This window comes from Gigantopelta aegis, chromosome 1 (assembly GCF_016097555.1).
Source record: "Gigantopelta aegis isolate Gae_Host chromosome 1, Gae_host_genome, whole genome shotgun sequence".
NCBI lineage: Eukaryota > Metazoa > Mollusca > Gastropoda > Neomphalida > Peltospiridae > Gigantopelta > Gigantopelta aegis.
In genome coordinates this window covers 33,891,723-33,963,811 of record NC_054699.1, presented here as the reverse complement: position 1 = coordinate 33,963,811, position 72,089 = coordinate 33,891,723, and the positions used below count along the sequence as shown (strand labels likewise).

The 72,089-nt window shown below is 38.9% G+C and overlaps 3 protein-coding genes across 3 annotated transcripts; all 3 read right to left on the bottom strand.

The window, feature by feature from the left end:
- Positions 1–23,124: 23,124 nt before the first annotated feature.
- LOC121377045 (uncharacterized protein F54H12.2-like) lies at positions 23,125–23,886 on the bottom strand. Its single transcript, XM_041504934.1, has one exon. It carries the CDS (start codon positions 23,884–23,886, stop codon positions 23,125–23,127), a length of 762 nt encoding a protein of 253 aa, XP_041360868.1.
- Positions 23,887–25,891: 2,005 nt separating this feature from the next.
- On the bottom strand, positions 25,892–27,046 carry LOC121376966. The gene has a single exon (XM_041504815.1). It carries the CDS (start codon positions 27,044–27,046, stop codon positions 25,892–25,894), a length of 1,155 nt encoding a protein of 384 aa, XP_041360749.1.
- A 7,225-nt stretch (positions 27,047–34,271) lies between these two features.
- On the bottom strand, positions 34,272–67,183 carry LOC121374056. The gene is made up of 4 exons (XM_041500954.1): positions 66,888–67,183; positions 51,115–51,235; positions 40,699–40,829; positions 34,272–39,231 (listed from the first exon to the last, which is right to left on the bottom strand). The coding sequence occupies exons 1-4, from the start codon at positions 66,937–66,939 to the stop codon at positions 39,146–39,148; spliced, it is 390 nt and encodes a 129-aa protein (XP_041356888.1). The 5' UTR covers positions 66,940–67,183; the 3' UTR covers positions 34,272–39,145.
- Positions 67,184–72,089: the final 4,906 nt, after the last annotated feature.

Genomic DNA, 72,089 nt, shown 5'->3' with positions numbered 1-72,089 from the left:
TGTTTACACAGACGGATCACGGGGTGGGAATTATGTGGCTTGTGCTACAACTTTTCCCATCAGACGCAATAATTTCCACGAGATTGCCCGATTCAGCATCAATCTTTACTGTTGAAACCTGGGCAATCATTAAAGCCCTGGAACAGATTAAGGATTCATGTGCATCCAAATATATTATTTTTAGCCTCACTTTCGTGTCTCCAAGTTTTACAGTACATGAAGTTGGAGCATCCCTTAGTTGGAATGGTGATACGAAAGTGTGTCTTTTTAACAATTGCCAATAAAGATGTTATATTTTGTTGGGTAACGAAAAGGCAGATGTTGCTGCCAAGTCTGCTTTGAACTTGCCCCGTGTCCATGTTGGTGTCCTCTACAGTGATTTTAAATTTTATATTAACCAATATATTTTTTCGACTTGTAAAGACGATTGGGACGGTGCGGTTGCGAACAAGCTTCATTCTGTCAAGTCAGTCATCCTACAGGCGATGCAGGAAGGATAAAGTAGTCTTGTGTCGTGCACGCATCGGCCATACATATCTGACGCATTCATTAATTTTAAAGAAGGACCCTCCCCCTCAGTGTGAACACTGACTGTGTACCACATTTTGGTGGAGTCATGACCAATAAGTTATTTTACACATCACTGACCAGAAAATGTGCTGTACTGCACTAAAGGAACAATTTGTGGAGGACGAGTCCTGACAACTCACCACGAACTAAGCGTCTGTAGTGCTTCTCGTTTTCAAGCTTCGCCTACCATAATTTAGACAACTTGTGTACCCAGAATACTTTTGTTACTATACCGGTTATTTTAGGATAGGTACGACCTACTAATAAACATTTTACACACCTTGTAATGGAAAAATGTAAATATTTTAGGCCCTAATGACTCGCATTGTCTTTTCAGCATTCTGTGAGATGCCACTCTCAGCCGAGGAGAATGAGGCGATATCGTCACAAAATACAGAAGAACGTGCTAAATATTTGAATAAGGAAAGAGAACAAAAGAAAGTGAAAACAATAAATGACTTGACAGAGAGGGATAAAAAAGAACAACTACCACCTTTCACAAAGCAAAAACACTGCACCAACTGAAAGTGACAGCATTCATTGCGGTCAGTTCACCACCAGTCTCCTTATGACAGTGTAATTGCTGGGACACATTCAGATGGAAGAAGGAATGTTGGGAGAAGTCGAGTCCGTAGGGATAGAGCAAAAGCATATAGAGATATAGTAAACTTAAATTTGAATTTAAAAAACAAAAAGCACTCAGAAAAATACAGGAAACGATTACACAGACTAAAAAAACTAAACACCAAACCCGTCACAGGAGAAAATCATACAGTAACAAACAGTCCAAGGAGTAGAGTAGATGAAATTATTAGAGAAAATAAGATACCTCCAATTGCTCGTAGGGAGCTGCTAATCCAGTTTAGCATTGTACATGAATTGAGGAAAAAACTAAAGCTTAGTAAATATGAAGATCGTAGAACAGTAGCAAATCTGATATCTGGAAAAATTGTGAATAAATACAGGCTGAAGTAATGTGTAACACATGAAGTTTTATTAACACGGAAACAGATGAGAAACACAAAGAGGACAAGTCGACTGGGGAACACTGTAATGCAGTGTACAAAGATTTTATCAGAGACATGACAATAGCAGGATGACAGCGGGGGAAAAAAAAGACAATTACCTTACACAAAGTGAAAAAAAGAAGAAGAAGCGAAAAACATTTGGTATAGTTATGAAATAAGCTCAAGACGGGACGTCTACCAAGTACCGAAAAACATTTGGAAAGCGGTTCACGAGAGGATTAACTGTTATAAAAGTTTCTTGTTACTTGTTGCTGAATTTAACTTGTTCTTGTTAAATTTAGTTCGTTCAAAGTTCACATGTTCTATCATTTGACGTTCTTGTGTTTCTTTGCAAGATTTGTTTTTTTCTTACATCACTAGTACATCCGTTAAGATCAGTTCATGGTAGCAACTTTATATCCTAACTAAATTTGCTTCAAGGTAATTAATTACTTAGAACGTTTTTACAAAGTAGAAGATTTATTTTCTTAAATTTTGAACATGTAACGGAGTTGAGTTTGTACTACCATAAGCCTCTTACTACTGGAAATTTACTATGGCTGGGTACCAACAAAATATAACATCTTTATTGGCTATTGATAAAAAGGCACACTTTCGTATCACCATTCCAACTAACGGGTGCTCCAATTTCATGTATTGTACAGCTTGGAGACACGAAAGTGAGTCTGTAAAAATAATATATTTGGATTCACATGAATCCTTAACCTGTTCCAGAGCTTTAATGATTGCCCAGGTTTCATCAGTAAAGATTGATGCTGAATCGGGCAATCTCATGGAAATTATTGCGTCTGATGGGAAAACTGTAGCTCAAGCCACAGAATTCCCATCTAGTGATCCGTCTGTGTAAGCAGGAATGTAATCACAGTACCGCTCTTGGATTTCCATGAAATGTTGTTTATAAATAACTGCATCTGTGCCATCTTTCTTTAGATGCACAAGATCGAATTCAATTTTTGGTGGTTTGATACACCAAGGTTGCAAAATAAAATATGAAGACGTTTCTGTAGTATTCTACAAAGAATAAATCAATGCCAAAACATCCTGCACACAATGCGGTGTTTGATAATAAATGTATGAAGTTATTTAATGCGAAACCGAATGCGAGTCGAACATTTGGTCTTCGCATGAAGCAGTTTTTATCAGTTTCCAACATTGATTTAACAGACATTTTGGAAATGTCTTCATATTTTATTTTTCCACCATTATGGGTGGCACACAGAATGAAACGGACGGAATACGAAAACTATACTTCGTAAGCTGAGGGTATAATTAACGACACTAAGTTTTGTTGGGACGCACACACGGACGGACAGACAACCTGATTCCATAGGACTCGGGGTATATGTGTGGCACAATGTTGCCAAAAGTTATTGCACCAACATCGAGATGAACATATTTGCGTTTCGAACATACGTACGGACAAGTGTAAGTTATATTAAGACAAATATATTTGTGGGGGCATATGTGACTGGAGACGTTTTCACCAAATCGGGTCTTTTGGACTCACTGGGACCGTTTTGACTTGCTTCCTATTGCCTACTGACAAATTAAGATAACATTACGGACACTGTGGTCTATATAATCGGGGCTTGGGCATAGTATAAAGCGTGCAATTTGAGTGAAAATTACCCGCGGCAGACAGCAGAAGCTTGTTGCAAATGGCGCGACAAATTGGCAAGGGAGATAATGAAGTTAGTGCCTATCAGAACGGATCCGCGGAATAATTAACGACATTGGTTACGTTACAGCACATTTCTACTGCCCATTACGACATGGGACCAGCCATAACTGCGAAAACTTCACATAGTCGGACTATTTTTATTTTATTATTCACGGACGGACCTCCCACCTCCTGCGTACGCGCCTGTGAGGATTCTAAACACTGTTGCACTAATCCAAGTTAGGGGTGCAATTTAATCACATTTTAGTTTTTCACGTTGAGGTTTGGAGTTGGCACACGTCATGCAAATGAGCAGAAAGCCGAAATAAAAACGACATTTTTTCTTAAAGTGTCAATTTTAGTTAAAAAAAAAAAAAAAAGTCCCACTATCGCTAATTGTGGAAGTTTAGTGGACATCGCATTCAGTAGCTACAAACGCTAATATAATACAAGACTTGTATTATAGTGGCGTTTGCAGCTTATAAGGAATGGCGACTGGAAAATTCTAGGTGTACAGAGTGTTATGTGAACAGGACATACTGGAAGAAATCTTAGTGTTGTTTCTGTTTAAAGGGACATTCCCGAGTTTGCTGCATTGTAAGATGTTTCCGACTAATAAAATAGTTCTACGATTAAACTTACATATTAAATATATTTTCTGGTTTAGAATATCAGTGTCTGTATATTCAATGCGTTTCTGGTCGTCTTAATATTTGTAAGAAGCCCAAACTGGATTTTGTCTTCAAAAAATTTCGTACGTATGAACAAACATTTTATTAGTCGATAACATCTTAAAACATTGCAGTAAACTCAGGAATGTCCCTTTAACATTCTGACAATATCGCCCCAAAAATTGATATTAAAAAATATATTTCAAGGGGGGGGGGGGGGAGACCCCTGCTGCACCATCTACAAGAAAGGGAAACCCCTCCCGCACCCACCATGTCCACCGACCCATTGTCAAATTACTTCCGCCGTCCCTGCCACACACCCTCTCTACGCCGCCCCAATGTCTTCCACTAACCCTTCACTATTTGCACGTTGAGCATCGTTTAAAATACCCTTATTGTCGAATCCACAGGGACGTAAACCCTATAAATAATTCCCTTTAATAACTATTTAATTTCCGTTTTGGTTATGTACATATGGAAACAGACACCAACACAATAATCGATTATCACATCGGTAGATCCAAACCGGTCAATTTTCGACGATAATCGATTGCTGGAACATCATGGGGACAGGTTCTCCGGAAACGTTTTGAAATAAAGGTGGACAGAGACACGTCTTCAGGCCAATTTAGTATTGTACATATTGAATGATGCATTTTAAGAAAGAGTCGCCCCAAACGGGTGGGGAAGAGGATCGCGGGACCCATGTGGCACCCCCACTGGATTCGCCAAAGTAACGGAATAGAAGCACACTACAAACCATGGCTTTGGCCATGGTCGGAGAACAGCATTATGCCAATCACATTGATCATATATATATATTATGCTAATGTGCCTATTTTTGGGTTTTTCAGTAGAAACGTAGAAGGGTGACGTTTACCAATATACACACTTTTAAAAAATCCCAATTACACCTTTTAGCACACTATTCTCTATAAACAATACATACACATACAAGAATTGAACGTTATATTTTTGACGTTCATGCGATGATAAACACAAAAACCGTTTTACACACTGTATGAATGGCGTAGCGCGTGTGTAAAACGGTTTTGATGTTTTATCATCGTATAAACGCCAAAAATATAACTTTCAATTTTTATAATTCCAAATGCATTAATATTGCCATTATACAAAACTATATTTAAAAACCCAATCGAACTCGTGTGCATCCAAGTATATTATTTTTACAGACTCGCTTTCCTGTCTCCAAGGTCTACAGTACATGCAATTGGAGCTGGGATAATGGTGATACGAAAGTGCATCTTTTTATCAATTGCCAATAAAGATGTTATATTTTGTTGCGTACCCAGCCATGTTGGCATTAGGGGTAACGAAAAGGCAGATGTTGCTGCCAAGTCTGCTTTGAACTTGCCCCGTGTCCGTGTTGGTGTCCCCTACAGTGATTTTAAATTTCATATTAACAAAGATGATTGGGACGGTGCGGTTGCGAACACGCTTCTTTCTGTCAAGGCAGTCCTCTTACAGGCGATGCAGGAAGGATAAGTAGTCTTGTGCCGTGCCCGCATCGGCCATACAAATTTGACGCATTCATTTATTTTAAAGGACCCTCCTCCTCAGTGTGAACACTGACTGTGCGCCACATTTTGGTGTAGTGTGATCATCTCAAGCCAACGGGAAATGATATATTTGACAACAGAAATGTTTTGGAATCGTTTAAATTACATCCAGAATTAATTGTAAAGTTTTAAAATATACTTACCTTGATTTTATGTATTATATTTACTACATGAATATATATAAATAATATTTCCATATACTTACCATTTGTGACACCTAATAGCCGATATGTATTTTTGTGCTGGGCTGTCGTTAAACAAACATTCATTATTCATTCAATACACAAATAAGAGAATTCCCTTAGAAAGTTACATTCATGGTTTTTTTCGTCAAATCTCCGATTCATTATAATGATTTACATAAGATTTTATAAATTTTAATTTCCTGAATCAAATGTGGATAAAAACTTATAAAATTTAAAATAACTGAACATCAACTGATAACGCAAACAGGTTTTTTCTTCAAAAATATCAAAGATAATTAATTAAGAATTGAACGATCTATATACTTAAATGGAAGATTTGTTTTAAAGCGGTTAGAGTCAAATTATTTAAAAGATTAATCAATTACTATATTAAAATTGCAGTTGTCAAAAGTTGAATTAGTGGAAAGGGAAGACAGTCTGTCTGTCTGTTGATTTGTTGAACATTCTCTGCTATAACTTCTAATAGAAGCTTCGTTTTTTGTGGCATGTCATATACATTATGTGTCTCAGTTCAAAACCGGAGTCGTTTAAAGCCTGAATTGTCACTGCCACTCACAGTGCAGACGATATTGGGATAAAAATGGAAACTATGGAATCCTCGGGGAATTCCGTTGTTAACGTAATTGACCCCTCCGTATGACGAATTAACCACGCCCACCGTGTCACGTGATGCAAGGTTAGACAAACATTCAATAATGGCTGCCAATTCGCATAGGTCGATAGCAAAATCAACCTATCTGTCGATTATGTTTTTGCCTTAATTTATTTACAAATATCGTTGTTTAATTAAAAAGCCGACAAGAGGAGACATTCAAGTATTTCACTACAGGGTACTTTAACGATGACAACGTGATTTAAATCGACGAAACCATTTTTACTTTAGTAAATTTTATCGAAGCACAAGAACCCGGAAGTGAACGTCGAATGCAACCAAAAGAACATTTAAAAAATCCTGTGCTAGTTTTTCTTGTCAGAACTGATAAATTAAAATGACTTGTTTGTTTCTTTTTTCTTCTTCTTTTTCATCTTAATTTTTGTTGTTGTTCGACTTTTATATTAATGGAATCCCGATATGCCGAGGAACAAGAGAATAGAATGCGCGGCGACGACCCGGCCTCGACCCGTTTAAAACCGTGTTTATTTTTGGTCGGGTTGCGTTAAATGTTTTGTTTAAAAAAAAAAAAAAGGGAGGGACTTGAGCAGTAACATTAAAATACAAGGCGTGTGGGAATGCCATCAGTGTACCATAATTTTATGCACGAAAGGTTACTAAACTATAGCAGGATACAGTCGCCTGTGCCAAAATTATGCAGGCAGTGGTTTAGATTGTGGGATTGCGATGTTTATGGGGGTGTATTCTTACATAGATGCACTGCTTGAATCAACCGATATACGGCACTTGCCCTATTTATGAAACCAAAGCCATACACGAAAAAAAAAAATCACAACTGGCGTAGCCAGAGGGTGGGTTGGTGGGGACCACATGTTTGGCCCTCCAGTTATGTATACTGACATATTGGCCCGTCTCCGTTCTGACAAGACATGTTAGGGCTGTTTACGTTTGGGTGCCCCATCCCTTCTTTATAAAATCAGGCTGTCTAGCACACTCTTTTGAAAAAGTTGGAAAATGTTTGACAAAAGTAGGAAAACGTAGAACAAAAGTAGGACTGAAACAGTACGTAGCGACATTATTCATGATCAAAACACCTTTTCATGTGGTGCTTAGTTTGTACATGTATTTTGTGTTCTATCAAAACTAATATGAATCTTATGTAACGGTCACGTTATACAGTTATTTCAAATTACTGTACACTATATTAATATACATATTTACATGCATAGGAATGCTGATGCACAGTAAAACAGAGTTAACATGATTAATTTAAGTTTTCCATAATGTATTATAGATTCTGAAGTCATACATACATATTGTACATTATAATCATTGGAAAATATGTTGGCTTTGAGGGTGTAATTTTAATATGTTGAGATTATATGGTGCCACAAATTGGGAGATATATCTTGCTGCCAAGAAAAATTTAAATAATTCCCATAACTGATGACTTTTATAACAGCAATTCGTGGCATTTTCAAACAAAAAAGTATGAAAAACTAAGTATTCTGAAGAAAAAGTAGGAAAAATAGGACAAAGACCAAAAAGTACGAAAAAGTAGGATAGCTGGACAGTTTGTAAAATATTTGCCAATTAAGCCAGTACAACAGTGTTTAAATAAATTATAAACTCATGTGTTGTGGCAACAACTATTGGGAATCAAACTTGAAGCTTCTGCACCCCCCCCCCCCATTAGTTATCCTACTGTCACACAAAATGCACTCACAAAGCTTTATCTGTTCTAGAGGCATAGGTTGATAAAAAAAATAGTAATAAATATTATAAGACAACCCATGCCTACAGAACAATAATAATAATACAAAATAAAAATTTAATTAAAAGTATATATATATATATATAAAAAGAGAGGCAAAATTATATATATATATATATATATATAACATGAAACTAAACCACAGATTGCAGTTTGCACAATTTGTTTAATATTTATTATGAGAATACTTCCTAACATTTTCTTTTTTCTCAAAGAGAGGGTCTTTACATATTAATCCCAATGCAATCTGGTACAGGTAAATATATTTATTCAAAAATGTATCTTTCTGTGGCATCCATCTCCAAATCATTATCCTCGAAACTTGTAGTCAACTGAGCAATTAAGGATTACCATTTGATGGGTGGTGTCAAACTGAATCCCAAGTCTTGGAAGTCTGAATTACTCCTTAGCAGCAATATGTCAAACACAAAAACAAAAAAAATATTGTATTAAATGAAATTGTTGAAAATGTTTCATTTTCAGCAGCAATTTCATCCCCTGCCCCAGTTTTTCTTTCACATATCAGCTGAAACTGTTCTATTATTTCTATCATTCTGTTCTCAATATCACAATGCAATGTAATTTGTTTAATAGTTTGTCTTCAGAATCTCATTTTCGACATCTAATCAATGACTCCACATCCATTGGTCCAGTTGCTGAAATATATAAAAACAAACATGTTAAGTATTTCACATCCATTTGAAGAAGTACATTAGTCTGTAACTTAATTATATATCATTGTATTAATTTAAAGTTTAATTTAATTTTAGGAAAACATTTTTTTTTAACAGGAAACAAAATCAATGTGACTAAACAAAGTATAAAATTAAAAAGTATTGCAGTAAATTAAGAAAAGTAGTGAACAATGTATTTAACTTTGATGATGTTATTTGATTTCTATTAGAAAGTTGCACAAAGCTACATATAAGATGGCATGTGGAAGAAGAAAAATGCCTATGCTTTGCTAAAATTTGGGGTATAAAATAATGATGAAAAACAAAACTACTGTCTCCAAAAGAAAATCATATTTAGGGTAGGTAATAAAAACAAAACAGATGTAAGTGCCTCATCTAGGTGGTTATGGGTTTGAAATGTTTTGAAATTAGGGTTAGGACATTACATTTCAAGCACATGACCATTTATAAACAGCAGTTCTTTTACTATCATTTATCTAAACATTAAAAAATATATCTATTAATTTCCAAGATTTTAGGGTATATAAGTTTAACCTCAGTAGCCCCTGGCAGAAACCATTAACTTGAAAATTCTAAGAATAACAATAAAGGAATAATAAAAAGTCTTACCAGTATTTATTATAAATTACCCAAGATTGATAATTGATCTGCTGTTAGGTGAGGAATTGTTTTAATATATATTATGGTAAAATTGGGTTGTTTTAATTGAGGGGTAGTGTGGAGGGGGACTAATGAATAAGTTAAAGTTTGTTTTGTTTAAAGACACCACTAGAGCATACTGAATTATTAATCATCAGCTATTGGATGTCAAACATTTTGTACTTTTGACATGTATAGTCTAGAGTGCAAATCTGCTACATTAGTAGCCAGGTATCTTTTTTATATATATACACCACAGCCTTTGATATACTAGTCGTGATGCACTAGCTTAAATCGAATCAAACCGAGAAACCATAACCGGCAATCTGTTCCGATTCCAAAAAATCACAATTATTATTATTATTTGTTTGGCTTCAAAACATTTCAGGGTCCCTACATAAAATTTGCTTAATTTATAACTTTCCAGACAATACTTCCTTATCCCCCTAAAGCTCACAACCATAGGTTACTCCCTCACTCCCCCCCCCCCCCCCCCCCCCACACCCACAAAAGCACATACACACACTCACGCCTACACACATGCAAACGAAAAGGAAAAAAAGCTAAGACTTCCAAACGTTCCAGCATGCTTGTTAATACTATCACTAACCCTAAACCTAACTTAAGCCTAAATTAACTGAATGCTGGAACGATCGGAAGTCTTGCCAAATATTTCATTTTGGCATTCGTCTGTGTGCAGTTTAACGACAGATTTTTAACGACAATATATACATCGAAGACTGATTAAATTAGTCAGTAAATTCCATTACATTGGAGGGAAAGTGATTCTTAAACTCTTACCTTCGTAGAATTTATATATCAGTTGAATTTTGATGGATTTCGGCAAAACTTCACTTTCGATACCATGTGACGGTTTCGCAGGAAAACACTGAATTTACGTCAATCGTAGGCTCAGCATAGATGTCATCGCTGTTAACACTTGTCAGCAGAAGTATATGTTTACTATGATTATAATTCAGTTGGAGGAGACAGTTGTTTTAACTAATTTTAATGCTAACTATACAAAAACGTTACACATCGAAAACAAATATGTTGTCTAACCTAATGGCGTCCAAGCAAATTTGGGCCCGCGGTTTTTGAACCGCGAAACATGATTGCTCCAGTGCGGTTGTCAATCACGCCGTACGGAGGGGTCAATTGATAAAAAGTAGTTCCGGTAATAACGTTGTTTTTATTTGTTTACCACACAAGTGCAGTTTTCACGTTTATGGAATAATGAACGGTTTTTTTTTTTTAGATCACGTGATAGCATTTTAACCAATCCAGACGCCTATTACAAAACAGTATAAAATGAAATTATATACATACATATACATAATATACATATACGGGTCCAAGGGAATAACATTGTCACAGTTTTGATAATTGGAGATAATTGAATTTTAAAGTTTACAACTCTTCAATCGTGGAATGTTTATACCTAAGTGAGCATGGACTTAACAACAACTCTTCATGGCCTACCCACCTGCGTGTACTGTAACCTCGCCGTGGTGCAGGGGTGAAACATTCTTCTTGAGAATGGCTAATACAGTACAACTCCCCTTTTGGGGCGCCTTGTTTGCCGTGAGGTGCGACCCGTGAAGATGGATGAATGATGGGATCCTGATGGTTGAGTTGGGGCATACCTGCGGGTATGACTTCTGACAATATTATACACCACTTTGGCCCAGAGTTCAATAGATGGGCGGTCAGGAAGGTCCGACCTGATCAATCGGCTGGTCACGCCAAGCTCCAGAGCAAACAATCTTTGTTTTGTTTACATTAATCAAGAGCAAACATTGTTTTATACACCATATTAATTTGTTGCTCTTGGGGCGGTGGCTAGGGTCAATTGGGTGGTTTTGTTATTCTTATTGCCCAAGTATATCAACCATGTATCCCTGGCATGGCTGTCTGCTGGATATCCGCAGCACCATGTCCCCTTGTTGAACTCGGTGGGGGGTATGGCTGATGAACATTTTTAACCTAATATGGGTAAATCAAATTTATCAACTTTAGATGGGACCCTTAAAAGGGTCCACACCGAAGTTTCGGACTTCTTGTCTTCGGGCGAGGAGTCCATGAAATCTAAAACAAATGTGAAGAAATCCAAAGTTATTTCTTCACAACATTGGCCAAGGTTTCTCATCATCAGTTCCACTGATGACGGAGCCTTGAATAAACTTTCACCTTTTGCCATTCAAAAGGCAATTATTGGCTTGGCTGATGAGCCAAAATCTGTTAAAGGGACATTCCTGAGTTTGGTGCATTGTAAGATGTTTCCGACTAATAAACTATTTTTACGATTAAACTTGCATATTAAATATATTTTCTTGTTTAGAATATCAATGTCTGTATATTCAATGTGTTTTTGGTCGTCTTAATATTTGTAACGAGCCCAAACTGGGTTTTGTCTTCAAATACTTTCGTACGTACGAAAAAACTATATTTTAGGAAATAAAATGAAATTTAATCTAGTACAAATATTAGAACGATCAGAAACACGTTTAATATACAGCTACTAATATTTTATGCAGAAAAATATATTTGATGTGTAATTACAATCGTCAAAAAGTCTCTGTTAGTCGATAACACCTTGTAAAGTTCAGCAAACTCAGGAATGTCCCTTTAAGAAAATTAACAATGGGCTGTTGGTTGAGTGTTTAACCGAAAAACATTCAACCTGCCTCCTCAAGTCGACAGTTTTTTGCAATGTGCCGATTAAGGTAACTCCGCATACCTCCCTCAACTCGTCAAAGGGAGTGATCAGATGCAGAGATCTGGAAGGAGTAAGCGAGGAAGAAATATGCCAAAATTTAAGTTCGCAGGGTGTTACTGGTGTGAGGAGTATAAAGGTTCGTCGAAACAATGATTTGTTACCTACGAATACTTGTATCCTCACCTTCAACGTCCCTACCCCTTCCCCAGTCTGTCAAAGCCGGTTACCTTAATATCCCTGTTGAACCCTTTATTCCAAACCCCTTGCGTTGCTTCAAATGCCAGAGCTTTAGCCATGGTCAGAACACATGTCGTGGCAAACTTACATGTGCTCGTTGTGGTCTTTTTAACCATGACAGCAAGACATGCAAGAACGATGTACTTTGTCTCAACTGCAAAGGCAACCACTGTGCATACTCGCGAGAGTGTCCGCGGTGAAAACTGGAAAAACTAGCTCAACAGGTAAAGGTACAAAATAAAATATCCTTCATGGATGCCAGAAGGTTGGTGGAGACAGCAACACCGACATTGTCTGACAAGTAATATGCAGCTGCTGCCAAAGTCGCCACTAAAAGTGTTGCGATCAATACAGACCTAACCTGGCATCGTGACGAAGCCAAGTAGAAAAAAACTGTCTGACATTGAGAAGGCACAAAAACAAGTGCAGAAAGCAGCACAAAAAGAAAAGGTTACTCTCCAGCACAAGGCAATTGAAACCCAAGTGTCATTGGATTCTAAGAATCCCCCAAATAGGTCGAGCACTAGTCTCCCTAAGACAGGCAGTGACAAACAAATCTCCAAAAGTACTGTCTGGTAGGCTGAAAAAGATCGAACTACGTTCGGTCCCGATCAGAAATATGTATGATACTTTGGCTGATATTGGTGATGATGATATGGAGATTTAATTTCCAGATTATTGCCGATCACAAAGACCACCAGCAAAGCCAAAGATAAAACCCATACTTCTTCCCGATGGAAAATAAAGTAATCCAGTGGAACTGCCCAATTTGGACGAATTAAGTCTTCTAATTAAAAACTATAATCCTCTTGCAGTGTGTCTTCTGGAAACCTTCCTGAAGGATACTGACAGTATTAACATCAGAGGATTTAATATCTACCATAAATGTCAAGAAACTGAAAATAGAGCGTCTGGGGGCGTTTCCATTATTGTAAATAAAAACATTCCCTAGAGTGAAGTCATATTAAAGTTAAATTTACAAGCTGTGGCTGTAAAGGTCACGGCTCATAAAACTATTACTATCTGTTCTGTTTATTTACCCCCTCGAAACAATTACAATTTTAACACTAGAGACTTTCAAGGTCTTCCTGATCAACTCCCTTTATTATCATGGGAGATTTTAATGCTCACCACACTTTGTGGGGATGCGATGACATAAATACTGGAAGTAAACAATTGGAAGACAATTCTCAAAAATGACTTAATATTACTTAATGATAATAGTCATACATACTTTCATCCTGCAAGTGGTTCTTTCACATCCATTGATTTAACCCTTTGTAGTCCATCACTTTGTCTTGATTTCCCCTGGAAAGTTTGTCCAGACCCTTGTGGTAGTGACCACTTCACAATTATTTTGGAGAATGATGGGCCTCCATCACCTGAAAGGGTTCAGAAATGGAAGTTGACAGGGGCAAACTGGGATCAATTTCGGCATCTATGCAGCACTCGACTGCAACAGACTGTCATGGCTGGTGCCGATGATCCCATGTCTTTGGTCACCTCCATCTTGAAAGATATTGTAGAGGAAACTATTCCTAAGACTTCGGCAGTACCGAAGGGTTTCAATAAACCATGGTTCAATGAGACATGCAAAGATGCAACCAAAGAGCGAAACAGGACCCTCGAGAGGTTCCTTCGCGAACCTACCGGGGATAACCTGAATAGTTATCGCATTGCTCGGGCAAAGGCTCGTAAAGCTATCAGACAGAGTAAGAAATCATCTTGGAGAAATTGTCTCCAAGTTGACTTCTCAAACATCTGTGAAATCTGTCTGGAACAGGATACGTAAAATCAAGGGAAAAGAATCCAATAATACAATTCGCCATTTGTCTGTCAACGACACGGATGTGACGTCTCATCGTGACATTGCCAATGCATTGGCAGACTATTTATCTCACAACTCTTCTTCTTCTTTCAGTACAGGCATCTGTCACAAATAAAGCTGAAAAGCAACCTATTAACTTTTCATCTGAAAATGCTGAACTATACAATAGGCACCTCTCTTTGGAGGAGTTGCAGGATGCTCTACGTAGAGCCCATGATACCGCAGTAGGACCAGATGAAATACATTATGAACTCTTAAAACACTTACCTGAATCATCCTTAATGGTTCTATTAAATATATTTAACAAGATCTGGATTTCGGGTGTCATTCCTATTCCTAAGCCTGGTAAGGATCCAACAAATCCTACCAGATATCGCCCTATTGCTTTGACAAGTTGCATTTGTAAAACCATGGAAAGAATTATCAACCGTAGACTTGTCTGGTATCTTGAGTCCCAGAAATTGCTTATTAACGTGCAATGTGGGTTCAGGTCTAGACGTAGCACGGTCGATCATCTTGTTAGATTTGAAACGTTTTGTAGGAATGCTTTCATCCATAACCAGCATTTGGTATCGGTCTTTTTTTTACCTTGAGAAAGCTTATGACACCACGTGGAAGTATGGGTTTTGAAAGACCTACATGGCATTCATCTCAAATTTCTTACAAAATAGGTCTTTCAAGGTACGAGTGGGATCTACGTTATCCGATTCTCACTCCCAAGAGATGTGTATACCATTTAGACCCCTAGCTGTTTCTGGACAAAAATCCGGTTCCAGTTGTAGAGGAGACCAAATTTCTGGGGATTATTTTTGACAGGAGGCTATCTTTTGTTCCTCATTTACAGTATGTGAAAAAGAAGGGCTTAAAGGCCTTCAATATCTTAAAAGTTATTGGCAAGACTGAATGGGGAGCAGATCGAAAGGTTATGCTCCGACTTTACAGATCTTTAGTTCGTCTAAACTTGATATACTTACTCATTCAGTCAGTCATTGCTCAAAGGTGCATATACATTACCATTTGTTACGTTTGTATTTTATTATTTGTTTAGTCCTAAGAGAACTAAAGACACTACGTGCTAGAACTAGGCGAGAACTCACATGAAAAGGGTCTTAAAATAAACAACTACCCACTATTGAATCAGAAACTGTCCCACCAATATTGTCTTTGGAGAATAATAATCAATTATCTTGATGAAACGGTTTGTTTGAACACGAAGAGAAATTTCCTTTGAATCAATCAATGGCAGTCCTCTGCTACATGTTTCTGGCTCTTGGTGTGACCCTTGAGTCGATTGAAACGCTGGTGAACAGAAGCCTCCGATCGATGACAGAAGATGTTTAGTCCCGTTTCTAATGAACCTGACACACTGAAGTGCAGCAGGTTCATGCAGAAATATTGATGGGAGTTATGGGTTTAATGATAAAAGCACCACATTCTGCACAGATAAACCCATGAGCTAGTGAAGAAAACTAGATATGGACCCATTTTAAAAACAAAATCTATGACTTGACCCAGCTATAGAATCCGCTAGCCGGTCTAGATCATCCCCCACACCGCCCCTTTCCATCCCCGTTCTAAATTTGTGGCCACGCACCTGCGCAGGATCGTTAGCGTTTCCTATTTCAGTCCGTACCCCACGACTGGTACATCAAAAGCAGTGGTATATACTGTCATCTCTGTAGGTATGTGCATATATAAAATCTCTTACTGCTTTATCGGTAAGTGTTGTAGGATCGATCGCTTTGGATCTACGTTATCCGATTCTCACTCCCAAGAGATGGGTGTGCCTCAAGGTAGCATCCTGTCAGTAACTTTATTTTTCGTGAAAATTAACAGCATCATCCAGTGTTTAAAACCTGGCGTTGATAGCTCGTTATATGTCGACGATTTTCAGATTTGCTACAGGTCGTCCAGTATGAGTATCATTGAACGTCAGTTGCAGCTTTGTTTGAATAAACTTCAACAATGGGCAACTGACAATGGATTTCGATTCTCAAAGTCAAAAACAGTCTGTATGCATATCTGCCAGAAAAGAGGTCACCATTTAGATCCACAGCTGTTTCTGGACAAAACTCCGGTTCCAGTTGTGGAGGAGACCAAATTTCTGGGGGTTATTTTTGACAGGAGGCTATGTTTTGTTCCTCATTTACAGTATGTAAAAAAGAAGGGCTTAAAGGCCCTCAATATCTTAAAGGTTATTGGTAAGACTGAATGGGGAGCAGATCGAAAGGTTATGCTCCGACTTTATAGATCTTTAGTTCGGTCTAAACTTGATTATGGGTGCATTGTGTATGGGTCAGCACGTAAGACTTACTTGCAAATGCTAGATCCTATACACAACCAGGGACTTAGGCTTTGTCTTGGTGCTTTCAAAACATCTCCTGTGGAGAGCTTGTACGTCGATGCACACGAACCTAGTTTGGGTGCTAGACGTTCAAAGCTTTCTCTGCAGTATGCTACAAAGATTAAATCAATGCCAAAACATCCTGCACACAATGCGGTGTTTAATAATAAATATATGAAGTTATTTGATGCGAAACCGAATGCGATTCGAACATTTGGTCTTCGCATTAAGCAGTTTTGATCAGTTTCCAACATTGATTTAACAGACATTTTGGAAACGCCTTCATATTTTATTTTGCCACCTTGGTGTATCAAACCACCAAAAATTGTATTCGATCTTGTGCATCTAAAAAAGATCGCACAGATGCAATTATTTATAAACAACATTTCATGGAAATCCAAGAGCGGTACTGTGATTACATTCCTGTTTACACAGACGGATCACGGGATGGGAATTCTGTGGCTTGTGCTACAGTGTTTCCATCGGACACAATAATTTCCATGAGATTGCCCGATTCAGCATCAATCTTTACTGCTGAAATTTGGGCAATCATTAAAGCCCTGGAACAGATTAAGGATTCATATGCATCCAAGTATATTATTTTTACAGACTCACTTTCGTGTCTTCAAGCTCTACAGTACATAAAATTGGAGCACCCCTTAGTTGGGATGGTGATACGAAAGTGTGTCTTTTTATCAACTGCCAATAAAAATGTTATACTGTGTTGGGTACCTAGCCATGTTGGCATTAGGGGTAACGAAAAGGCAGATGTTGCTGCCAAGTCTGCTTTGAACTTGCCCCGTGTCCATGTTGGTGTCCCCTACAGTGATTTTAAATTTCATATTAACCAATATATCTTTTCGACTTGGCAAGATGATTGGGACGGTGCGGTTGCGAATAAGCTTCATTCTGTCAAGGCAGTCCTGGGAGAGTGGCAGTCATCCTACAGGCGATGCAGGAAGGATGAAGTAGTCTTATGCCGTGCCCGCATCGGCCATACATATTTGACGCATTCATTTATTTTAAAGAAGGACCCTCCTCCTCAGTGTGAACACTGTCAGTGTACACTGACTGTGCGGCACATTTTGGTGGAGTGTGATCATCTCAAGCCGACAAGAAATGATATATTTGGCAACAGAAATGTTTTGGAATCGTTTAAATTCCATCCAATGTTAATTGTAAAGTTTTTAAAACAATTTGACTTCTATACAAAATGTTAAGATATATTTAACTTGATTTTATATATTGTATTATACTCCCCCCCCCCCTCCCCCCCACAGCTCCTTACACTGTGGTTTTACATGAGTCTATGTAAATGTGTTCATATACTTACCATTTGTGACACCCAATAGCCGATATGTATTTTTGTGCTGGGGTGTCGTTAAACAAACATTCAATCAATCAATCAATCATCCACGAAAACAATGCAGACGTTTTCTTCCAGATGTTGGCAGATCCCACCAAAGACATCATCGATTTCCACGTGTTGACAGAAACCATTTTGCAGCTTGAATATCAACACAAGTCCACCTTCATCCCAGAATATTTAAAAACCAATGTTTTTCTGGCAACGTTTACCACTTCATGGGCAAGATTGAAGCTGTACAGTGTGTTGGAACAGCTGGGTGAAAAGGTGTTGTATTACGACACGGACTCGGTCATTTTCGTGGCAAGACCTGGAGACTATCGGCCCCCTCTGGGAGATTATCTCGGAGAACTGACTGACGAATTGGATGGTCAGTTTATCACCGAATTTGTTTCTGGTGGTCCAAAAAATTATGGCTACAGAACCAATAAAGGCTCAGAAGTGTGCAAGGTGCGAGGTTTTGTCGTTAAACTATGCCAATGCACAGCTCATCAACTTTGAAGCTATCCGCGAGATAGTCTTGTCACCCACAAGAGATGCTACCCTTACAGTGACGAACCCATCCAAAATTTCACGAGAAAAAAGGAAGAGAAAAATTTACAAGAAAGTTGAAGAGAAAAAGTACAAGATAGTGTACACCAAGCGTGTCATTCAAGACAATTTGGACACTCTTCCTTATGGCTATTAAAGTTCTGTATGAATCATCAAACTCGGTATGAAACATCAAACTTGGTATTTTTCCGCCAATCACATTTAGTATGTAACATCAAACTTGGTATTTATCTCCCCAAAATCAAACTTGGTATCAGTCTCCACACTGTAACTTTTTTTTTTTTTATCGGACTTTGTTTGATTGCAGTTCAAATTCACTTTTGTATATTTTTTTTCTTAAATAGTCCGATACATTTGTGATTTATGGAGTCAATACTCCGTTATTTTAGGCCGGCGATTCAAAATTTGTGTATAAGTAATCTAAATTCTCCATGCATTATCCCACTCTCCACTCACCTCTTGGACACAAACAAGTTGTGTTTAAGAGGAAGCTGCAAACTAATGTTTTGGATAAAAAAAAAAACAATCATAGGCATATACTAAAACGCAAAAGAAACGCAGGTCCTGAAAATGCGAAAGAATTGCACTTTGTAAAGCAGTATCTTTGGTGGAATTGAACCTCAACTGTGTTAAAGGACATGGCACACACCCACACCGCAGTCCCACCTGCGTGTCAATTTCATTACCTGTGTGACGTCACGAATTCTCAAAACACGTTGTTTGCACGTGCTGGATCATCCGTATCATGAATCCAGTGCAAACACACTCATTGAAATGCTTATAAAGCCTACACACCTGGATTTAATCGCATAAATTCAATTTGAGTAGTGACAGACAACAGAATCACATTTTAAAAATGCCGCGACTGACGCAACTCCAGCGAGGGATGGCCATCGGGATGTTGCAAGCCGGACAGACCCGTACTGCTGTAGCCAGACAATTGGGATGTCATGTTTCGACAATCGCACGCCTTTCTCAACGTCACCAAATCACTGGATCTGTGAACGATCGACCACGCACCGGCCGCCCGAGGGTGACAACCGCAGCCCTAGACCGGTACATCCGGGTGACCCACCTTAGGAATCGGATGCTGCCAGCAGCTAACACCGCTCACCAGGTGCGTGGTCCACGTGGTCCAGTGTCCGCCGATACCGTCCGACGCCGTCTGAGGGCAGCAGGACTCCGTAACCGCCGTCCTTATGTGGGACCAATATTGACCCCTCGGCACCGCCAACAACGTCAACAGTGGGCGCAACAACATCAAAGATGGCGACGTGGCCAGTGGCAACAAGTTCTGTTTACTGATGAGAGCCGTTACAATCTTTCCAACGCTGATGGCCGAATCCGAGTATGGCGACGTCGACATGAACGTTACTCCGACTGCTGCGTTCTGCAGGCCGACCGATGGGGCGGGGGTAGTGTGATGGTGTGGGGTGGGTTCTCATTCAACCACAGAACACAACTTCATGTGTTCAGACAACGCGTTAATGCCGCCGTGTACCAAAATGACGTCATCAACAATCACGTCGTTCCCTTCTTTGCCGCTCACCCACGTGTGCGCTTGCTGCAGCAAGACAATGCCAGGCCGCACACTGCCAGGGCAACACAGGCGTTGCTGGCTCAGCACAACATCCCAACGTTGCCGTAGCCAGCCTTATCACCGGACATGGCGCCTATCGAACACGTCTGGGATGAAATCGGACGTCGCCTTCAGGCTCGCGGACAACCTCAGAATATGCAGGCGCTGGAGGCAGCATTGGTCCATGAATGGAACTCACTCCCTCAGGCATTCTTTCAACGGCTTGTCAACTCAATGAGGAGACGTTGCACTGCCTGTTTGAATGCCCAGGGTGGTCACACGCGATACTGACTTTGACAATGCTACAGGTCGTCTCTTTCACATTTTTAACATGGACCCCCACCCTACTTTATGACATGAAACAATAGCCAAAAAGGAATTCAATCAAACATTTCCAACACCAATGTGTGCCGAATTGATGTAGCTCCAAAATAAATGTTGAAATCTTCATTTCGTTTTGTTTTTTTAATATTTTATATCCAATTTAATGAGAACCTGCGTTTCTTTTGCGTTTTAGTAGTTTGTTCCCCAAAATCAAACTCGGTATGAAACATCAAACTTGGTATTTTCCCTCCACTACATTCTCCATAAAAACATCAAATTTGGTATATCTTGTTTGAATCTCTGCGACGTCCACGTGGTGAACAAGGGGTAACAGGGACTTTTATATCTCTGGCAAACAGGAGAGAAATATCATAGGACACATTTATATGTTAGAGGGCCACATCAGGGCCACTCTCAGGGTCACATCAGGATCACACTATAAAAATAGTTGTGATTTGCAAAGTAGTTTAGTTTAGTAGATACATTTGTCGCTATGGGTCGTGTCAGAAAAGATTGTCCAGTTCCAGGATGTCTGGCCAAGAATTTGTTGAGACTTCCTTATCTGTCTCAAGTACACCATTTGGAAAACAGAGTATCTTGGTTGACAAAGGAGACATTTGAAGCAGTGAAACCCACATTACCTAAAAGTGCCATTTCGTGGAGTCCAGAAGCAGTGGTGGATCCCACACGACCTTGGTGGGAAACACAGAGTTTGGCACCATTCGAACCTTGCTCGAGCATGTGTGTATCAGGCCCAACGGGTGCTGGTAAGACTCAGTTGGGTGTACAGACTCCTGAAAAACCTGAATGGTATGTACGTCAAAGACCCTCCAAAGAAAATCATGTATTGCTATGGCGTGTACCAGACACTCTACCACGAGATGGAAAAGACTGTAGCTAACCTTATGTTTCATTCGGGGTTACCTACGCAAACAGAAATAGAAGAGTTTGCTAATGGACAACATGGACTTATCATTTTGGATAACTTGATGAATCACGTACTGGAGCACAAAGACATAGAGCTGTTGTTTACTCAAGGATGTCATCACAGAAGATTGAGCGTCGTATTTATTACCCAAAACCTGTATGGACAGGGAAAGACTGCCAGAACCATTGCTCTCAACACCTGGTATCTTGTCCTCTTTAAAAATGTGAGAGATACATCACAGATCATGACGCTGGGTCGTCAGTTGTTTCCTGGCCATGCGGGTGTTTTGGTAGAAGCGTACAGAGATGCCATGAAGACCCCTTTTAATTACTTGGTGATAGACATGTCGCCCCACGCCGATGACAAATTAAGACTGAGAACTCGGATATTTCTCAAATAAGACTCCACCGTCTACGTCCCGAGAGTATAAATAGCACTGTATTTTCAAATCATCGTCAAAATGTCTCAAGTCATCAAGGAGAACCTGATGTTCTTGCAGTTCTTGCTGTCTGGTAAATCGACAAAACAGAAAAGTCTGCTGTTTAAACATATAACCAAGGATCAACTGAAAACCTTGACCTTCATTATTGCCAACATATTGCACAGTGACGTTCCACTCTCCAAAGAGGCATTGAAAAGTTGAAGAAACACAAAAAAGTATTACGTGTGTTGGGTGGCAAGACGGTTCCTGTCAAGAAGAAGAAAAAGGTGCTATGAGCTGATATCATCGTACTCGCGCTACAGAGTATAACACCATTGTTAAAGACAGTATAATGCAACACGTGTCAAAAAACATTCTGGTGCCTGAAGAAAAATATATACGCCTGTTAAAAGGACAAGTGATGGATGTCCCAAGACATGAAGAGGGTCAAGATGGAAAAGGGCAAATACCTCCCATTGTATCCAAACCTTTGGCCGATGTGAAAAAGAAGACAATGGACTCGAAGAAGATGCTGAACCCAGAGAAATCAATAAAGATGGAACCAACCCTACAGAGACAGAAGCGGCCACCAGGAATACCACAACGAAAGAGAAAACAATTTAAATGGAAATCATTGTAAAGTGGAATAGAGGTCTGCTCCTTAACCCTTATCTCCACTGGTTTGAAACGGGAGCAAATAAATGATTTGCAAAATGTTGTTATGTTGATGTTGTGTTGTAGTAAAAACAGAACGCAGTGCCATACCTCCCAACCGTCCATCGATTCGAGCAGGACTTGTGTGGGCTAGCGAAATTTTGGGTTGTTTTTCATTTATTTCTAATTACAATCTCTGTTCTCTGTAGAGACAGCTACACATGCAATGGACACACACATTGGGTTACACCGAGAGGCCTTAAGGGCAAAAACTATAATGTACAATGATTAAAATATGTTAAGGCAAACTGATACACGATAGCTTCGTTGACTATAATAGCTGAACAAAAATAATTTTGAATGTCTCTGAGCGAGGATCCCGTCGATTTCATAGCAACGTAAAACAAAGCAAAAAGTCCACACGAGTTGCTGTTGGCGTCTTGAAGCACCCTGTCGTTGTAGTAGGTGCATACACTGTTTCTCTGCAGAAAGGCTCGAAATTGTCTCTGGTAATATTCTGGAGGCTTTCCAAAACTGTCAAAGAATTCTCCATGGTTAGCACTGTCTAACCATAAGGCCACCCAGTGTTGTCCTTTCATGGTCGAGGGTTCTGTGTTCACAATGAATCCTCGTGGAAAACGATTCAGTCGGTGTTGTGGAAGTTCATCTGCAGCATAGACTCTGACGTGTCTCGTGACCGGATCGGCGTTCAGAGCACGTTCCAACTGTAAGGTGTTCATGGTTCTGCATACAAGATGTTCCTGGCTCCGTCGATTTGAAGCAGAAGGTTGTCTTCCGAGTAGATCAAACAGTTGACCGTTTCTGGTAAGGCTTTTTTAAACTGTAAGTCCAGTCGAAGATTACCCCTTTTTATAAGATCCAGGTATCCGTCCTTCAAGTGGTAAGGTTCCAAGGTGAATTGATACAGAGCATATCCACTTCTAAAATCCTCTCTAGACACGTCCAGTCCTATGGATTCTCTTCCTTCGAACAGACTGCTGTAGGCCGAGATGTACTGATTATTGTCTACGTGCAGAGGTTGAGCCGGTAAGGATTCACCATTCACGTACAACGCAATCGTGTCCAGATCGTACATGGCAAAATTTAATGGATTTTTGGTGTAACTGCCATTCACTGCTTCGGCAGAGACCAGTGCCACCACAACTTTGTTGAGACATTTATTTTGAAACAGGTGATCCCAGGTGAAACTCAGTTGTCCCTTGGGTATGGAGGCCACTTTGATGTCGCTCCTTGTGAAAGGATACTTGGCTTCAGTGTCCTGCAATGCCTTGGCGTGGGCCGTGATGATGGCCGTATTGGGTCGCACTTTGCAGACTCTGAGGTATACGTCTTCGATCTTGACTTTGTAATCAGGATTATCTTCTCCTGCCATCAGATGGAAGGAAGGCCTGGTCCGGAACAGTTTGATCTGTAGATTGACGCCATTGATGAGATAACGTTTGATGTCTAAAAAGTCTTCGTACAGAGGTCCTTCCATATCCACGGTGTGACTGCATTCACATAAAGCACCTCTGTTAGCAAGTCCCGAATTGATGCCCGTTATTGGGTCTACACTGTCTATATCATCAGACGTGCTTTGTAGTACAGTTGGGATTGCAGGCTGTGGACGTGCCATTCAACAACACTTTCAGGTAGCTCTTGTATGGATACAGATTGGTAGAGGTGGTGATGAGTTTTCCATTGAGTGTCAGATCCACTTGAGACCACAAACTGGAGCCATAGATTGACGGGTCCCACCTGTTCATCTTTTGTCAAGATGCTGCCATCGGCTTTGGTGATTTTAGCTCTGACGTGTAGTTTGGTACGTTTCAGGTCTATGTAATCGATGCCTTGACCATAAACGTTAAACTCCACAGGACTGTTTTCTGTGGTGATCTGGGATGTGGGTCTCGTGTCCTCATAATATATTTTTTTCACAGAAGTGAACGTACGTGGAAGTTCAAAGATAGAGAATTCTTCGGCATGGGCCTCTACTTCAGCTTTATTCATATAGGAAGCCATCTTACTTATTTTTACTAAAGCGATCTGTCTTCTGCTTTTTCTGATTGCTTCTGCTCGTTGTGTCTCCTTTGCGCTTTCTTGAAGAACTGACTGGTTGCTCTGTTGCTTTCCCTTTTATACATTTCAGAAGACGTTTCTGTTCGGCCTTAGCTTGCTCTACCACCTGTTGCGTTGGCGAGACCATGACAACACTGGGTGCCGGGGGTTTGTTCTGTTCCTCTTTTTCTTTTTTCCACGTGGGATCGTAGAGTTCTAGACATCGATCCACACTGTACATGATCTGACTTTGCCCACCACGTTGAATTTCGAAGTGAGGTTGAAGTTTGCCTTGTGCCTGCAGTTTGTAGAAACGGGTCCATTTGTCTACGTCGGGAACGTACAGCTTGTACTGGTCTGACATGTTGCTCCTCTGAAGGTTCTATCTCAAATGATGATGGTTTTTGACAGACATCCTATTTATAGAGATCCTGCATATCTCCAGCTATCCGTGACCACTGACCATACGGTTTTTGCTTTCATCTGATCCGGGTGACTGTCGTCTAAAACGAAGGCTAACAAAGGGGTGTTTTGTTTCAATATACGTTTTCTAGTTCTATTCATCACGGCAGGTGATACGAGCATTTTCATCATGTTCAGATATTCATTGTTAGACTGTAAAAATCGACGTTTCTGTCCTGCTCCGTCGTGAATACGTCCGTCCAGCAACCCTTGAACGATCTCCACCAAGGCCAACCTTTGTTCTTCATTCATATCATTCAGTAATCCCAGAGTCATATGGTAATCGTGAATATTCGTCATCAGTTTTAAATAATTGTAATGTTTTAGAACGTATTCAGCCATGTTTCAAAACCAAAAGGGCTGCGGCTTTATATGTAGTGTCACCGTCACTGGTCCCGTGATAAATGAGGCTGGATTGCCATCTGCGTCCTGTATATAGATGTCCACGATCTGCACATCTTCCAGTTTCATGGGTACGTAATGATAGTTTGGAAACACAAAAGATCTTTCCTTTTTATTCCCCATCAAACAGATGCGTCTCAGCAAGGGCTCCTTTCTTTCTCCAATATGTGAGCTGTAGCAGATGTTGGAACACACGTAAATGTCATGGCTGTCTGATTTTCTCGAAACTTCCCAGTTCTGAATGGTGATTTCGGTGGCTGCTACCACCCACTTTTTTCCGAGATGTAGTCTGTCATATAGATTGACTCTAAAAGACCAGTGTGTGTTGTCGGGAAAGTAAGACGTACTGTCTGTACTTCGAATGGTAATATACTTATCCATGGTGCTTATTCGTTTTGATCTTAGGATTTGGCAGCAAATAACCCAAGCTACTGCTGAGTAGTGCTGTCCACAAGTTAGAATTACCTTGATGAAGAGATAAGTTGATGATACACGTAATCACCACCACGTATATGATGATGATTTGAGAGAAAAATACCGTTTCCGATTTGGCCACACGTTTACCAAAAAATGTCCAGGTATCACCCGAATGACTTCTTGACAGAGGTTGTGTCTCTACAATTTCTTCCATGATAATGAAAAGTCAAACATGTGCTGAGGTCTTTTATACTGTGTGATATCCACGAATTGTACTTCTTAGGCCAGTGAAGCCATTTGACCAACACTTCTTTCTGTTTGTTACGAGTTCTCCTTTTCACAATGTCTTGGATACGGTACAGTTTATCAGGATTCTCAGTCACCTTTTGAAGTTCAGCTGCATAGAATGTCCCTTCGATGGCATCACCACCCCAGTCCTTTAATTTGTACAAGTCTTTACCTTGAGACCAGTACCTTTTCTCAATGGTAAATATTTCGCCAGACCATTTCTCTTGGTATTCCCGATCAAAGGTGCCCCGAAGATGACTGACTCGTACTTTATCACCTATGTTAAATGTAAACTTCTTTTTGTGGATTGCCTTTTTAGGTTTGATCAGGTACTGAGACAGACGGACCTCTCCTTCGTTCGTTTGGTTGACACTGGCTGGTGTTTGACCTAACATTCGATGCTTGGTGTGGTTATAGCTATAGACGACCTTGTCTAGGACATCCATGTACTTGTAAGTAAAGTTGTTTAACATGTAGCGATAGAGACGCATTTTGATGGTTTTAATGACCCGTTCGGCATAACTTGCTTTGGTTTCATTTAGAGCAAACAGCTGCGTTATGCCATGCGACTTCAACAATGCTTTGACCTTATGGTTCTTGTATTCTGACCCTGAATCGGACTGAAACAATTTGGGTTTTCTGGACTCTAATTTCCAGAATTCTATCAAAGCATCTACCACGTCGTTCCCCGTTTTCGACTTGAGTGGTAGCACCCACAAGTACCTGGAGAACAGGTCAATGATCACCATGAGGTATCTCACCCCGTCATTGTATTTAGCCAAACTGACCATATCCATTAGATCGGATTGCCAGTGACTGTCTAACCCTTCCACAACATAGGTATTACATGGGAACTTTCGCCTCACTTGATGTGTCATGGTATAGGTCTCTTGACCTTTCAACCATGTCAGAGGAATTTTAAATTTACCCTCTGCTTTAACAGCTTGATACAGTTTACTAGGACCTGCATAACTCCCAGGATGTTTTACATCGTAGTATATAGACTCTAGGTACCTTTCCCACCGAGACATGGTTCTCAACTGACATACATGTCACAAAGTCATGCTATTTATAAATAACAGAAGGATACAACACAAAATGTTATTACTAAACAACAAAAATGTAGTACATAAAATATATGACAAAACATACAGTTATGTAAACAACATTCAAGTGTCTCACACGTGTTTGAAACGTAGACGTTAGTTCCAAGTTCTAGACGACATCTCGCTTCATCACTTGTGGAACAGGCCATCTCTGGATTGAACGTAGATCTCATCGTTTTCGGCGAGCGAATGACAATTAAACCGTATCTAGCCTTTTTATACTCTTTCGTGCCAGTCTAAGTAGGTCAGGGGCCGGTCTAAGTAGGTCAGGGGCCGGTCTAAGTAGGTCAGGGTCGGGTCAGTAGGACGTTGCACACGGCACAGTAGGTCAGGGCCGGGTCAGTAGGACGAAGTCACGTGACAAGACCGTGACGTCATCAAGGTCAAGGTCAGTCTAAGTAGGTCAGTAGGACGAGGTCACGTGACAAGGCCGTGACGTCATCAAGGTCAAGGTCACGGAAAGTAGGTCATGGTGCCATATAGGCCTCCCTACTACTACTGTGAATTTTACATATATATAATATTTTCATTTACTTACCATTTATGACACCCAATAGCCGATGTGTATTTTTGTGCTGGGGTGTCGTTAAACATTCATTCATTTATTATTTCAAACTTTATAAACTATTTTGATCTCCATATGTATTTGTTGTTGACATATAGTCTCAGAGGAAACATGCTACATTGTTCCATTAGTAGCAAGGGTTCTTTTATGTGCGCCATCCCACAAACAGGATAGCACCTACGACGGTTTTTGATATACCAGTCGTGGTGCACAGGCCGGAACTAGAAATAGCCCAATGGGCCCAACGATGGGGATCGATCCCCCCCCCCCCCCCCCCCCCCCCCCCCCCCCCCCAATGTGTATTTTGGTTCGGGTGTGTCTTTAAAAATTCATTCGTTCATTCTTTTTACACTGGTTTTACAAATTTCATTTTTAATGCAAATATTTTCATATACTTACTCATTCAATCAGTCATTGCTCAAAGGTGCATACACATTACCATTTCTTACTTTTGTATTTTATTATTTGTTTAGTCCTAAGAGAACTAAAGACACTACGTGCTAGAACTAGGCGAGAAACCACATGAAAAGGGTCTTAAAATAAACAACGACCGACTATTGAATCAGAAACTCCCACCAATATTGTCTTTGGAGAATAATAATCAATAGCTTGATGAAACGGTTTGTTTGAACACGAAGAGAAAGTTCCTTTGAATCAATCAATGGCAGTCCTCTGCTACATTATTCTGGCTCTTGGTGTGACCCTTGAGTCGATTGAAACGCTGGTGAACAGAAGCCACCGATCGATGACAGAAGATGTTTAGTCCCGTTTCTAATGAACCTGACAAACTGAACTAGTCCAGCAGGTTCATGCAGAAATATTGATGGGAGTTATGGGTTTAATGATAAAAGCACCACATTCTGCACAGATAATCCATGAGCTAGTGAAGAAAACAAGATATGGAACCATTTTAAAAACAAAATCCATGACGACCCAGCTATAAAATCCGCTAGTCCCCACCCATTTCCATCCCCGTTCTAAATTTCTGGTCACGCGCCTGCGCAGGATCGTTAGCTTTTCCTATTTCAATCAGTACCCAACGACTGGTACATCAAAAGCAGTGGTATATACTGTCATCTCTGTGGGTATGTGCATATATAAAATCTCTTACTGCTTTATCGGTAGGTGTTGTAGGATCGCTCGCTTTTTTTTCTGTTCCAACCAGTGCCCCACGATTAGTACATCAAAAGCCATTCCAGCCAGTGCATCACGACTGATACATCAAAGGTCGTGGTATGTACTATCCTGTCTATAGTATGATGCATATAACCCATGAAGTGGCGACAGCGAGTTTCCTCCCTTTCATTGTAAATAGAATGTAGCCTAAATCCTATATCATTAGCTCATTAATATGTGTGGTCCTTAACCGTATCTCCGACGCCATAAATAACCGTAAATAAAATGTGTTGAGTGCGTTTCCTTCCTCCAAAAGCCGTGGTATATACTGTCCTGCTATAAAATAAGTTACTGCTTTATCGGTAGGAGTTGCAGGATCGATTGCTGTTTTTCGATGCCAACCAGTGCCTGACGATGTTTTTTGTTCCAACAAGCTCCTGGCGACTGGTACATCAAATACTGTAGTTGGCCCTATATGCTGTCCTGTCGATAGGGTAAGTGCGAAAATACGTCTTTCCGCTTTATCAGTAGCAGTCGCAAGATCGATCGCTTTTTTCCTATTCTAACTAACCAGTGCCCCACGACTGGTACACCAAATGCTATGGTAAATACTATCTTGTCTGGGAAAATCCATTATTATATAAGATTCCTTAGCTGCTTTATTGGTAGGAATAGTCCATGTGGCGGTAGCCGGTTTCCTCTCTATTATGTCGTCTTCACGATTCGAAATTACTGTGTGTTAGACACCAAATACTGTAACTAATTTAAAATGTGCTACGGTGCCGTTAAACATATTTCCCCATTTCTTATATCAAGTGTTAATAGCAAAATCAGATGCAACATATTTAATGTCGGAAAAGAATTTAGAGAGTATCTAATTTACAGAAGTGTAATGAGAAAAAGTGCATCATATAATTGTTTTTTCCGGAATAAAGTACTAATATACATATTACACTACATCACATTTTCATCAAATGTTTGTGATGGTAGGCCAAGAACCAGACCCCAATATTTTGGTCACCCGTATCATATGGGAGGAATAAGGCTCATAGTAATTGTTGACAAAGTATATACCCCTAGAGTTACAAAATATGTGATAGCATCGGAATGGTGATAGCTTTTAGTATGTTATCACCCTTTTTATAAGCCTACCCTAAAATAAACTGCAAAAAAACAATTATTTTATTTTGATAAATGAAGTGAAATTTGTTTTTCTTTTTTTGTATTTTCTAAAGAAAGATTACCATTTTTAGATACATGGATTTGAAGAAAATTCATTATGAAATTCAGTTAATAAAATATATTTCATGTGATAAGAATATTAAAAAAATATTTTAAAATTATTACCGCTACTCCTTACCTGAAAAAGGAAAATTCCACAAATTAAAACATTTAAAATATTTTTTTATTTCTCTTGTTTGGTTCCTGAAAATAATTTATCAGAAACACCCTGAACTAATTTAAGGATAATATTTAATGCAAATATGTCAAAATACTTTATGTATTCATCAAATAACAGCTTAAAACGTCTTAATTGTATGCATTTCACAAGGACACCGGAATTGAGTTTTGGTTAGGAAACTGGTAAATCTAAATGTTACTTGAATTATTAAAGGTAATTTTGATATCACAAAATAAGCTGTAATTGCAGAATTTACATAACACATTGACATACACCATATACAAATTTAGGTGAGAATGTGAAATACACTAAAACTATTAGAATTGTTTCTCTTGTTATTTTATTTTTAACTCATTAAAATATCGAAATAAAATAATTTACATATATGTGTACATATTTACATGCACACACATACGAAAATTATTAAACTGTGGTTAATTAAATAAACATGTTTTAGCCAGATTACATGTTGTAGCCACTTAGTATAAACATTAGGTGAGCCCTGCATACATACATACATACATACATACATACGCGCGCGCGCACACACAAAAGTTACAAAATCATATTTAAAAAGTTATATCAATATATTCACCCCTTATAAAAACTTATACGTGTCATATGAATAACAGTGCTACATTCTACATACCAAATAAAACAAAATGATTTCTTTTCTGACTCCTAACTGGACATCCTGACATAAAGGTGCCAACAGACAGGATCAACCTGAACATGATATTTGCTCTGACATGTCGAAAATATAACCTCCAAAGGATTTCATATAAACACAGATCATCCCGATGCTGCACACGTTTTGGTATGGTGTGTGACCAAAGCACATCTGGGATGGGGCTAGGGCTGAGGCTGACACCAGTGTGACAAAACACATCGCGTCTGTTCTGGCGTGAACTATAGATCTGGCAGCAGACGACGTAGAACATGATCTGACATAATTTGACAGCACCAGACTCACAGACCCAAATTCAGCTTTGGTGTGTGGTGGACCTTAGTTTTTGAATGTGTTCTGGGACGATGTGGTTCATAAACCCTGCCCTAAACTGGTATGCCATTGACTGGATGACTAAAGCAGATATCTGTCAACATTGAGCATCAAGTGTTTGTCATCATTGTAGCCAGTACATGTGTGAACCCATAGATTCATTTCACCAGAGAGAACCATATCCCGAAAACCAAGGGAACTGCTAAAGTGTCCTGTAAGAAGAACCTGATGTGGATTCTTGCAGGGAAAACTTATTCAGAGGTTTAACATCAACCAAATGCCAAGCTCCGAAGATGCTGGTTATCTGCCCTTACCAATGCACCAGCCACAAATGTAATCACAGTGTTTGAAATCGTCAAGCAGTCAGAATTAATCAGAAAGAAACTATTTGTTGAACAATTTTGGTAGTTATGGATCAAACGTTCAAACGCTTTTAGTAAAAGCTACTGAAATAATTTAGCACAAGCTACTGAAATAATTTAGCACGTTTTAAACATTCTTCTAAGATGTCCATCATTGGGGTCCATGATTGTAAACACTGCAATCATATTGTCAGGGGACATAAGCACGTCTACGAAACTAGTGCTGTAAGAGGTATTTAAAATGTAGGTGTAGGACAATGTTTACGGCAGCAGTGATTTGATTGTCATTTTTAGCATTATCAGCGATTTGAACAAATTCAATAGTGTCTTGTAAAGTCCACTCTTAAATGAGCTGATGACCCAGTTCACAACAATGAAGAGCTATTCACATACTGGATGTCTGACATACACATTATAGAGGCTATCTGTGAGCTTTCTATGCAAGGAACTGGGATGTGCACCTTAATGCCATAAAAACTATGATCTCATGTTGTTTTGTCTATGATAACATCAACTATGTCGGGTACCTAGCCCCAAACGTTGCTCCGAAGACGAATTTCTCTCCGACGAATCCCGATAAATATGAACCTTGAAAGATTAGGCCACCTCTCAGTGCAGATGTCTAGCAAAAACCATTTTGGTTGGAACCCAGTAAACTAGACCACCGAGGTTACAATAAAGGTACTCAGACTACTGGAGGTAGAGCCAGAAAGTTGGGAGTTATCAAACAGTATTATTAACAGCTGAGCCCAGCAGTACATTCATATGTCAATTAAAAGATAACAAATCAAAAGTCCATCATACTTACTGACCAAGAATAAAAAAGACCAGGAAGCAGTATCGGCAGTTGTTTTCGTCATCACAGAAATTATTACCTCATTAGCATTTTTATGGCATAGGTAGCTGCCAGAGATATCACCACCTTTAGATTCATAAAAGTCTTTATGTCTGAAAGACTAGAAAAAAGACCCATCAGCAAACCATTTCCGAAAACTAATATGATGATTATCAATATGTATAAGAAAGAACTACGAGCAAGAGTGAGAGTGATGACCATGAAAGCAGATTGGTCTTTGTTTGGTTGCATCTTAGTGGCGGCACAAGGACACATGCTCCAAATGGAGGGTCTTTTATTTTAATCCCTTGGACCATTACCGTGAGCTCTGTCCACACAAGATGTATTACCTAGAAAGATTAACAAAGCCACTTTAGCCACTAAATTGCTGGCGAAGGTAAGGCAAGTGCCTTAAAATTGCTGACAAGCTTATGGGAGACACAGGACATTTGTTTGTTTAGTTGGGTCAGGAATGGATTCCCTCGAGAACTAAAAACTCCAAAGTAAAGGCATTCACATGTCTCTTCTTTGTCCTCAGTGCATCATACACCAAGGTCAGTGATCTCGGGTTTAACCTGTTTTATGTGAAGAAAGATGAAGTAGACAGTTATCAGTCTCCAGCTAATGGATACTAGTTATCAGTCTCCAGGTAATAGATACTGCTTCAGACCGTGATGTAAAAATATCGAGGGTAGTGTCTGGAGCCAGAACCAAATGTGCCAAGCATTGTTGGCAGATGGTGGAGGATTCAAAAGGAAGGAGCTTGAGGCTATTCTGGATCTACTGGCTTGAAACTGTCCAAAAAAGTACACTGATATGTGCAGACTACTAGACTATTAGTGAGGGACAGGCTGGACAAAAGTGTCTTCTTCTTCTTGTTTTTTTTTACCAAATACTCATCAGGGTGTAGATCAAACAGATTCTCAAAAACCAAAAATCTTACCAATGGGTGGCTGTTGTGACGTCATAATTCAAAATAGCCGATGCCGATAAACCGTATTAGCTCATGGACTATGGGGGAGGGGGTTGGGCGTTAAACATTCATCCATAACCAATTGCTGACACCTAACAGCCGACGTATTTCGTACTGGGGTGTCGTTAAACATCTGTTCTATTCTATTCCATTGCAATAGCCGATGTATTTTTTCAATCAGGGGTATCGTTAAACATTAATTCATTTATCATCAATTACACGCCTAATTGTGACTTTAGAGCAGTGACAAAGACATCCGGTCAGGCTAGTTGGTAGCTATAGACTTCGTGATAAACGTACGATACGATGACGATGGTAATTACTCAAAACATTTGTCTTATTAGCGTCTTCCGTGCAACATTTGATTACGTTCCCGCCATGCAGTTGTTAATCATTATCGCCCAATAAAATATCTGACATCAATTTCCTCTCCGTGACTCGTCCATCCTTCTCAAGAAAACGATACATCACAATCGTAGTGCTGGTTCCTTTTCACGTAGCCAATTACCAGGTTTGATCTATATAAAAAAGAAGAAAAAGAAAAGAAAGAAAAGAAGAAGAAAAAAGAGATTACTTTGAAATCCTTTATGTTCGTGGTTTTGTTAAAAAAAAAACCCCACACACTTCGTTGCATTGGGTACTTAAATTTGTGGATAGAAAAAGGTAGTATAATGAATTCTACATGCAAGCATGTATTATATTTTCGTTCTGTTCACAAATTCGTGGACTGCACTAGTCCAGACGGAAATTAGAGCACCACAATAAAAACAACTATCTATTTTGCGTTTACCATAGTTTGATACCCAATAGCCGGTGTATTTTTCGTGCTGGGGTGTCGTCAAACATCTATTCGGTTCTATTCTATTCTATGAGAAACAAAACAACAAACAAAACAAGACAGTTTTTGTCGAGTAGATGCATTGTTACTCTAATTTTATTATTAAACGTATTTACAAATGGGAAGACATGGTTTCTTTGCAGAAAAACACAATCTAATATGGTAGGGGTAAAATTTGTCATTAAAAGACACAACATCAGCTGAATATCATTATGGAGACGTAAATCGTATGCGCTTAGTGGCCTTTCATAATCAACATTTACGCGAGAGTACAAACCATACCCACTTTGATGTTTCGCCCCTGCCCCCTCCCGTACCCCCCCCCCTCCTAAAAGGTCGTTAAACATTCATTCATTCATTCCCTCCTAAGAGATAACACAAAATATTTATTTATAAGTAAAATTTATGTATTAAAAGGATACGCTGGCATTATGCCACCTCCCCACACAGTGTACTATAGTTTGTACACTGGTGAGAATGTTGATTACTGTGAACGGCCATAGCGCTATGAAAACTGTTATTTGACAATGTGTTACTCATTATGACGTGCTATGCTACATGTACATGCCACTGTATTATGTGTATCATTATTGTAATAACATTATAATCCACACATGCAATTAAGCAATTTAAGGTACCCACCCCCATAAATCGTCTACCAATAATATACCGTATACACGTGTGTGTCAAAACACCCTCAAAATGTCAGTAGTATACATTGAACAAAAACTAATATCTATCTCATTGTACTTACAATTTAAGCATATATCATAGCGATCATAGGTTGCTTAAAACATTTTTGGTTGTGGTGTTGCTGGTGGAATATACATATATTAACGTTGAGGTACATTGTTTTGCGACGCCTCTTATAGTTTCAGGCATTTTGATACCAAATAACCAAAGTTTAAAATGTGCGTAGATGTTAAGCAAATATTGTTTTATGACAACACGTCCTGTTTCACTACTTTGTAGTTATGTGCTCTTCGAGAATAGTTTTGGTATATAGCCACATTTATGATTTTCTACGTCTGGTCCTTTTCGAAACTTTAGAGTCTAGCATCAAATCTCTAATGATATCACAAACATACATTTTGTATGGCGTTGCCATAGTGTCAGACTTTTAAAGTTTTATAAGGACCAGGACCCGTGCTTATAAAACTTAAAGTCTAGACTTTAATAAAGTCCAAACTTTAACGTAAAGCTGTTTGAATGGCGTTGCCATGACGTTAAAGTCTGGACTTTATTAAAGTCTAGACTTTAAGGTTTATAAGCACGAGGCCAGCCCAGAATCTGAACGACAAAACCGTTTTCCGTAATCAAAAGCTTGCGAACATAACCCCCTCATAATATTCTGATGCCTGAACTGATTTGTATATTAGAAATGTGTACTTTGTTTGAAAACCAGAATTTTTTTTACACTGTACATTAATTACTAGGTAAACAACAGTGGAACATTTCCAATAGTAATGCACTTTACATCCGTACTCATCGTGCAGAGCAGGAAGACACCTGAGATGATAAAATAAATACATGTACAAACGAAACGATTTACATGGGCGTCATTTGGTGGGGACAGGGGGGACATGTCTCCCCCCCCCCCACTTTTAGTAGTGGGGGGCAGAATATCTGATGTCCCCCCCCCACTACTCTAAATAATGTTCTCAGACAGCCACAATGACCTTCATTTTTCAAATTTTTCGGGGGGGGGGGGCATGCCCCGAGACCCCCCTAGAGTCGCTTCACGCCTAGGGCGCTCGCGATTAGTCGCACGAAATATTGTTAGAACCCAATTGTCCCCCCCCCACCAATTTTTCCTTGCAAATGACGCCCGTGGGTATGGAAGTTGTAGGGACTTTCCTAAGCAGGCGCTGCTGGTGTAACACATTTCCGACTAACATATTTATCTATTTACTAACCAGTGTTTCTGCCAGAAAGAAATTTTTGGGGTATGACGCTATGGAACTGAATACAACCACAGTCAACAGAGAGTATGGGAGGCCTCCCCCAGAGAGAAAATGGGTCAAGTTTAGGGCTAGTGTTAAGAAAATGGTGCCATACCCATTTTACCCTCTGGCAGAAACTCTGCTAACGTACCACAAAACAATTAAAATTTACATATACTAAGTACATTCAATGTGTTTCTGGTCGTCCTAATATTTGTAGTACTGGAGCCCATTTCACAAAAGATAGCAAGTTTACGTCTGCGACTAGCAGTTATACCGGTTGTAACTTTATTTCGGTACACCAAAGCCGTCAAACGACAGCATATAAGGAATTATTGTACAATAGTTATTTACAGTTTACACGTGTTTGACATCAGTTTCACGTAGATAATTACATCCTTATGGAAGATGGAGAATTCTAAGGACAAAATGAAATGAAATATGTGTACTTCTAACTGTATTAAATTTTATTGTACTATAATAGTAATAAGAATTATGGTTTAGTCGTAAATTTACGTGTACGTGCAAAACTAGGCTTACGATGTTTTGTGAAATTGGGCTCTGGATTTTACCTCACAATAATTTCGTATGTATGCAAAACAAATGCATTAGGAAATAAAATGATGTTTGCGCCACTCTTTAATTATTGTACAAACATTGGAACGATTAGAAATTATAACATGATATCCAAGGAAACGTATTTATTATGTAATTTTGGTATTTTAAGACTCGGTTAGCCAGAAATATCTTAACAGTGGCAACAAACACAGGACAGTCTCTTAAAGGGACTATCATAAGTGTGATGCCGTTGGAACATGTTTATGATACACAGAGCATTTGTGATGACTAAAATTACATATTAAAGATATTTTCTTGTTTTGAATGTGTGTGTGTGTGTGTGTGTGTGTGTGTGTGTGTGTAAACAGAGTTTAAATTTTATTTTCCAAGTAAAGAGAAAACTGATTGCTACAAATGTTGATGATTGCTGAATAATTGCGAATTGTCAGTGTTACTTTCTTTTGGGGAGGGGCCTCTGTTCGGACGCACGGAACGTTTGGGTAAATCCCTGATTTAATATCTAATTTTAGTCACCATTTTATTCGGAAATATCTTATAATGGCCACAAATTCAGGATAGTCCATTCTACATGCAACATGTATCTTCATTTGGTTGTAATGCATGGGAAGTTATATATACTAAACATCCATCTACATACAGCAACATATTCAATACTGTTCAAATACATAACACTATACAATAATGCATTGCATGTTTTGCACAATTATACAAGTAATGGTAATGTAACTTCAGGCGTGAGAACAGGTTATTTATGACAAAGTGAACATGTTTGCTTGTATGGCTTCATAAGTACTGGGTATTTTTCAGAATTGATCATTGTCATTTTTGCCTTTTTGGCAGTATCACGGGATCGTGATTGTATACCAATATAGATTTATATTAAAGGGTCATTCCTGATAGACAAATAAATATATTATACATTATAATGCTTCATGTTTCCCCGAATAAAGCAGAATAGAAATGACTACCACAAAAATACCTAGGATCGATCCCTGTTGGTGGGCCCATTAGTCTATTTCTTGTTCCAACCAGTACACCACGACTATGTGCTATCCTGTCTAGATGGGATGGTGCGTATACAAGGTATCTTGCTACTAATGCAACTATTTACAGATTTCGTGTCTAACACTGTTAGAATTTCAAACTATTTGACATCCAACAGCCGATGATTAATACATCAATGTGCTCTAGTTGTGTCGTTAAACAAAACTAAATTTCTATTAAGAAATACATTTAAAGAACTACCCGGTAATATCGAAGGCTGGCGACCAAAAGTGGTTATGTCCACTTATTTAAAAAATGAGGGTAGTCCACCATTTTCCGTTTTCGTTGTTATACATTCCGGATAAGAGTCCCTTTAAACTTTGAAACCTGTTCGTCTGAAAACCATGACTTCTCACATAACTTGTCAGCACACCTTTAGCATTTGTTCTGTATAATGTACACATCTACAAAAATTACAATTAATTCGAACACGTTGTTGCATACGTTTTGTAATCAAACGATTCACCATCTAGATCTTCTGAAACCTACGAAAACGTGTATGTATACAGTACACACGTTATGTTCTTACGCGTCCTGGAAATCCGGGAATGTCCTTGAATTTTGTTATTTTAAAATCCAGGTCTGGAATGTCCTGGAAAAAGCATTACATTTCATTGTGTCCTGGAAATGTTCTGGAACTTTCGGCCAACATTTGGTGATTTTTTTTTTCTCGCATTTTTACTTTTGTTGTCCTTATAACCTGTCTAAATTCAGACAACAATTTGTTATATAAAAAAAAATCATTGATTGAACATTTCATGTCCTGGAAACATTTAATACATGTGGAAATATCCTTGAATTGTATGGGGTTTTTCAAGTATAAGAACCCTGATATACTATCTAGATCTTCTGAAACAAGTATGTGTGTACAGTGCACATATACCATCTAGATCTTCTAAAACAGAAGTGTATGTATACATATATACACATGAACATGTTTTATCATTAAGGCCAACATACACACACTAAGTTTTCAGGGCCGTACCTAGCCTAACGTAAGAAGGGGTACTAAGTAATATAGAAGGGGCGTGTGCAGGACATTTTGCAGGGGTCTAAACTGCGAGCCAAGAGGTGTGCGTGTCGCATTATTCTCCCTGCAGAACATATATTTAAAAAAGAAAGAAGAACATGTGCTTCAGCAGAGAAAGGTTCGACCACAAAACCCTCAACACCTGTACACGCGCCTATTGGTGTCTTCTCTAGCAATACAAAAGGGGCAATAATTGTTGGTTCGGCAACCGCATCCCGCCCCCTTCCTAGTTATGGCCCTGGTTTTACTTAGTTTACATAGTTTTCTTCCATCACAGCCCAGTTCGTATTATAATCGCATCAACTATTGTTCATTTACCCAAGAGTCAACACTTCGCTCACAATACACTTTTCTTGAACAGAGAAACTGCCAGACAAACGAAAATCAACTGTTTTGCATTCTCAAATGTCACGGCGGAATTACCTGCAAAGATAGGTACAAAAATACTGAGTCATAAAGTTACTTTTATATTATCAATCAAAGACCTTACAGAGCATTGATATCAAAACGGAACAGGCTCAGAATTTAAAACTTCCCACATTTTGGGTTAGAAGCGTAAAATTATGAAATGGAATCCACCCAGAATTAATAATAATAATAAATCCCCAACAAAACAACATATTTTTACTTCTATACAAAGTTGTACATTATACCCATCTTCATTTTTGTATTGTATTGTATTGTATTGTGTTGTGTTGTATTGTATTTTTTTCTCCAGTTACATTATACTGTTTTTACATGATTATATATATATTCTTCAAAAACAAAGTTGGGGACCCTGAAATATTAATGTTAATATTAATTATTAGACAGAACATACGTGTTGACCACAGACATCCTAGTAAAGAGCGTTCAGGTCTGTTTATGAACACACCGAAACACATTCCATAGTTTGCACATGCATCACGCAGTTGCCCCGTACACGTGCGTGTGACGTCATTCTCGATTTTGACCATTTCCAGGAAGGTCGATTAATAACTGTAGAACATTATTTCTGTCACTCTTTTTCATTCTGTTGATCATACAATTGTTGTTTTTATTTTTAGTAATTTTTATTGTTTTAATTTGCGATTTACTGATAAAAAACGTCAACTTTTAAATTTCACTTCTGAACCCAATCGTCCTTCAAGATCTTTGGTGGTCATAAAACCTACTGTAATACTGAACTACCGGTTGTAATGTTTTCCCAATTAATTCACTATTATCATGTAACCATTCCCCACAGCTAATACACCTTACAATTTTGGCAATTGTAAATTCTTATTAGAGTAATTGATAATAAAATTTATCATATAACTTACCCATGATATCCATGTCATAAACACATGTGATAATTTAGTGTATTAACCCGGTTAATAATGGTATGTACATTTAAAGGTATATGCAGATTTGCAAGGTTTCTAGGCTGTCAATGAGTCATTTGTTTACAAGCCAACAAGACCTGTATACCTGAGCGTAACGTTTTCATAGGATTTAGTTAAAATGCGTGAAGTCAAACTAATTTGTGATGACGTCATATTACCCATGGAGGCCACTTTAGTACTCTAATTGACTAAATATCGAATGCAAATGCTATTTTAGAAGTGCTATAGGATACATAGAATTCGCTACTAGTGTTTTTTTTTGTAAAATGTCAACCTCGTCTAGTTAATCGGAAATTGTCTCGGAATAGACTCGACAAATACCGATTAACGTAGGTTGATATTTTCCATATTAAAAAACACTCATGACCAATCCTCTATATATAACCTTTCGGCCCCATAACATAGACACATGTAGTATGGTTGCTCGTCCATCTTCGTCCCCCACCCCCCTACGAAATACTGACTATGCCAATGACTTATGATATTACAAAGACAAGTACTGAAACTGTCCCCTGAACACACTTACAATATGAATGGAAATCTCGTCTGCTCTGTGCCATTTCGTCCTTCAACATGGTGTACTGGTCGGAGATGGCCGGGTTATCCTTACAGTTGTCGATAATCTTGTCTACACAGGTTATACCTTCCTCGAGGTCACTGCAAATAAATACATAATATATTTTATCTTTTGTCTTCAAAGGTTTACCTTCATTTTGAGATAACTTCTAGACAAATAATATATAACAACAATAATAATAATAACAAATAAATAAAAAAATAATAAAAAAATATGTCCTCAAGATCAGTTCAAATATACAAACTCTGAAACTTACTAAATCGCCATGACAGTCAAACTTGATCTATAACAGTATATGATAAAGATATATACAAAATGTCAACTTAATATCTTGGGGCACAATGTAAGAGATCCCGAAAACAAATGTTCGTATCTCCTAAGCCACTAACGCCATTTAGAAACATTTAACATCCAATAACCGATGATTAATTAATCAATGTGCTCCAGTCGTGTCGTTAAACAAAAACGTTAAAGGGACATACCCTAGTTATTAAACACTAAAGCATAGTTATGACTATTTGAGCAGTTTTAAGGTAACTGAAAACATACTTTACTTAGATTTTATTGTTTAGATTATATTATCCATTTCCGTACATTTGGAGTGGTTTTGGTCATCCTGGTGATTTTAATATCACAAAAGGCATTTCTCATATTTTTAAAAACGCACGTGCGTCTGAGAAGTAACGGTTATGGAGTCGGGTTTTAGTATATTTTTAGAGGGCATTTCACCATTTCAAAGTCACAGACTCATGTTTCACTCAAATGTGTTACAATTTTGTAGATTGAATAAACTTAGTGTGCAGTTTCGTGTGCTGAAACTACGATCTGTCCCTTTAAACTATGTAAAAACATAGATCCTAAATAATTGTGGTCTGTGGCCCGATTTTTACAAAGAGAGATAACTCTAGCTGGCTACAATCGATTTTTGTATAACTAAGAAAAAGAAAAAACAAGAAAAAGGTTCAAATCGCAAATTGCGTCATTATAGCAGCGAGAAGTGGATTTACGATTAGTTATTAGTTATTTTTTTAATATCATTATTATTATTTGAGAATTTGTAAAATGTACGTGTTTCACAGTGTGAAACTTCTTCAGCGATCAACCTCAGTTACGATTCTTTCGTCTTTCAAAACGAAACACCAACAGCCAACATGAGAAAACAGTTGGAAATCATTCCTGTTAAGGCTCATATAGACAGAATATAATAACTTTTGTTTCAATGGGAGCGACAAGATTAGAATGAAGGAACTGGTTTATTTAATGACGCGCTCAACACATTTTGTTTACGGTTATATTGCTTCGGACATATAGTTAAAGACCACACAGATATTGAGGGAGGAAACTCGCTGTCGCCATTTCATTGGCTACTCTTTTCGATTAGCAGCAAGAGATCTTTTATATGCACCATCCCACAGACAGGATAGAACATACCACGGCATTTGATATACCAGTCGTGGTGTATGGCTGGAACGCGAAATAGTCCAATGGGTCCACCGATGGCGATCGATCCAAGACCGACCGTGCGTCAAGCGAGCCCTTTACCACAAGGCTACGTCTGGCCTATCGACAAGAGAGCCGGAACATAGTTAGTGTATATTCCCTAAACACGAGTCGCAGACACATCGGTCGCAACTTTTTCTTGTTCTAGGCAGTGCACCACGACTGGTGTATCAAAGGCCGTGGTATGTGCTATCCTATCTGTGGGATGGTGCATATAAAATATCTCTTGCTACTAATGGAAAAATGTAGCGGGTTTCCTCTCTATAACTGTGTCAAAATGACCACATGTTTGACATCCAATAGCCGATGATTAATATATCAATGTGCTCTAGTGGTGTCGTCAAACAAAACAAACATCAGTCACAACAGTTGGACCGCACGCACGCGTCTCATCCAATCTATACGAGGCTGTATAATATATTATTACCCATATGGGCTCAAATATACGGGGTAATATTGTTTCGATCTCTGCACAGTGTGCAGATTGCTTCTACAGTCACTGATTGGCTGGCTTTAAAAAGACAAGATTTGATTGGCAATTACATACTGCCGGGACTACTTTTTGTTCATTCATGATTCCATTCATCGGTCAAACTATTACTACGAACTTCAAATATGTTTTTACGATACGAACATTTACGGAATTAAAAATCAAAATATATGTAAAAATGTTTAAAAATGTCTTTATTTTATTATTTTGACTGGGGTTTTTTGGAACTATTCTTTGGTGGATACTGTTGGGTGTGCACCGGTAACGGCGCGTATGAATATATTGTTATGGCTGGTAGAGCTTGTTAGTTGTTACAGTAGCGAGAACGTAAATATACTTTTAAAATCGTTAAAGATTGACAATGGGTAATAAAGAGAATAACCAACTCACTACGAGGAATTACGGATTATCTGTCCCTCGTGAATTAATGCTGTAAAACCCTCGCCAGAGGCTCGGGTTTACAACATTAATTAACTCGGGACAGATAATCCGTAATTCCTCGTAGCTCGTTAGTTATTCTCTAACTGTTTACCCTTTCAGCTGACATCAAATTAGTGTAAATGTAATCATTATCTATTGGAATACAGAAACGAATCGCTCTCATCCATACTGGAACATGTGATTGATCGTTATTAAGATAACTCATCCAATCATAGTATATTGTTACACATACGCGCGCCGGAAACAATGTGTCTTAACTGTGATTTAGTCCAGAAAGTATTCGGTTGACCTCGGATAAATTGTAATAGAAGCTTTCACCATTTCTAAAATCGCCAAAATAAACGACAGCCAGGGATAAATTAACATTTTAATAGTCACCTGAGCCGAAGTCTGGTAGGAGTGAACAGTTTACTCGAGTGACCGTTTAGCCCCATAGACCTTTTGTTTTCCTTCCACGCACACTTTTATTCTAAATTTTAATTTTACCTACCTGTGACCTTGGGAGTTAGGGACTCCACGAGTCCCGTGGAGTCCCTAATATTGAACTCTAGTACTCGAGGGTCAAACTCGACCCAGACCCGAGTACCGGACACTTACACTAGATGATAATGAGACTAAGGAATAAAGTAAAATAGCATTAAACATTTAATTCCAGCGCTGAACATGGATGCCAAATCATGCCATTGTATAAACTATGCATTCCACACATTCGACTTGTGTTTACCCTCCATGTCTCATAGCCCTATAATTTAACCGGCAGCAATAATATAATTAAAAGAGAGCGCTCTTCTTTGCACGAGTACTGTGACCGGAGTGTCGCTAGATTCGGCCCGTGCCAGAGTACTCGAGTACTGTGACCGGAGTGTCGCTAGACTCGGCCAGTGCTAGAGTACTCGAGTACTGTGACCGGAGTGTCGCTAGACTCGGCCCGTGCCAGAGTACTCGAGTACTGTGACCGGAGTGTCGCTAGACTCGGACCGTGCCAGAGTACTCGAGTACTGTGACCGGAGTGTCGCTACTCGGACAGTGCCAGACTCGAGTACTGTGACCCCCTAGACTCAGACCGTGCCAGAGTACTCGAGTACTGTGACCGGAGTGTCGCTAGACTCGGCCAGTGCCAGAGTACTCGAGTACTGTGACCGGAGTGTCGCTAGACTCAGACCGTGCCAGAGTACTCGAGTACTGTGACCGGAGTGTCGCTAGACTCGGCCAGTGCCAGAGTACTCGAGTACTGTGACCGGAGTGTCGCTAGACTCGGCCCGTGCCAGAGTACTCGAGTACTGTGACCGGAGTGTCGCTAGACTCGGCCCGTGCCAGAGTACTCGAGTACTGTGACCGGAGTGTCGCTAGACTCGGCCCGTGCCAGAGTACTCGAGTACTGTGACCGGAGTGTCGCTAGACTCGGCCAGTGCCAGAGTACTCGAGTACCCGTGAAGACCCTATTGGGAGCGATGTCGGGGTGTCGTTAAACATTCATTCATTGTCGGTGTACAATGACTGTGCGCTACATTTTGGTGGAGTGTGATCATCTGAAACCGACGAGAAATGATATATTTGGCAACAGAAATGTTTTGGAATCTTTTAAATTCCACCCAGAATTAATTTTTTTAAATTTAAAACACTGATTTCTATACATAATTTTAAAATATACTTTACCTTGATTTATGTATTCTATTATACTTTGTGCACACTGTTTGACTCAGTGTAGCCGTAAAGAGTATAGACGCAAAGAAAATTTAATTATTAACATTTATTTGGTGCCGAAACGGAAAAAGAAAAGAAAGAAATGTTTTCTTTAACGACGCACTCAACACATTTTATTTACGGTTATATGGCGTCAGACATATGGTTAAGGACCACACAGATTTTGAGAGGAAACCCGCTGTCACCACTACATGGGCTACTCTTTCCGATTAGCAGCAAGGGATCTTTTATTTGCGCTTCCCACAGGCAGGATAGCACAAACCATGGCCTTTGTTGAACCAATTATGGATCACTGGTCGGTGCAAGTGGTTTACACCTACCCATTGCACTGTGCCGAAACGGATGCAGACACTGTTTTTATGACGTGTGTGTACATTTATACAGGTATTAGTGCGATTGAAGTGTAAACTCTTCGAAATAGCACCCAACCATGCAAGATTCTGCACGATCAGGAAGAAAGCCTATTACAACTTCTGCTTCTCCAAGAAAGGAGTCTACTAATTATTATTACTGTAGCTTACACAGTAATGAAAAAGAAAGAAAAAAACCCAAAGAAGGAAAAAATTGGTGGGATTGTACAGGCATTTTGTTCACGTTATGCAAAGCTTTCTCTGCAGTATGCTACAAAGATTAAATCAATGCCAAAACATCCTGCACACAATGCGGTGTTTGATAATAAATATATGAAGTTATTTGATGCGAAACCGAATGCGATTCGAACATTTGGTCTTCGCATTAAGCAGTTTTTATCAGTTTCCAACATTGATTTAACAGACATTTTGGAAACGCCTTCATATTTTATTTTGCCACCTTGGTGTATCAAACCACCAAAAATTGTATTCGATCTTGTGCATTTAAAAAAAGATCGCACAGATGCAGTTATTTATAAACAACATTTCATGGAAATCCAAGAGCGGTACTGTGATTACATTCCTGTTTACACAGACGGATCACGGGATGGGAATTCGGTGGCTTGTGCTACAGTGTTTCCATCAGACACAATAATTTCCATGAGATTGCCCGATTCAGCATCAATCTTTACTGCTGAAATTTGGGCAATCATTAAAGCCCTGGAACAGATTAAGGATTCATATGCATCCAAGTATATTATTTTTACAGACTCACTTTCGTGTCTTCAAGCTCTACAGTACATGAAATTGGAGCACCCCTTAGTTGGGATGGTGATACGAAAGTGTCTTTTTATCAATTGCCAATAAAGATGTTATACTGTGTTGGGTACCCAGCCATGTTGGCATTAGGGGTAACGAAAAGGCAGATGTTGCTGCCAAGTCTGCTTTGAACTTGCCCCGTGTCCATGTTGGTGTCCCCTACAGTGATTTTAAATTTCATATTAACCAATATATCTTTTCGACTTGGCAAGATGATTGGGACGATGCGGTTGCGAATAAGCTTCATTCTGTCAAGGCAGTCCTAGGAGAGTGGCAGTCATCCTACAGGCGATGCAGGAAGGATGAAGTAGTCTTATGCCGTGCCCGCATCGGCCATACATATTTGACGCATTCATTTATTTTAAAGAAGGACCCCTCCTCCTCAGTGTGAACACTGTCAGTGTACACTGACTGTGCGGCACATTTTGGTGGAGTGTGATCATCTCAAGCCGACAAGAAATGATATATTTGGCAACAGAAATGTTTTGGAATCGTTTAAATTCCATCCAATGTTAATTGTAAAGTTTTTAAAACACTTTGACTTCTATACAAAAATTTAAGATATACTTAACTTGATTTTATATATTGTATTATACTTTCCCCCCACAGCTCCTTACACTGTGGTTTTACATGAGTCTATATAAATATGTTCATATACTTACCATTTGTGACACCCAATAGCCGATATGTATTTTTGTGCTGGGGTGTCGTTAAACAAACATTCAATCAATCAATCAATCAAATCATGTTTCAACGACTGGAATGCCCAATTCCAAAATTATTAAGGTTAAATTCTACGCACACGTCATAAGGCCTTAAAACGACATAAAATGGGGAATACCCGTACGTCGGTGGACGCATTGGCCCGTTTCTCTTTCCAGCCAGGGACGAGACATAGCTCAGTGATCAAGCGCTCGCTCGATGCGCGGTAGGTCTGTGGGCCAATTGGGCTATTTCACTTTCCAGCCAGTGCACCACGACTGGTATATCAAAGGCCGTGGTATGTACTACCCTATCTGTGGGATGATGCGTATAAAAGACCCTTTGCTGCTAATCGAAAAGAGTAGCCCATGAAGTGGAGATAGCGGGTTTCCTCTCAATATCTGTGTGGTCCTTAACCATATGTCTGACGCCATATAACCGTAAATAAAATGTGTTGAGTGCGTCGTTAAATAAAACATGTCTTTCCTTCCAGCCAGTGCACCATGACTGGCGTGTCAGAATTACCAAATGTTTGACATCCAATAGCCGATTAATAAATCATTGTGCTCTAGTGGTGTCGGTAAACAAAACTAATAGCTTTTTAGCAGCAACTTTAAGGTTTATTTCTTATAAATTGTATTCATTTATGTATTCATTTTACTTATCAAGCTCTAGTTCTTGTATATCAAATTTACCAAATCTTTGACATCCAATAGCCGATGATTAATAAATCAATGTGCTCTAGTGGTTTCGTTTAACAAAACAAACAAACAAACTAGTTCATGTCTATGACAGTGTTGTTAACATGAAATCTATTCTATCCATTATCTTGCATTATCTTACATAAGTGTGGGGTCTTTTAAATGAGATTTTTGACCAAAATGTGTAATCAATAGACCGTTTCGCCTTGGCAAGATGATTACAACTCTCGAGCCGGTTCTGGGAGACTGGCACTCTTTCTACAGGCGGTGTGTAACAGCGGCGATAGAAATAAGCAGACTTGTGTACCAAGTCCACCGCAGACGTACAATTTCTCCACTAGTCCACAGTAAAATTACAATTTCCCACTAGTCCACCGTTAAAATACCAAGGGAGATAGCACCCAGTATGCTTTGGGTATATTGTAGTAGAACATTCTGAAGACAAATCATCACCAAGGAAGATAGGACCCAGTATCGTTTGGGTATACTGTAGTAGATCTTTCAGAATACTAAAATCATCACCAAGGAAGATAGGACCCAGTATCGTTTGGGTATACTGTAGTAGAACATTCAGAAGACTAAAATCATCACCAAGGGAGATAGCACCCAGTATCGTTTGGGTATACTGTACTAAATCACCATGGAAGATAGGACCCAGTATATTTTGGGTATACTGTAGTAGGGTTTGGGTATACTGTAGTAGAACCTTCACCAAAAACGCATTGGTTATACAAACACTACTACTCAAGACGTAGCCCAGTGTATCGATCCTCGTCTTTCCAGCCAGTGCACTACGACTAGCATATCAAAGCCCGTGGTATGCACTATCATGTCTGTGGGATGGTGCATATAAATATACGTTGCTCGTAATGGGAAAATGTAGCGGGTTTCCTCTAAGGCTGTCAACATTACTAAATGTTTGTTAATAAATCGATGTGTTCTAGTGGTGTCGTTGAACAATGTGTTTGGGGTTTTTTGTGTTTTTTTCAAAACAAGAAATATCTTATAATGACAGCAAACTCTGTAATGTAAGCAGGTTGAAATTGGCTACACATAACACTTCTACAAACACTTTTACCTCATAAGTATGCGATTAAAGTGGAAATATAACTGTACACGCATCGGCTGATCCAGAGGTGTTTTATTTTTTATTTATTTATATTATTATACATTAAATAACTGCCCTGAAAACATGTCTGAAATCTTTATTTAAAATGTTTCTGGCGAGCATACCACTGATCTCCCCCCGTCGTCCCCGCTTACAGATTCCGCACCTTTGGCTCATTATTTGCCCTTTTTATAATTTTGTGACTCCCCACCCTTACATAATCCTGGATCCGCCCCTGAAATTCACTAGCGGGGCGTTTGCTTTAAACATGTCAGGAAAATGAAACTAAACTATGCCAAATATAGCAATACTCCCAATAAACCATTAATTAACAGGCGTTGGTCTACAAGTTGCATTGATTAAACGTATCTTAAACCGTTTCCTGTAGAATGCTAATTGCAGCAGCGACCACACATAGCTTGCGAAAGTAGAACGCTCGTATATATCATTATGCTTGGCACACACCTGACGATTGTCGCCAACTCTAGTGGGTGTATACTACCGAATCAAATCTCACGGACGACCATAGTAACATGTGTGGCTAAAACTCCTACCTGCAGCGTACCAATCGACATAAAAACCACGAATATAAATACTACCACCCATTACCCTTAAAGTGAATCAGAAAGAAATTGGGGGTCAAGCTGCTCATTTTAGAAATAACGGGTAGCGTCTATGACTATCCTAGTTCCGCACAAAATGTAAGTACTCTCTTTTTTTTTACAGGTACCCCATACATGTTTCAAGCACAAAGATAATTGACAGTGATACTAGATGAAATAATATTGCATACATTTTTTGCCCAGATGAAACAACCAACACACTCACATTTATCACCAACCACAGGACTTGAGGTGTTAACTTCTCTATCAAAAGTCGAGTGCACCTCGAACTTTGACCTGGCCAAAAGTTATTTGGTTTAGAACTACCTATAGTCGAGTCGCATTTATCATAGTTTGACACCCAATAGCCGATGTATTGTTCGTGCTGGGGTGTCGTTCAACATCTATTCTATTCTATTCTAATCTATTCTATTCTAGAGTCGAGTCTGCAACTGTGCACAGGCACACACCAGCCGATGTGACAGTCTTCTCGGCGTTACGATGGAAGATGACGTCACAAAACTGGAGATTAGACGTGACTGTCGCGTCCTTACCCTGCACACACCTACCGATTAACACTGATGCGTCTTAGGGTTAACTCTGATGCGAGTTGGCGTTAATAGACAGGTGTGTGCCGAGCATTATAGCTACTTTTAACTGGCTCCTGTACCCAATCGATCCAGCCCTCCGAAGGGCTAAAATACGGGGAATCTATGGGAGACCAACAACGACGGCCCCCACTAGGCTAGGTTCCAGCAAGAGCTACATTTCAGCCGACTAAGTCAAATCAACCAATTAAATTAAATTGAATTTCGAAGAACCGTTCCAAATTATTCCAAATCAACATCAGCTCACGAAATTACGCAACCTATTTTATTTTGGACCCAATTCTACGAGACATTTTAAAATGTCAATAGCACCAAGACCATTCCCACCCTCTGCCGACACTGATCGGGTTGCTATCGCTCCCTTGCAAATGCCAGCGCGGGCGATCCGCTCCCCCCACCCCCCAACCCTTTACTGTCGACACCTACGCCCATGATAGGGGTGCACTACAATAGCTTGCTCTGAATGTGGACGTCAAACATTTGGTAATTCTGACACGTAGAAAACTCGCTACATTTTTTTTCTAATGCAGCAAAGGATCTTTTATTTGCTCATTCCCACAGACAGGATAGTACATACCACGTTCTTTAATATATATATACCTGGCTGGAACGAGAAATAGCTCAATGGGCTCATCGACGGGGATCGACCACGCATCAAGCGAGGGCTTTACCACTGGGCTACGTCCTGCCCCTTTTGATAATACAAGGAAGGAAGGAAATGTTTTATTTAACGACGCACTCAACACATTTTATTTACGGTTATATGGCGTCGAACATATGGTTAAAGACCTCACAGATATTGAGGGAGGAAATCCGCTGTCGCCACTTCATGGGCTACTCTTTTCGATTAGCAGCACGGGATCTTTTATATGAACCATACCATAGACAGTATAGCACATACCACGGCCTTTAATATATATACCAGTCGTGATGCACTGGCTGGAACGATAAATAGCCCAATGAGCCCACCGACGGGGATCGATCCCAAACCGACCGCGCATCAAACGAGCTCTTTATATGTAAGGTTTGTTTTGTTTAACGACACCACTAGAGCACATTGATTTATTAATCATCGGCTATTGGATGTCAAACATTTGGTAATTTTGACATACAATCTTAGAAAGGAAACTCGCTACCCTTATTTAGTTATAGCAAGGGATTTTTTATATGCACCATCCCACAGACAGGATAGCACATACCACGACCTTTGATATACCAGCCGAGGTGGGACTGGCTGGAACGAGAAATAGCGAGCGCTTTACCACCGGGCTTCGTGCCGTCCCTCTTGCTGATACAAAGTCACGAATGTATCCAAGAACTGCATGTACTACTAAACTTACGGACATTTGGACATCCGTTGACTTTCCTCTGCCTGGACGAAACTCATCATTTTAGTCATGCAGTGCTGCACGTTCTTAACCATATCGTCCACAGGGCAGACTGCGTGGATGTGGTAGTCTCCTGCAAATAAAACAAAAGTTTTTTTGTTTAACGACACCACTAGAGGAAATTGATTTATTAATAATCGGCTATAGAATGTCAAACACATCGTTCTTTTGACAATCATTGAGGAAGGAAGGAAGGAAATGTGTTATTTAACGACGCACTCAACACATTTTATTTACGGTTATATGGCGTCGGACATATGGTTAACGACCACACAGATATTCAGAGAGGAAACCCGCTGTGGCTACTATAAGCAGCATATAAAAGATCCCTTGCCAGTAATGGAAAATGTAGCGGGTTTCCTATCTAAGACTATATGTCAAAATTACCAAACGTTTAACATCTAATAGCCGATGTGCTCTAGTGGTGTTGTTAAACGAAACAAACAAACTTTAAATAATACTGCGAATTTGAACATGCCATTTTGCATGTAGCGCCATTAGCTTTTTGTAAAGATATATCAATCCGGATATTAATGTTTAAATTTGGACCTCTCATCCCTGGGTTTTTTTTTTAAATAATTAAAAATGAATGAATGAACAAATATTTGATCAATCTGTATTATTGTGCTGTGGTGTGTGAGTGTGGAGAGGGTGTGAAATTAATCCTCTTAAGCTAACGTGTGCTAAAATTAGCGTGTACAATATATATTCTAGATGTGTCTATATACAAGTTTGTTGCCTTAAAAAGCTATGTTGCTTATACTTTGACATCCAGTAGCCGATGATTAATAAATCAATGTTCTCTAGTGGTGTCGTTAAACAAACAAATTTAACTTTATACTTGTTATAATGCATCAAAGGTGTGGACACCCAATAGCCTGGGTGTCGTTAAACATTCATTCATCAATTCATTCCAAGGTGCGGATATAGGTGGGAGTGGGTGGGTAACGGTTATTTTGTTTACCGAGACTACTAGAGCATATTTATTTATTAACGATCGGCTATCGGATGTCAAACACTTGGTACTTTTAACACATAGTCTGAGAGGACAGGGTAGCACATAGATCAGATGCAAATTGAATCAGCTGACCAAAAGTAAGGAGGGGGTGGGGACGGCTCCGTGGGCCTCCACCTGGTTCTGCATTTCATATGCTGCTCCTATTACCCCAATTGTATCTTGACTCGGAAACGCAGGGTGAAGTTCGCGATCACTTGATCGAATAACGGATGTTGTTGGCACTGTTAAAGTAGGGAGAGTTGTTAGTACACACTTGACCAGAACTGCAACTATGTATGTTACAATCAGTGTCTTAAAGTGACGTACCCTAGTTTGTAAACACTACGACGTATTTTTCACCATTAGAGACGTTTTTGATTATTTGAAGTTACTTAGTTACTTGACATTACTTAGATTTTATTGTTTAGAGTATCAATTTCCATACATCTGAAGTGTTTCTGGTCATCCTGGTGTTTCTAATGTCAAACAATTGCATTTTTCATGTTTGAAAACGCGCGTACATCTGAGAGGTAACGGTTATGGAGACAAGTTTTATTTATTATTTAAGGATATTTCCCCGTTTTAACGTCACAGACTCTTTGTTTAATTGTATTAAAATTTCATCCAAATGGGTTATAAGTTTCTAAATTAACTAACCTCAAAGGGACATTCCTGAGTCTGCTGCATTGTAAGATGTTTCCGACTAATAAAATATGTCTACGATTATACTTACATATTAAATATATTTTGTTGTTTAGCATTTCAGTATCTGTATATTCAGCGTGTTTCTGGTCATCTTAATAGTTTTAAGAAGCCCAAACTGGATTTTGTCTTTTAATAATTTCGTACGTACGAAAAAAATATTTTAGGAAATAAAATGAAATTTAACCTAGTACAAATATTAGAACGATCAAAAACGCGTTTAATATACAGCCATTAATGTTGTATGCAGAAAAATATATTTGATATGAATTACAATCGTTAAAAAGTCTCTGTTAGTCGATAACATCTTTAAAATTGCCGCAAACTCGGAAATGTCCCTTTAATGTTGGGATAAAACTAGAATCTACGACTTTAAAGTCAGTCAATTATTTGTAAAATGAATGCAATATTCTGCCAATTTGTAAAGTGACAAATCCATTAAGGCAATTTACACATTGCCTAAATAATCCAGTCACTTTACAAATTGACTGGAAAATCATTCAATTTATTTGACAGATTGACTGAAAATTAGTTTGATGAAAGTTGTATATTTTATCATAATTTTAAACAGAAATAGTTCCCGTTTATGCACACGTTTTAGACTAGCGTTCGTTTGTAGTTTTCTAGTCATTGCACGAGGCGGGATGTAGCCCAGTGGTAAAACTCTCGTTTGATGTGCGTTCGTGGTGGGATCGATCCCCGCTAATGGGCCCATTGGGCTATTTCTCGTTCCAGCCAGTGAACCACAACTGGTATATCAAAGGCTGTGGTGTGTGCTATTGTCCCGGTGGGATGGTGTATATAAAAGATCCCTTTCTGCTAATGAAATTGTAGAGGGTTTCCTCTCTAATACTATATCTTAAAATTACCAAATGATTGACATCCAAAGGCCGATGATTAATAAATAAATAAATGTGTTCTACTGGTGTCGTTAAACAAAACAAACATTAGCTTCGCATTTAAAGGGCGATAGGTACTAGGTTCTCATCTCGGTACCGGTTCCCATCTAGAATGAGTTTTTATCGGCCTTATGACGAATATAAAGTTTTTTTGTTTAACGACACCACTGGAGCACATTAGTTAATCATCGGCTAATGGATGTGAAACATTTGGTAAATCTGACACGTAGTCATCAGAAGAACCCGCCACATTTTCCTAATGCAGCAAGGGATCTTTTATATGAATGGAACCACCTACGGCGAGCACTCAACCGACTGAGCTACATCCCGCCCCTTACCTCATGACGACTAAATCAACCTCTCTCTCTCTCTCTCTCTCTCTCTCTCTCTCTCTCTCTCTCTCTCTGTGTCTGTCTCTTACTATATATAGTGTGTGTTTGCCTTAAAAGGGAACAGGTGAATTAGCGTGTAACTCCGTAATAAATACAGTTAAAATTCATATAAAACATTAATTTTTAAGCCCATTCCGACTCGAATAACATTTTCTTAACAAATTATATACATTAAATTCCATTTTTAATACTGGGTTGAAGAAAAATGGTAGAACAGCAGTACCCAGAGATCAGCGTTTCCGAGTTTTCCCTTCAGGGGCGTGCGCAGGAAATTTTGCAGGGGGGGGGGGGGGTGTCGAGGTGTCTGGCGAAGCCCGACACCGCGAGCACCGCATGCCTGAGCCCGTGGCGTGGGGTCTGGGGGGACCCTCCCTCCGAATTTTTTTTTAAATTGACCCCTTCTAGGGCTATTCTGAGGTGTTTTCTGCTGGCTAGCCGAGCTGCTTTCTGACCTGCTTATTCATTTCCCCACAGTGTGATGATAACATCTCAGTACTTCCATATCCATTCTCAGGAATGTAAAAAAAAATTCGCCTTGAAAATTTCGCCCCCCCACGCACGCGCCTGCCTTTGTTTGTCCAAACGACACCCAGTACCAAACGACATATTCTCCGTCTTTGTATATATTCTGAATATGGGTCGCTATTTTAGACAATTGTGCAACACTGACTAATCCTAAGGTTAATCTCAGTACCAATATAAAAATTCGCAGATTGTTTCTTTGTTGTTTCGTTGTTTGTTTGTTTGTTTTGTTTTGCTTTTCTGTAACCCACTTTTATCTCTGGACAGTAGTGTTATCTAGGCATCTTATGTCGCTTTTACAGAAACACTTACAGATTTAAACATCGGATCGAAATATCTCATTAGTGTTGTTAATTCCACACTTACATAAAGTCATGGGCGACTTAAAATGTTAGAAATGACATTCATATTTATTGCTCGCATCATTGAATTGCGATTAACTTTGGTAAAATTTCCTTGGTGGGAAAGGGGACCCGCTGCACTGGCAGGTGCAAAGGGAGCACCAGCAGCCCGACCATGGTCAGTACAGCGCAACGTTATAATAGTATAGGCCCTACTTGGTTACCATCGTTACCATTATTATTATTGTGATTGCACACCACCATCCACCTTCTTTAACATGTATTGCACAGAGCAGTCCGGCGTGTTTCATTTGTAATTGTAAGTTCCTCTAAATTGGGTTTCTTAAAGGAACATTCCTGAGTTTGCTGCAGTTTTTAAGATGTTATCGACTAACATAGACTTTTTAACGATTGTAATTACATATCAAATATATTTTTCTGCATAATATATTAGTGGTTGTATATTAAACGTGTTTCTGATCGTTCTAATATTTGTACTGGGTTAAATTTCGTTTTATTTCCGAAAATATTATTTTTCGTACGTACGAAATTATTTGAAGACGAAATCCAGTTTGGGCTTCTTACAAATACTAAGACGACCAAAAACACATTGAATATACAGACACTGATATTCTAAACAAGAAAATACGTTAAATATGTAAGTTTAATCGTAGAAACATTTTACAATGCAGCAAACTCAGGAATGTCCCTTTAAATACATGAGACATCCGCAGACAGCAAGCGGTCGAATCCGTCAATAATGATTTCGAATTGCTTTCGATTTTGTAATCTACGGTTTTCGGTTCAGTTCGTAGGTGTTAAGTCTGATCGAGTTTATTTACAATGCCTAAAATGCATAAACATTTGAATGTAAATGCATGATTTACGTTATTATAGTCACAAATACGGACGGATACTAGCATCGTAGGAAATGGGATCCGACAATCGGATGTAGTGTTCACGTAAATAAATCAGGGGCGTCGGAAGCGACGGCCACTTTTGGGGCCAGGAACGTTTTTTTCTCTTCCTATGACACTCGCATAGTATAGATCTCATCATAAACATTGCTTTCATGGCCGTATCAACTTTTAATTGCTTCCATCGCTCCTGTAAATACAATACACTACGCCTAAGGTATGTCAATAGGGTCCCATTTCACTAATCATCGTAAGTTTACGTCTACGTCTACTAGTTATACACCGGTCATATGTTTACATGTGTTTGGCATCTATTTCACACTGAAAATTATATCATTACGGAAAATTTTAAGAACAAAATAAATTGAAATATGTGTATTTCAAACTATATTAACTGTAGGCCTACTGTTAGCAGTAATAAGAAGTTTGGTTTAGTCGTAGATTTACGTTTACTTGCAAAAACTAGGCATACGATATTTTTTTTAATTGGGTCCTGGGGGCAATGTCACAAAACATGGTAAGTTTACGCCTGCGTCTAGTAGGTACACCGGTCATACGTTTAAAGGGACATTCCTGAGTTTGCTGTAATTTTAAAGATATTATCGACTTACAGAGACTTTGTGACGACTGTAATTGCATATCAAATATATTTTTCTGCATAAAATATTAGTGGCTGTATATTAAACGTTTTTCTGATCGTTCTAATATTTGTACTAGGTTAAATTTCATTTTATTTCATAAAAAATATTTTTTCGTACGTACGAAATTATTTAAAGACAAAATCCAGTTTGGGCTTCTTACAAATATTAAGACGACCAAAAACATATTGAATATACAGACACTGATATTCTAACCAAGAAAATATATTTAGTATGTAAGTTTAATCGTAGAAATTTATTATTACATGTAGTTGGAAACATCTTACAATGTAGAAAGCTCAGAAATGTCCCTTTAAGCCATGTCTCCATGTGCGCGTATGCGTATGCGTGAACGTGTGCGTACGCGTATGCGTAATGACTGTCTCCATGTGTGCGTAAAAGACAGCTATGTTTGTGTGAGAAATCGAAACAATCGTGGAATCACCTGCCAAGTCTGCTTATTAATTAATTTATGTCAGTACTGGTATAACCTACACCGATTTTAAACATAACATTAAACAATATTGGCAACATGAGCCATCGCTGGTAGGTACATGGTTCGCAGCTCGGTATCGGCTCCCACCCAGAGCGAGTTTTAACGACTCAGTGGGTAGGTGTAAGACCACTACAATATCTTCTCTCTCACTAACAACTAACCCACTGTCCTGGGCAAACAGCCCAGATAGCTGAGGTGTGTACCCAGGACAGCGTGCTTGAACCTTATTAGAATATGCACGAAAATAAGTCAAATTGAAATGGAACCAATTTCATTTCTGCGAAGCCAGTCCTGGGAGAGTGGCAGTCGTCCCATAGGCGGTGCACGAAGGATGACGTTGTCTTGTGTTGTGCTCGCATCGGTTATACACATTTGACACATTCAATTATTCTAAAGAAGGATCCTCCACCTCATCGTTAGATCTGTCAGTGTATTCTGACGGTTTACCATTATTTGGTGGAGTGCAATCAATCTTGAGCAAACAAGAAAACATATATTTGGTATGAGAAATGTGATGGAATCGTTTTCCAATCCATCCTGAAATTTCTCCGAGATTTTTGCACTGGGTGTCGTTAAACATTCAATTCATTCTCCAAGGATTTTATTCTAAATTATAATTTTACCTAATTACGATATTTGTAAAAAAAAAATTGCACACTCTTTACACTGTGTGTTAATTTGACATTTATCATAGATTTATTTATATATTTACATTTAACACACAATAGCCGATGTATATCGTGCAGGGGTGTCGTTAAACAATTAATTATTATAGGATATTAAACGAGCTTCCATTTCATATCATGTTTATGTCCCGAGTGAAATAATGTTCAGTTGCCACAAGCTTTAGCGACTGACAATGAAAATTATTTCACGTCGGGCATAAACATAATATGCAATGGTAGCGAGTTTAATATCCCTATTTATTACCCACAATCGATCTTAATTTATATGGCTGAACTCGTTTAGTTGATGTTCTTGTAAGGTTGCAGGGCGCCAACAGATAACGTCAACACTGATATGTACAAAGATATTTGTAACCGTATGGGTAATAAAATTCAATTGTGCCTGTATTTGGACATGTGAACACATTCATTGCAATTTTTGCCTGAGCCGTAGGCGTGTGTATATGCGCATTCGTGCAAACAATGAAAAGTTATAAAGTTTCTTTTGTTTAACGACACGACTAGAGCACATTGATTTATTACTCATCGGATAATGGATGTCACACATTTCGTAATTCTGACACGTAGCCATCAGAAGAAAGCAGCAAGGGATGTTTTATATGCACTTTCTCACAGACAGGAAAAGGAAACCACATACCACGGTCTTTGACCAGTTGTAGTGCATTGGTTGGAACAAGAAAAACACTAAACAGTTGAATGGATCCACCGCGGTGGTTTGATCCTGCGACAAAAACACCCCAAGCGAGCACTGAACCGACAAAGCTAAATCTCATCCATCTAGAAAGGAACGGAACACCATGCCAGAAATTAAAGGGACATTCCTGAGTTTGCTGCATTGTAAGAAATTTACATATTAAATATATTTTCTTGTTTAGAATATCAGTGTCTGTATATTCAATGTGTTTCTCGTCATCTTAATATTTGTAAGAAGACCAAACTGGATTTCCTCTTCAAATAATTTCATTTTAGGAAATAAAAGCAATTTTAACCTAATAAAAATATTAGAACGATCAGAAACATGTTTAATATACAGCTGCTAATATTTTATGCAGAAAATATATTTGATATGTAATTACAATCGGTAAAAAGTCTCTGTTAGTCGATAACATCTCAAAAATTGCAGCAAACTCAGGAATGTCCCTTTAAGCTATGTATTCGAATCTCGGTCATGGGAAAGTGCGTATGAAGGTCCCTTGGTGCTGATGGAAACATGTAGATGGTTCCTCTGAAGTATACGTATCAGATATACCAAATGTTTGACATATAATAGTCGATGATTAATTAATAACGTGCTCCATAAACAGACCAGTGTGGCTTTTATATGCGTAATGGTGGATGGCTGACATTAAGTGAGCTACACACGCTAAACATTAAGTCGGGTGATTGCCCGCGTTCTTTGACAATCGTTTTACATCACATTGTATTCCCCCAAACGAGATTTTCAAAAATAATAATTCATATTTATTATTAGACGCATTCCATAAAATTTTAAAACGATTATCTCTAATTTCAAAGATGAAACGGAATATAGGATTAAAGTGAAAAGAGCTGAGGGTAAGCTAAAAGCCGTAAAACGTTTTAGATAGACATAGACATATTAAAAAAATAGATGAGGTGTAATGCTAGTGTATTAAAGGTACTGTCACGAGTCTGCTGTATTGTTAGATCAGGGGTCGAAATTTGCTCAAATTTTATGCCGCATTTTTGATCTGCCAAGCAAGTCTTCCGGCCCGAATGAAAATCAGCGGGACCAAACATGAATATAAACATAAAATATTGCCGGTCCGACAGGTAAAACAAATATGTCGACCAACAAAAAACTGGTCTGGACGGTTGTATTTCGAACCCTGAAGAGATTTTCGACAAATTCAATTTTGTAACGACCAGCATTTTATATTAAATATATTTTTTGTTTAGAATATCAGTGTCTGTATATTCAATGAGCTTGTGGTTGTCCTAATAAACTTTTTAAATACCCAAAATTGGATTTGGTAAGACAATAATTCCATACGTACGAACAAATATGTAGGCCTATTATAAAATAAAACGAAGTTTGACCCAGTCCTAGTTCAAACACTAGGACTATCGGAAACACATTTAATACACAGCCACTAATATGCTTTGCCTAAAAAAATTATTTAGTATGTAACTAATGTCGTTAAAATGTATTCAGTATGTAACTAATGTCGTTAAAATGTATTCAGTATGTAACTAATGTCGTTAAAATGTATTTAGTATGTAACTAATGTCGTTAAAATGTATCGGGGACGGGGAGTACATGTAGCTCAGTTGTATAGCGCTCACTTGATGCGCGGTCGGTCTAGGATCGATCCCAGTCGGTGGGCCCATTGGGTTATTTCTCGTTCCAGTCAGTGCACCACGACTGGTATATCAAAGGCTGCGGGATGGTGCATATGAAAGAGCCATTACTAGTAATGAAAATTGTAGCAGGTTTCCTCTCTAAGATTATATGTCAAAATTACCAAATGTTCGACATCCAACAGCCGATGATTAATTAATCAATGTGCTCTAGTGATGTCGTTAAACAAAATAAAACTTAAATTAAAACTAACAGCGAATTTGCATGGCTTTTTGCTCCAAAAACTGAGAAAATCTGTATTGAAGGAAATGTTTTATTTAACGACACACTCGACACATTTTATTTACGGTTATCTAGGGTTAGACGTATGGTTAAAGACCACACAGCTATTGAGAGAACAAACCCGCTGTCGCCACTTCATGGGCTACTCTTTTTGATTAGCAGCAAGGTGTCTTTTATATGCACCATCCCACAGACAGGATAGTACATACCACTCCGCGTAGCGTGTCATACAAAAGTGTGGACATCGTTTTTTTCGGTTCATACTTGCATGGACCAAAAAATAATTGCGGTCAAATCTTATAATTACATTTATATGCATACTTTAACAATACATAACTGAATTTATTTTGTTTAGCTTTAAATACGCCTGTAGTATTGCTAGTGTAAACTTCATTGATACTTATGTCGCGTAAGAATGACAACGTTCATTCACTATTATTTAAGAATTGAACGTTATAGTTTTGACGTTCATGCGATGATAAATACCAAAACCGTTTTACACACTGTATGAAATTGTTTCAGTTCATCGAGATATGAACGAACAAATTTAAGCACCTCTGGACCAATCAGATTGCCGTAAAGTGCATAGACGCAAAGAAAATTCAACTATTTGAATCAGTGCCCGTGCTTATAAAACTTAAAGTCTAGACTTTAATAAAGTCCAGACTTTAACGTAATGCTATTTGAATGGCGTTGCCATGACGTTAAAGTTTGGACTTTATTAAATTCTAGACTTTAAGGTTTATAAGCACAGGGCCTAATGATATTTTGTAAATGACGTAATTTTGATAAGTCACGTCATTTCCTCTAACTGCTGTGCATTTTTACGGATCATGTAGTTTATATAAGTGAATGAAGGGAACGTATCTAACATTTATGCTATCGGTGGAACCGTTTAATTTTCGCCAACAGCTGTAGAACATCGCTTACAAGTAAGTTACAGGCGTGAAGTTTCTTACATGATTTCTTTGGCCACCGACCGAGTCTCATGTCATTATTAGGAAGAGGTTGGTTTTTTTTGTTTTTTTTTTAAATCAATGCGTATAGATCTGCATGTCTACTCTGCTATAGCAGTTTCCATTAATTTATCGTATACATTTTGTATTGCTTTTGTAGTTTTCACGTGTGTTTTCTTCAAAATATCTAAATATGGTTGCCTGAATAATCCGGCTTGTTGCACAAAAGTAGTGCGAGTCAGTGGGGGGTGGGGGGGGGGGGGGGGGGGGTAGGCCTGACTTAAAATGTTTTCAGTTCATCGAGATATGGACGAAAAAAGTAAGCACCACTGGACCAATCAGATTGCCGTAAAGTGTATAGACGCAAAGAAAAATTAAATTATTGTCATTTATTTGGTGTTATTATTTCATATTTTAATACCAAGAACGTAGACTATGTCATTTATTTGGCGTTGTTAGTTCATAGTTTTAATACCAAGAACGTAGACTGTGTTATTTATTTGACGCTATTAGTTCATATTTTTAATACCAAGAACGTAGACTGTGTTATTTATTTGGAGTTGTCAGTTCATATTTTTAATAGCAAGAACGTAGACTGTCTCATTTATTAGACGTTATTAGTTCATGTTTTAAGTACCAAGAATGTAGACTATATATTTTGTTTTAGTACTTGGCTATACAGGAGGGAACGATTGTGAAATTCCCAGCCATTCGCGCTCGCTTGATGGAAACGGACTAATGAATATAAATAGAACGTATTAGTTCGCGTTTGATGTCTTTTGCAGAAAAAGCAGACGACCAATATTAGTATGCCATGTTTTCATAATTCAGTTGAAACAACAGACATATCAAACAAACATTGCGCAAGCTGTCACCTTTGGGACAGTACTGGTTTGATTATTGTCCTGGCCTGGTTCTTATAAAACGTTTAGAGTTTGGACTCGAGACTCTAATAAAGTCTGAGACAGTAACGTCATGGCAACGCCATACAAACTGCATGCGTGTGACATCATTTGACATTGAGTCTGGAGTTTAAAAGTTTTATAAGCACGGCCCAGGGCCCGTGTTTATAAAACTTAAAGTCTAGACTTTAATAAGGTCCAGACTTTAGCGTAATGCTATTTGAATGGCGTTGCCATGACGTTAAAGTCTGGACTTTAAGGTTTATAAGCACGGGGCCAGGTTCAGTGTTTATTCCACAGGAGCATATGTTAGCCGAGTGGCGGGGTGCCCGCCTGAGATGCGAAGAGACAAAGGCGTAAGAAGCGGGTTTGGATAGATCTGAAGACGATGCACGTCTCCACCCCCACCCACCCTACATCCCAGTAGACATTAATATATAGACCACTCCTCTCCAGTTGCTGGCATCTTTCCAAAGACTCTAGGGGCGGGACATAGCCCAATGGTACAGCGCACGCCTGATGCGCGGCCAGTCTGGGATCAATCCCCGCCGGTGGGCCCATTGGGCTATTTCTTATTCCAGCCAGTGCATCACGACTGGTATATCAAAGGTAGTGGTATGCATTATCCTGTGTGGGATGGTACATATAAAACAATCCCTTGTTAATAATGGAAACAAATGTAGTGGGTTTCTTCTCTAAGACTATATGTCAAAATTACCAAATGTTTGACATCCAATAAGCGATGATTAATACATCAATGTGCTGTAGTGGTGTCGTTAAACAAAACAAACAGTCCATGACTATTACCATCGATGAACTCTGGTTTCTTCGCGTATCTTTCAGTGTCCTCAAATAATACATCGAAAACCGTGGCATGTACTGCTTTGTGTACAGGAACATTCATATAAAAGATCCCTAGAAGCTTTTACAATAGCCTGTGTCGGCAACAACGGGGGTGCTTTATTTGTTTCTAGACCAACAATGGTCGCAATAACCACATGCTAGACACCAAAACCATGGGCGTCATTTGGTGGGGGACATGCCCCCCCCCACACTTTTAGCAGTGGGGGGGACAACATCTGATGTCTCTCCCCCCCCCCCCCCCCCCCAATTTTACAATGACTCGATGGAAAGTTTGGAAACTATGTGAATGTAAATTGCAGTATATATTTCAGAAAAATATTCAGTGTACATGGTGGTGCACTACTCTAAATAATATTCTCAGACAGCCACAATGACCTTCATTTTCGGTGGGGGGGGGGGGGGGGGCACGCCTAGGACGTTCGCGATTAGTCGCACGAAATATTGTTAGAACCCAACTGTCCCCCCCCCCCCCCCCCCACACTTTTTCCTTGCAAATGACGCCCATGACCAAAACTGCTGTTGTTTAAAATATACTAGGGTTTCCTTAAACATATATTGCTGATCTTTTCCCTTTTCCGCTTCCACCCAACGTCGTGCATTCGCGACAGTTTCTATTATTGTGGACATTGACATAACCCGCAAATCATTTTGTAAGTGGTCTATTTAAATTAATTTACTTTGTTAATGACGGAGCTACGCGGGCGAAGGAACGAAACGGACTAATCCTATTTGCAGGTGGTATTACTGGGGGATTTGAAGAATGGTAAACGATTGGAGATAGCCTGACTAGAGACGAAATTGTCGGATCAATACGGACCTCATGTAAACGCCAGTAACCATCTTTATCGAGATGAATTGTCGGCCAATTACTGCACCCGTTGAGTTGCCACTGAAAATAAGAATATCGATCGTCGCTGTTGTTACACCACTTGCGGGCTTAGTGCTGAAATCGGATCATTTGGATGGTTTTCGAAACCCAATATATGAATGACGATTGCATGTAGCATGACCTTGTTAAAATCCATGCGACAGAAGTGCTGGTGTAGACTGGTAGGCCTACTGGCCTTCCATACTCTGAATTATTATACAATACCCTCCCCATTACCAGTTAAAGGGCTAATTTAAACTACCCCCCCCCCCCCCCCCGGTCCATTTGCTGGCATCATTAGACGTCTAAGGACTCGTGAGCCGAATTTACGAACCCTGGTTTTGTTTTGTGTTTTTGTTAATCGCAGGTGTTTAAAGAAAAACAACCTTTCTAAATTCGGCTCAATCGTCGTTTAGATAATGGAAAGAAATATAACGGCATACTGGACATTTATATTATGTGAGGCATTGCACGTACAATATTCCAAAGCGCACTAACTTGCAATTTTAGTTATATACAGGGGAATCATTAATCCACCAACATCCAGCCGACTGATATATAAAAAATTTCTCGCTAAAAAGCAGTAAATTCATTTCACAATGAGTCTTCAAGTAATGAAACAAACTAGGGTAGACCTTGCTGTACATGAGAGGGCGTATCGTAAAAAAACAACTTACAATGCCAGTATTCCGGCGTATCGTAAAAAAACAACTTACAATACCAGTATTCCAGAGTGCACTAACTTGTATTGTATTCCTCCATGGCCCCCACCCTCCCAAAAATAACAAATACATTATATTCATACATTAAACACTGGACACTGAAGTTTGGGAGAGGGGATAAAACTCCAACCCCCTAGAGCAGCGCCTGACAGCTGTACTGACATAACATGCTTACTATAGACCTCAAATCAAGCTAAGTGAAAATGAAACCTTGAACAAGCCAGTGGCGTAGCGAGGGGGAGGGGGTACCCCCAAAAATCAAACCTTTTATTTACACTATTAAATTTTATAAAATCATACATACATAGTGTGGGTCCCCCTCCCACAATAGTGGCTTGCCCCTCCTACATGCATAGTGTTGGTCCCCCCTCCCCCAATAGTGGGTTGCCCCTCCTACATACATAGTGTGGGTCCCCCTCCCCCAATTGTGGGTTGCCCCTCCTACATACATAGTGTGGGTCCTCCTCCCCCAATCTAAAATCCTGGCTACGTTTTATTGCCTGTATCAAGCACAGCAGTCACACTACACTGGTCACGCGTTCTGAGTAAAATAAAATGTTACAACCCTCAACTATCTGACGCTGAAAATCAATTGTATTAAATAAGCAGGCCGCTGCACTGCACGCCTAGGTTGCTTGTGACGTCGTATTGGCAAAGACATTGATTACATGTAAAACTAGACACAGCTTACTAATTTGATCATAGACACATATTCTGTTCAGACATGTCAACGTATGTTTTTTCTGTCAGCCATTTATTGACTTACTTCCTTGCAGCCTTGCAAAGGAAAGGACAGTTTAAAGTTTGATACGTTTACCGACACCGCTGGAGCATATTAATCATATAGTCTTAGTAGCAAGGGCTCTTTTATATGCACCATCCAACAGACAGGACAGCACATACCACGGCCTTTGGTATACGAGTAGTGTTGTACTGGCTGGAACAAAGGAAGTACATTACATTTTAAACTAATGCTATTTAGTATCTAGCATGATTATTTGGACACATGGTTGAGAAAGAACGGAAACCCGCAGTCAGAAGAAAGCTATTGTTAAAGAAAAGGCTGCAAGTGAATTTGTTTTTGGTATTAATTATCATTGACACTCATTACGAACTACACAATGTAATCACTCTCATTCTGTCCCTGTTATATACACTGTACTTCTGTTGGAGATGTTTATACATGTCCTGCGTTTATTAAGAATACGCAGTTTAATAAGGAATATTACTTAACCGTTACGTGACCATTACAACAGACGGGACATGCCCACCACGGCCTTTGATGTATTATCGGTCATGGTTCACTGGCTGGGGCGAAGAAATAAACATTAATTGAGGGCTATCGATCATAGACACATCGTGCTTCCAGCGAGTGTTCTACCATCGAGTTACACCCCGTCCCACTGCACTTCGTTTTGACCGGCTCTGATTCACACACTATATTATCTAGTGGGTTATCTTCCCATCCCATCATGTGATTAGCAAAAGCGGCGGGTGGTGGGGACATTATAATATATATATATATATATATATATATATATATATATATATATATATATATATATATATATATATATTATAACTTCGCTTCTCTATTGTAGGTATCTTCCGACGCCTGTGACAGACTAACATTATTAGGATACCCAAACAATTATAAAACTGGATATAAAGTAAAGTTTGTTTTATTTAACGACGCCGCTAGAGCACATTGATTTTTTATCTTATCATCGGCTATTGGACGTCAAACATATGGTCATTCTGACACTGTTTTTAGAGGAAACCCGCTGTCGCCACATAGGCTACTCTTTTTACGACAGGCAGCAAGGGATCTTTTATTTGCGCTTCCCACAGGCAGGATAGCACAAACCATGGCCTTTGTTGAACCAGTTATGGATCTCTGGTCGGTGCAAGTGGTTTACACCTACCCATTGAGCCTTGCGGAGCACTCACTCAGGGTTTGGAGTCGGTATCTCGATTAAAAATCCCATGCCTCGACTGGGATCCGAACCCAGTACCTACCAACCTGTAGACCGATGGCCTGCCACGACGCCACCGAGGCCGGTAAAACTGGATATATGCGATGGCGATGAAAAAAGAAAGAATGAATGAAAGTTTAAGGACACCCTAGAGAAAATAAAGAGAGACAGTCAGTCGGTAAGTTCTGCGCAAGGAAATCGCACACGTGTCAATGTTAAATGTTACTAATTCCTTCAACACTTACCTACAATTCCGACGAAAACGAAAAACACAATAACCTTCATTCCTCTGAACATTCGAACGAAACGATAACCGAGTGAGTGTGCGAGTGTGTAAGGAAGCAGACGCCTGGACCAAAAGACTCCCGAGGCACACCCTTCCTTCGTCTTAATCTGCTGCAGTTCAGAGGCGAATAAAACCAGCCAGCGTCCCGGAGATTTATATCAGATTTAACCAATCATACTCGCAGATTGTTTTTCCTTATGACGGTAGCAGCGTTTGGATATTTCGGCTATGGCACGCGGGACCCCGGCACTATTGACTGCGAGTTCCGATGATCAATGGAAATGGTGCGTGTACAGAAATAGCCTCCCTTCATAGATTTGATCCGCACTGGTTTTCTATCAGCATCTCGGTGTTAGGAGCAGTCGAGACTGCTTCGCTCAAAGCACCAGTGGTAATTTGATCGCAGCTTGATTGCAAGAAGTGGTTATATCTCTAGTCTATAAATTTGTGTTCTTTATCGGCGCAGGACATTTATAGACTGTCGAACACAAGTATATAACACACACACACACACACACACAGAGAGAGAGAGAGAGAGAGAGAGGAGAGGTGGGAAAAGGGAGCGAATAGTCTATAAATTGAATTTTAGAGAGAGAGAGAGAGAGAGAGAGAGAGAGAGAGAGAGAGAGAGAGAGGTGGGAAAAGGGAGCGAATAGTTCATAAATTGAATTTTTTTATCACGCAGAACATTTATAACCATCTGGAACACAAGTATTATATAACAGAGAGGGGGAGGAGGGAGAGAGATACAGGAAGGAAATGTTTTATTAACGATGCATTCAACACATTTTATTTACGGTTATATGGCGTCGGACATAGGGTTAAGGACCACACATATATTGAGAAAGGAAACCCGCTGTCGCCACTTCATGGGCTACTCTTTTCGATTAGGGGGCGGGACGTAGCCCAGTGGTAATACGTTCGCTTGATGCGCGGTCGGTCTGGGATCGATCCCCGTCGTTGGGCCCATTGGGATATTTCTCGCTCCAGCCAGCCTGGTATATCAAAGGCCGTGGTATATGTTATCCTGTCTGTGGGATGGTGCATATAAAAGATCCCTTGCTGCTAATCGAAAAGAGTAGCCCATGAAGTGACTGCTGCACTTTTAAAATGTTATCGACCAACAAAGACTTTTAACGATTGTAATTACATATCTAATATATTTTTCTGTATAAAATGTCAGTGGCTGTATATTAAACATGTTTCCAATCGTTCTAATGTTGTACTATGTTAAATTTCATTTTTTTTTTTTTTTTTTTTTTTTTTCGTACGTACGAAATTATATGAAGACAAAATCCAGTTTAGGCTTCTTACAAATATTAAGACGAGAAGAAATACATTGAATGTACAGACACTGGTATTCTAAACCCAAAAAATATATTTAATTTGTAAGTTTAATCGTAGAAATATTTTATTAGTCGGAAACATCTTACAATGCAGCAAACTCAGGAATGCCCCTTTAACGTATGTCCGACGCCTTATAACCGTAAATAAAATGTGTTGAGTGCGTGGTTAAATAAAACATTTCCTTTTCGATTAGCAGCAAGGGATCGTTTATATGCACCATCCCACACAGGGTAGTACATACCACGGCCTTTGATATAGAGTGTTAGAGAGTGAGTGAGAGACAGAGAGAGAGAGAGAGATTTGGGATCAGTTTTTCATTTAATTTCATTTACAATTACAGGCGATGATGTGTGGCTTAAAATCGGAACATTGAGAACCCAGTACAATAGAGGACTTAGGCAGTTCAGAAGACGATGACTTCTGGTCAAGACACCGACTTGCTGAAAAAGAGCAGCTGGCAGTTTTTCGAGGCACTAAATGTATTTCTAAAGCCTTTTGTTAATTTGAAGAGTGGATCAAGTAATCTTATAAGATCAATGGATTTATTACAAATAATAAAACTACAACTTTAAAAAGCAATTTGAAACTTCCACATGTTTATTATTAGAAGATTTAATAAATAAATAAATAAATAAATAGAAACAGCCGCAAACCATTTACACTAATGAGGCCATTTGATTTCAACCATATCACTTAAAGGGACATTCCTGAGTTTGCAGCAATTTTTTAGGATGTTGTCGACTAACAAGACTTTTTAACGATTGTAATTACATATCAAATATATTGTTCTGCATAAAATATTAGTTGCTGTATACTGAACGTGTTTCTTGTCGTTCTAATATGTGTACTAGGTTAAATTTCATTATATTTTCTAAAATAAATTTGTTTCGTACGTACGAAATTATTTGAAGACAAAATCCAGTTTGGTCTTTTTAAAAGTTGCAGCAAACTCGGGAATGTCCCTTTAATATGTAATTTTAATCGTAGAAATATTTTATTAGTAGGAACAATCTTACCATGCAGCAAACTCAGGAATGTCCCTTTGAAGTTATGTATCGAACTACACAAGAGCATTCCACTGCCATTCCACTCGCCCATTATTTGTGTTAAAATAATCACAAAATTCTTCCTTTATGTCTCTCGCTGTAACTGTACTCCTGTTACCGCCTTACTTTTCCATATGTCGAGCCCATTGCTTGCAAGGTACATTGTCGTGCTGACTGCAGCATTTTATATTGTTTTGGGGGTTTTTTGCACAAGAAGTTATGTAAAGCCAAACAAGCTTTGGTTAACGTTATGCATTTTTCTGTTAACAACTGCATGGTTTTTGACAAAACTCCAAAGTCTTTGACTAAAATGCCAAAAACATTTTCTGATACACGCCTTGCAACTCTTCGGGCGATAATTGAATATACGCTCATCGTACATCAAATTTCTCGAAGGAAACGGCTTCATTATGTATTTTTTTTTTTAAAGGGACATTCCTGAGTGTGTTGCATTGTAAGATGTTTCCGACTAATAAAATATTTCTACGATTAAACTTACATCTTAAATATATTTTCTTGTTTAGAATATCAGTGTCTGTACATTTAATGTGTTTCTGGTCGTCTTAAAGGGACATTCTCGAGTTTACTGCAATTTTTAAGATGTTATCGACTAACAGAGACTTTGTGACGACTGTAATTGCATATCAAATATATTTTTCTGCATACAATATTAGTGGCTGTATATTAAACGCGGTTTTGGTCGTTCTAATATTTGTACTAGGTTAAATTTAATTTAATTTCCTAAAATATGTGTTTCGTACGTGCGAAATTATTTGAAGACAAAATCCAGTTTGGGCTTCTTACAAATATTGAGACAACCAGAAACACGCTGAATATACATATACTGATATTCTAAACAAGAAAATATATTTAACATGTAAGTTTAATCGTAGAACTATTTTATAAGTCGGAAATATTTTACAATGGTTCATCTGCAACTATGACAAATGGCATGTTAACCTGTCTGTTGAGCAATCTTTTCCGTAGTGCTATTTGTAGTGTGTCCAATGCGGTTGAAATTTGTGAATTTGCATACACACTAGCATCACATGCTCAGCCATTGACGCCAACAATGGAGAAGGAGGATGCTAATTAAAATAATTAAAAGTGCATGCTATGCTGTTTCAATCATGTGTTACTTTATATTATTATTATTATTATTATTAATTAGGACTAAAAAGAAGTGTGTGTTTCTGTGAACGTGCCAAAAAATTATTTAGGGTAGGTAGGTTTTCTTTTTAAAAATATTTTTTCACCTACGCATTAATTTTGGGGTGGGGTGGGGTGGTATATATAATTTTAAAGCAAAGTCATGTTACTTACCAAGTGTGCCATTTTCTGAATAATTTTCGATGGAAATATTTGTCTAATCTGTTTTAGATTTCATGATTTATATAATAATCCACGATGGAAACCTGCTTTTAAAAATATATTTTTGGTTTCCATTTATTTCTGTGCTTATATCAACTTAATGTTCAAAAACGGGTTCCTTTGCTTGCACTTCAGCTATCTCAGCTGTTAGAATATTAAACTTTCCTTGGAGCCTTTACCGGGATATGAACCCAGTACCTAATAGTCTTAGGCCAATGGCCTAGCCTCTACGCAACCATAGTAATTACATATAACTCATACAGGGGTGGATCCAGGAATTGAAAAGATGGGTCGAAAATAATTGTCAACATCTAACATTTAAAACGTAAAACATTAGGTGGGAGGGGGTCATGTACACGTAATATGCTCTCTCTCTCTCTCTCTCTCTCTCTCGCTCTCTCTCTCTCTCTCTCTCTCTCTCTCTCTCTCTCTCTCTCTCTCTCTCTCTCTCTCTCTCTCTCTGTGTGTGTGTGTGTGTGTGTGTGTTACGTGCAGATTTAGGAATTATGAAGGCATTCTGAAAGGTGGGCCGAAAAATATAAATGGTAGGTGTGGACCATGTGTCAGCATTGTTTGCAGGGGGGGGGGGGGGGGGGGGGGGGTTACAACTACAAGAGAACAAACAGAATAAACAAATATTGTGCTTGTGAGTACAGTATTTTAAAATTAACGAAAGATAATTGTGGGGACTCTCGACCGGCCCCTGTACCCTCCTCACATGTGCAGTTAAATTATTTACGTAGATAAATAATTATGTTTATTCATATATATAGGTTTCAACAAGACTGTTTCATAGTGTGGGTGTGGATACTAGTGCATATCTGTTGCAAAGAAGCGCAATATCAAAGCCAATCTTTCTCCGGGTGGTATGCTTTCACGCATTACGGTACTCTTCTTCTGGATGAGTGGTTGAATTTTGTTAAGTAGTGTATCAAACTGTCCTTCATCTATCAGTTGTAATTCTGTGAAGCCAGTCCTGGGAGAGTGGCAGTCCTCCTACGAGTAGTCTTGTGCCGTACCCGCATCGACCATACATATTTGACGCATTCGTTTATTTTAAAGAAGGACCCTCCTCCTCAGTGGGAACATTGTCAGTGTACAATGACAGTGCGCCACATTTTGGTGGAGTGTGATCATCTCAAGCCAACGAGAAATTATATATTTGGCAACAGAAATGTTTTGGAATCGTTTAAATTCCACCCAGAATATTGAGTTTAAAGTTTTTTAAAAAACACTTTGATTTCTATACAAAGTTTTAAAATATAGCTAGCTTGATATTTGTATTGTATTGTACTTTTTCCACCACTCTTTACACTGTGGTTTTACATAATTGTATAAATAATATTTTCATATACTTACTTTTTTCTGACACACAATACCCGATATGTTTTTTGGTC

What these genes read in the sequence shown, in the direction of transcription:
- LOC121377045 (XM_041504934.1), bottom strand. Translation starts at nt 23,886, where the DNA reads ATGGAAGGACCTCTGTACGAAGACTTTTTAGACATCAAACGTTATCTC.
- LOC121376966 (XM_041504815.1), bottom strand. Translation starts at nt 27,046, where the DNA reads ATGTCTCGGTGGGAAAGGTACCTAGAGTCTATATACTACGATGTAAAA.
- LOC121374056 (XM_041500954.1), bottom strand. Translation starts at nt 66,939, where the DNA reads ATGTTCAGAGGAATGAAGGTTATTGTGTTTTTCGTTTTCGTCGGAATT. An exon ending in CGTTTTCGTCGGAATTGTAG is followed by an intron (nt 51,236 to 66,887) that starts GTAAGTGTTGAA and finishes TTTTATTTGCAG; the next exon opens with GAGACTACCACATCCACGCA. An exon ending in CAACGGATGTCCAAATGTCC is followed by an intron (nt 40,830 to 51,114) that starts GTAAGTTTAGTA and finishes ATTTATTTGCAG; the next exon opens with TGACCTCGAGGAAGGTATAA.